This window comes from Gordionus sp. m RMFG-2023, chromosome 5 (genome assembly GCF_954871325.1).
Source record: "Gordionus sp. m RMFG-2023 chromosome 5, tfGorSpeb1-WG-v2, whole genome shotgun sequence".
NCBI lineage: Eukaryota > Metazoa > Nematomorpha > Gordioida > Chordodea > Parachordodidae > Gordionus > Gordionus sp. m RMFG-2023.
This window is the reverse complement of record NC_088779.1, coordinates 8,752,055-8,808,430: the sequence shown is the minus strand read 5'-3', so window position 1 is coordinate 8,808,430 and position 56,376 is coordinate 8,752,055. Positions and strand designations below refer to the sequence as shown.

The 56,376-nt window shown below is 27.3% G+C and overlaps 4 protein-coding genes across 4 annotated transcripts; 1 reads left to right on the top strand and 3 right to left on the bottom strand.

Annotated features, from left to right (window-relative positions):
- Positions 1-3,730: 3,730 nt before the first annotated feature.
- Positions 3,731-5,265, bottom strand: LOC135930134 (putative 3-methyladenine DNA glycosylase). Its single transcript, XM_065466920.1, has 3 exons — positions 5,209-5,265; positions 4,415-4,691; positions 3,731-4,371 (listed from the first exon to the last, which is right to left on the bottom strand). Exons 1-3 carry the CDS (start codon positions 5,263-5,265, stop codon positions 4,025-4,027), a joined length of 681 nt encoding a protein of 226 aa, XP_065322992.1. The 3' UTR covers positions 3,731-4,024.
- A 2,154-nt stretch (positions 5,266-7,419) lies between these two features.
- On the bottom strand, positions 7,420-7,941 carry LOC135930133 (TBC1 domain family member 5 homolog A-like). The gene has a single exon (XM_065466919.1). It carries the CDS (start codon positions 7,939-7,941, stop codon positions 7,420-7,422), a length of 522 nt encoding a protein of 173 aa, XP_065322991.1.
- An 11,427-nt stretch (positions 7,942-19,368) lies between these two features.
- Positions 19,369-30,787, top strand: LOC135929495 (uncharacterized). The gene is made up of 7 exons (XM_065466101.1): positions 19,369-19,554; positions 19,597-19,758; positions 19,803-19,952; positions 20,075-20,383; positions 27,689-28,578; positions 28,843-29,005; positions 29,124-30,787. The coding sequence occupies exons 1-7, from the start codon at positions 19,411-19,413 to the stop codon at positions 29,298-29,300; spliced, it is 1,995 nt and encodes a 664-aa protein (XP_065322173.1). The 5' UTR covers positions 19,369-19,410; the 3' UTR covers positions 29,301-30,787.
- A 19,732-nt stretch (positions 30,788-50,519) lies between these two features.
- On the bottom strand, positions 50,520-53,047 carry LOC135930132 (uncharacterized). Its single transcript, XM_065466918.1, has 4 exons — positions 52,945-53,047; positions 51,548-52,009; positions 51,243-51,446; positions 50,520-51,185 (listed from the first exon to the last, which is right to left on the bottom strand). The coding sequence occupies exons 1-4, from the start codon at positions 53,045-53,047 to the stop codon at positions 50,542-50,544; spliced, it is 1,413 nt and encodes a 470-aa protein (XP_065322990.1). The 3' UTR covers positions 50,520-50,541.
- Positions 53,048-56,376: the final 3,329 nt, after the last annotated feature.

The following is a 56,376-nucleotide window of genomic DNA, read 5'->3' as shown; positions in this document are numbered from 1 at the left end:
ACTTAATGTAAACCAAATAACCTAGTAGTTTACAGATTAGATTTTCTTGTAATTGGGATAGTGCACCTTCCCCCCCCCTCTCAATAAAATAAAGGCATTAGGATAACAACCATATAAGAAAAATTTTGTAGTCCAGGGACTAATATATTTTAATTGTCTAAAATGGGTTTGATAGTGTTTTTCCCCTTTTTATACTTATGGCCTCCTTGAACATAAAAGGTTCTTAAAAATTTTTAGCATTAATTATGAATCAAATATAAAATAAAGGAAAATTAATGCGCATTTTTTTTTCGTTTTTAATCAGGATGTATTGATTATTTGATGGTCTATGGGCATATTTTGTATTAAAAAATCCCCCTCCCCCTTAAGCAATACATTAGAGGTCTGGCTTACCCCATTTAGAATTTAACTTTCGCCTGTTCTGGCCTAATTTATACCCAGCCTAGCCCATTTCTAATTTACCAAAGTTGCCCAGCCCTGTTTTCTTAAATATAAGTGACGCAAAATATGTTCTTGAGCACAACGATAATTTATAATATTGAGGAGTGTTTAAAATAAAACACGACACTTGATGGATGGATTATAACTTCTATCAAATATAAGAATTAATCAATAATCCAGCCAGAGTTGTTAAAGTAGCGCGCTACTGTAGCACACTATCTTTTTTTGGTAGCGATAGCTTATAACGCTTTATTTCAATTATTAATTTTTTAGCGCTCTACTTAGCTACTTTTTAAAAATATAATGAATTAACTATAAACTTGAAAATTAAAATATAATATAATTAAAATTTTTATTATTTAATTTTGTAATTGAAATTTATATTTTCAATTTGTATTATAAACCTAAAACATCTGGTGTAAATTATTTAAAATGTCATCGCAAATAGATATCCAAATCTATGTGAATCAGACAATGATGATATTAATGAAATGGAAGTACCCTGGAAGAAAATGTTCCTAATAACAATAATACACATTTTCCATTTCCAAAATTTAATATTTTCAAATTTATGTAAAAACAAAAGGTGGCTACAAATTTATTTGTTTAAAATGTAAAAAATATATCCTCAAATAAATAGTAGCTAACCTCAAAACACCTAAAGGTAATTGTCATTTTTAAATTCTAATAGTATTTATATTATAAGAATGTTCATGCCAACAGTTTTAAAGATAGAAAAACATAGTAATAATTTTAGTATAGTGGAGACTACATCCAAAAAGACCAATTCAATTCAAGATAAATAGATTAATAATATTGCACATGTCAATATTTCTCAGATACTGGCTGATAAAAGTCATTGTCGATTTTATAATTGATACAACATAGCCAACGTCCTTGGTTGAAAATCAATTTTATGTCACCAGCCACTAATGATTAAGATAGTAGATAACTTTGAAGTGATGAAAGATGCTCTAATAGCAGAGTTGTCAGAGATATCCTATATATGTACCACCATAGATATTTGGAAACAAGGTAAAAACTTATTTATATTTATAAATTGATCAATATTAATATTTTTAGAGCTTATTTGAGAATGGCCATTAGATAGACCCTAAGACTTTAAAAAGAAGATCTGTAGCATTGGCCCTCAAAAGGATAATAGGATGCCAGACATACGATGTACTTACAAATAAAATTTATGATTCATCCCAATTTTAAACTAAATTGGTGGCCATATATCAATTCCGATGATGGTAAAGATCAACGTGATAGGCTCATGGTAAAGCTGAATAGTCTCATAACAATCATAAAAACATTTTTAACAATTTTTTTGAAATAAAGGATATTAATATAATAGAAACTAGACGCGTTTTATTTTTCTTATATTAAAAAAATATATATAAAATTAAATAAAGGGATAGATAGAGCTCATCTATAATGGGTCGTTACAGTTCATGGCCACATGTCCCGGTTTGTTACACTTAAAACACGACTTTAAAATACGAAGAGTATCTAACTGTTAAAAATTCAGACAGGAATAGATCCCATATAAGAAAACAACTATTAAAATAGAAACTACTAGTTTCAATTAGTGAATGTTTTTTAGAAAAAACCCAATAGAATATGGAATATTTATTAGAGATCAAGAAGAGAGAAAAGAAGATTTGAGAGATTATTTAGTTAGTTATACTTTCTGATTGTCGCTCTAGACTTGGGAATGATAGTATAGAAATGATTTTATTATTAAAATGCAATAAAATAAATAAAAAATGAATATTACCATAAATAGCTATTTTATTACATAAATTATAGTCATTTTACATAAAAAAAATTTATAATCATAACTAACTATATTTAAATATTTATAAATGTTGAATTTTATGTATTATTATACTATACATTTACATTTTAAGCAAAAAATAAAATAAATTTTTTTACAAAAAGTAGTCAAAACTACTTTTAAAAAATAGTGGCTAATAGCGCGCTATTTTATTTTGATGAGAGCGATAGCATTAGTGTGCTACTTTTTTTGACAAATAGCGATAGCAGTAGCGCTACTTTTAAATGTAGGGTTTAATAACTCTGAATCCAGCCTAATAAATTATTTATGCCCCATGTTAATTTTTTTCAGACATTATCTGGCCCAAGCTGCAGACCTCTACAATACATTGCTGTTTACGTTTAATTATGCTGATTTACTAGTAATAAAGGGACCTATTTTATTCAAAAAAATTTTTATAAATCAAAATTTTGATAAATAAATATTGGTATTTGCTTAAAGTCAGTTACAATTTTAGAATCAAAACCAGGAATTTGAATATTTGTTTAGAGATAAGTAAAATATTTTTTAGCATTGGCTATTAATGTTGTTGAAAAGTCGAGTTTTACAGCTCTGGGTTGGAGTTGTAAAATACAATTTAAATTGAGATGCTCAATGAGTCGGTTTCAAAGTTGGATTGAGTCCATATCAAAGTGGCTAGATGAATAGGCTCAAATTTATTTTGAATGGTCAGCTATTACCATTTACTATATAAGGAAAATATTTTAACCACTTTGGTTTAAGCCAAATAAAATATTTTTAAATTTGAAATTCCATGATTTGTGTGTATTTATGTAAGATGATGCTATTTATCTACTACCCAAATACTCATCAAGCCAACTATGAAGTCAAGCCAGCTTAAAAAGTTACCTCGTGTGGCATCTTTTGAAGTGAGATTTATGACTTAAAGCTAAAATAGAATTAGATCAAGTCCACTCAGTTTAGCTGTTCAATAACACTGCTATCTAGCCCACATCTGGTGGCAATTTATTTTAGATCTAGGCCTAGACTCAAATTTTTTTTAAATATATAGGAAATCTTAAATTCAAAATTTATTTTATTCTCTATTTAATGTTATGCATTAAATTTAAATAATATTATTCTATGGTACAAAATATTATAAGAAAATGAATAGTAAATATTTGATAGACTGGCCCTACAGAATCTAATTTATATCTACTCAATATTTACCTGAAATTATTCCTATAGAATAAATAATGAGACAAAATAATAAATTTTATTTTTATAAAATAATTATTTCAATAATTATAAACAAATTAAGGAAACTAAATATAAAATAGGTCATGCAAAATAATTTTATTACTTTATAAAATTGATTTTAAATAAGATGTTTTTATATTTTTTGATTTTCTTTAGCAATAATCATATATATGTATACTTATTAAAGGTTTGTACATGTCAGTCCCCATTCCGTAAACTATTTTATACAAATTTTCCAGCCCAGGATAATTTTTTATAAAGGAAAACAACATAAATTTGCCTAATTATCAGCTTTAAAAACATTCAAAACTTTGGAGGCCCATAAAAATATTTTGCAAAATTTGTCTGTCTTGGCTCAAATCTTTTACCCAGTCAATGGGCTGGGCTACAAATGATATATATATACCATTAATAAGTTAATATATTGAATAATATGAAATCAATTTTCAAAATAAGATAAATTATAATGTAAACAATTTATAAGTTTAATTATTTTATTGAGGATTACTGATAAAATAAATTAACAATATATAAAAAAAATTAATTTACACTTATATTTTTATTCCCTTTTATATAAAATCGCAATAGTTTATTTGCCCATTCTTCTGCATAGGTTATTCCAATTCTTGTTCTACAAACAATGTCTTCATTCTTTATGATAATATGATTGTCTTCTATCCATATTTTATCAGAAAATATCAAATTTTCTTTATTAATGCCTTCTTTTTCAATATACATTGCTTGACATAATTTAGAGGGCCCATTACTTATATGAATCTGTTTAGTTATTTTCTTTCTTCCTTTTTTCATTTTAGATCTTAATTCTAGTTGGTAATCTATACATTCAAGTGGTTCTAATGCTCTTATTAAAATTGCTGCTCCTTTTTCTGGTGTTTATTTTATAAATTTATTTACAAATATATAAATTACCAATAGATGATATGTTAAGACAATAATATACTCCATATATTTGATAAACATAGCACGTTCCGGGGGACATAAACATTGGCTCATTTCTTAAGGTTAACTTGTTTTTATATGAATGAGAAGCTTTATCAATGATTCCAAGATATGCTTCAGTTTCAACAATTTTACCGCTAATTCTTAAACCATCTATGTTACGCACTAATGTTTTTCCTAAAAGAGATTTAGCAAGATCTATACAAGGTTTTTTATAAAAATCACAATCGAGACGAAGAATTTTAAACTAAAATATTATCAAAGTTGTTTATCAATAAATATTAGACAGATATAAATCAAGATGACAGGTAGGAAATTTTATTTAAAAAAATAATTATTGGCAGATGCTTCTGCGGCGTCACTAGGCTTTACAGTTTGCCAAGGTTTAATAGGGGCAAAATATCTAAAAATGCTTTGGAATTATATTGCATTTAAATTATATGCTTCAAGGTTCATTTTCTAATTGAGTTATATTTCCAGAATTCTGACTGAGATTCAACTACCAATTGCCCTCACTAGTGCAGCTGTTATATATCAATAACGGTGGTGTTGTATGGACAAGAAAAAATGTTTTATTTATTATAAATATATCTAAAACTAAAAATAAATATAAAATAAGGTGATATATATATATATATGTATTATAAAAAAAACAATTTAAACAAAATACATGGTTAAGGGCTAACATGTTTAAAATAAAAGCAATTTAAGTTAAACAAATTAAAAAGTCTATCTCGATTAACATTCCCCTTCTTCTGAAAAACCTTCCCATAATCCATCTGAGCTGTCATAGAAACCTTGTCGTCCAAATGATTTATCATTTTGATTGTCAAGTTGTTGCATAAGTCATCTTAATCGTTGGCTTGTTTAATCGTAAGCTTGATATCCTTATCGTAAGTTATAAATCGTGATTTTATCATGTAGCTTGCTTATAGTACTCAGTGGTTATTATTATCAATTTTTCAAAATTGTATCAAATAGGATGTTGGAATATATGAATAATCAGAGAATTGATCAAATTTGGATGTTAGAATAATAAAAGGATGATAACTCAACAAGATTGTTTTTATATGATATTTTTAGTGTTCTTATTTTATTTTATTTTTTTTTTCGTTTTAGTATATAATTTATTTTTACATATTTTAATATTTTAAGTTATATAAACTTTTGATAAACAGGTTTTTGTCTACTTCGTATCGGTCTAGGAGTCGGTGTTACAATATTTTTATCATTAGTTTTAATATTTTTGTCCACACTTCCGTCCTTCTTAAGAGAGTCATGGTATGCAATGTTATAGCATTTTCTCTTTCTTAATTGATCCAGGTATTTCCTTGTAATACCTTTTTCTGTATAAACTTGGAACATAGTGTCATTTTCCTTCAAATTGATTGTCCCTTTGCCCGATGTGTCATTCCTTTGTATATACCAAACAAAATCGCCTACGTTAAAGGTTCTATTTCGTGGTAAAGTAACGTTTATTTTGTTCTCCTTCTCCTCCAACGGTTTTAATAAGTCCCATTTAACTTTGTTGACGATTTTATATAGAAGATCGGCTATTTCTGCAAAATTGTTCAAAAAGCCATTCCCAGAAATGTTGATAATTCAGCAGCTGATTTTGGTTCTGGCATATTAATTACTGCTTCAATTTTGTCGTGATTAGCATGAATCCCCTTGGAGTCAATATCATGACCCAGGAACCTCACTTTGTTTTTAAAAAACAAACTTTTGGCGAAGTTAGGTACTAACTTGTACGATAATATTCTCTCAAACACCTTTTTGATGTTGTTTAAATGTGCTTCATCGTTATATAATGTATTAATAAGTCATCAATATAAAATATAACATCTTTCATATCACCAAAAATCTGATCCATGATTTGTTGGAATATGGCAGATGAAGTTTTCAACCCAATAGGAATTCTGATAAATTGGTAGTATCCCTTATGTGTGGATATAGTCAAAAATCTTCTGCTATTTTCATCTATCGGAACTTGTAGAAAAACATTTTTGAAATCGATTTTGGTTAATTTTTTTTCTTCTGAAAGTTTAGCTATAAGATCATTTATACGTGGAAGTGGGTATCTAAAGTCTTCGAGAGTTGGGTTAATAGTGTCTATATAATCTGCGCAAAGCCTTATGCTCCCATCATTTTTGTATACAGCGGTTATAGGACTCGCCCATCGCACATTACTTACAGGCTCAATAATTTTTTCGTGTATCCATCTATTCAGTTCTTCGCCTACAAGATCAATCTTTGAATACGGTATACGTCTTGGTGGTATTATTTTAGGTTGGGCGTCACATCTTAAATGTAATTTGACATTTACTTTGTTAATTGGTTCTCTAGTCAATTTGGATTCACAATCTTTAATAAGTTTATTTATTTCGTCTTTATAATTGGTGTCGACATTTCCTATGAATTTATTTAAAATATTTTTAAAGGCATTGATCCATATTCTTCCTAATAACGCGTTCTTTCTCGACTCTACAACTAGTGCTAATAAATATTTAATGATTCATTCATAACTTACTTTAACTTGAGTTGTCCCAATGATTTTAATCAAGTTTCCGTCGTAGGCTGTAAGCCGCAAACTGGATTTCTTCATTTCTCTTATGCCAATTTTTTTAGCCATATCATGAGGTATGATGGTATACTTTGATCCAGTGTCAACCTGCAGAGTTGTAGTAACATTATTTGATTTCAAAGTAGTCATAAAAGCACTGTCATCACCTTTGTCTGTATTTTCAGCCAGGTTGTTGACATTGAAATCATTCTCATTATTGTTTTTGGCAGTGCCAACTTTATTTTCCCCAACCTCTTCAATGTTCATATTACAATTATTGCTATCGTAGAAGTTTTGATTATCATACTGGGTTTGTTTTCTTTGATTAAAATCCTACCACCAATTACGATCGTCATATTCGATTTGTTTTTTTTGGTTATCATTATTATGCCACCTGTTGTTTCCTTCATAATTATTTGAATTGAGATCGGTAATTATTATGATTTTGATCATCACATTGAATCTGTCTCCTCTGATTATAATTAAACCAGGCGTTGTTCCTACCATAGTTGTTGTTATAAGATTGATAATTATTATTATGAAAGTTTCTGTTGCTATTGTTATACCGATAATTGTAATTTTGATAGTTACTATCATTATACTGATTATTTCTATAGTTATTATTATTATAATTGTTATTGTTTCTAACGTTAGTAAAATTCCTATTCCTGTTGTCGTTATCATCACTAAAATTGTTATCACCATAATTTCTATTCCTACTGTCAAAATTTTGCCTCGAATAATAATTAGGTCTATTATAGTTACTATTAATCTCATTCCTATTAGAAGTACTTTGGATATCTAAATTCTTATCACTATTTCTATTATTGTCATTATTTTTATTAAATTTTTTATCCCTACTAAAAACATAATTAACATTGTCACTTTCTGATTTAATGTTAATAATATCTAATTTTCTTCCTATTTCAATCATTTCGTCTAATGTGTAGTTAATATTTTTATTTAATTTATTTTTTATATTGTCATTTAAACTAAATGTTCTCAATTTTTCTTTTATGCCATCATCATTAATAAAATTAAAGGGTTTACTTAACTTAGACAGTTTAAAAAACCAATTCAAAAAAGATTCCTTAACACCTTGTGAAGCAAGGTTAAACTTCCCAGTCAATATCCAAACATCTTGACTAAGTAATAAAAATTTTAATTTTTTAATAATAATTTTATAATCTTTGATATCTTCCTTAGTACATAATCACTTAATTTTATCGTATAGGTCATCAGATAAATTCCTCATCAATGTTTCAATTTTTACTCGGATAAAATTGTTTGAGAGAAATAATCGTCAAGTCTCTCCAAATAAGTTTCCGTCAAGCACCCCTCCAATTTTGGGAACTTAACTCCCTGTTGGACAATATGCTAATTTTATCATCCATAATGTAGATTTTTATTTTAAAACTTTATTTAAATTAGCAAAAATAAATATTGTCACTATTATATATTCAATTTTTTATATCGAATAATTTTTATAATTTATTACATAATTCATATGATATTTTTATATATCATTGTGCGTGAGTTACCATACAGAGCGGGGCACCATGTTATATATCAATAACGGTGGTGTTGTATGGACAAGAAAAAATGTTGTAATATTTAGTAAATAATGTATTACTTTGACAATTGGTTTTAATATGGCCTCCTACAGTTGCATTAATTTTGAAAAAAATTTCCCAAGCCTAGAGATATTAAATTTATAATTTGAGAAATCTCGGATTTAGCAATTAATCTATGAGTTAACTCCTAATTTGTAATATTTAGGGTTTTAATATGGCCTCCTACAGTTGCATAGAAAACTTAAGTAAATTTATAATTAATGAATGAGAAATCTCTGATTTACCAATTAATCTATGAGTTAACTCCTAATTTGTAATATTTAGGGTTTTAATATGGCCTCCTACAGTGGCATAGAAAACTTAAGTTATAGGATCATCTGTTTGTATAAAATAAATAAATAAAATCAACAAATAAAAAAAATAAAAATATGTACCCATGACATGACGTAACGATGACATGACGTAACAATGACATGACGTAGCGATGACATGACGTAGCGATGACATGACGTAGCGATGACATGACGTAGCGATGACATGACGACACGATGACGTAGTGAGGACATCGGAAAATTATAATTTAGATATCTAAAACTAAAAATGATACTAAAAATATATATAAAATAAGGTATATATATATATATATGTGTATTATAAAAAAACAATTTAAACGAAATACATGGTTAAAGGCTAACATGTTTAAAATAAAAGCAATTTTAGTTGAACAAATTTAAAAAGTCAATCTCGATTAACAGCAGCCAATCAGGCTTACCCATGCAACTATTACATTTACATAGCACTAAATTAAATGTTTGATTTAACAATAGGAACCTTTGCCTCTAATCAAATTTTTTAGGAAAGAAAATTAACTTTTATTTTTATATAATTATTTTTACTATTCCAATTTAACTTATCGTAGATACTATGTCGTCAGTCTACAATTGGAGTGCTCCATTTGCAAAATTGTTAAAAATGGGGAAAACGATATTAAAGTTTAGATGAATTTAGGAAAAACTTATTGATTAATGTAAGTAAAAAAACTGATAGGTAATTTATATTACTATTTCCAAATAATAGCCTGAAGAAAATTTTGCCCAAAAATTATATGGGAAAAATTTATTTGATAAAATCAATATGCGCGAGGAACAAAATAATCACTTCACTTTACGAATATTTTTATGTTCATTTCAATTTTATTTTGATAATTTATTAAATAAAAGCAAAATAAACAGAGTTAACTACTATAAATCAAAAAATTATGTAATATAAACTCACAATCTTCACTTGATTCTAATTTATTCATAAATAAATTAGCTGAATATAAATTTATGCCAATATTTAACTGATAATTTTTTCCATACATATTTTATAATAATTTTTTATAAAATTTAAAAAAAGAGGCCCAACGGGTGCTCATAAAATATGATAATATCATAGATAATACATATATGTATAGTTAAAAATAGCTAAAATTGACAGTGCTCTAACGTGGCCAAGATTAATATTTATGAATCTAGTTTTTATTTATATATTTCGTAGAAATTAATCAATAATTCGCTCTCAAATCAAAAACCTCAAGTGGAGCACTCCATTTCTAGACCGACGATATGTATGTTGTAATTTTTACAGGCATCAAGAACTATCTGGTATCATCGGAGGTAAATGAGGTCTGTAAATTGCAAAATTCTCATATCCGACTCGGTTAAAACTCAATTATTTCAGGGCCAGAAAATTTATTACCAACCCTGTTCGGTTTTATTATTTTATGTTACCTGATGTCCGACCCGGTTTTTATATTTTTTTAAATATGTCTAAACCAAGAATATGTCTCTGGACACCAAAATGAACAAATAATTATGATCTTTGTTAAATTGAAAACACTATATTTTCTGGATTATCACTTCCACAAAATTACAGAATTTACCAAATATATATATATAAATTTGCAAAATTTTTCCCCGCCATTAAAATATTTTTAAGTAATATCTAAAAATTTGGTTTTTTAAAAATATTCAGGGTGTTCAAATAAAATATGTTTAACTGTTTTTTGTAATGTTAAGCATCACTATAGGTAATATTTTAATATATTTCATACTAAGAAAGCTAATTATAATATCATTTGAGTGCATTGATAATCTGTTTACATTGACATTTGGAAAAAACCTCATCGTGTGCGAAATACATAGCGCTTTTTTGGTTAGGCTTTTATTCATATACTTTATTTTGTTTTGAATATGGACCCCCATTTATTTTATATAAGGCATAATTCTAATATGGCCTTAAATTAAATAAATAATATATAAAACTATAACTATATATTCTTATAATTATAATTATATATATTACATTTAAAGGCAATTCACTGAACACCTATCTCAATGTATAGAATTGAGGTATACTAACATTGATCAACTCATTTCTATAGAAGACTTAGATCTGTGCAAGTCATGTAAATATACAAAAAAACTATAGCGAATTTTGTTTATTTTCTCTTTTTAATGAAAATATGAAATTCGAAACTATTTTATTGTCACATCTATCTTTATATAACAGGGGGGGGGATTTTGCAATCGGAATCAGGAATTCAATAAAACAACTAAATTAACTTTATAGTCAAAATGACAACAAGTCTTTCAATTTATTTACACTATTAATATTAACACCAAGAGAATTTACCTATTTGTAGACAGACATTTAAAATGAAAATCAGCCCTTGCCCTGTTCCAAAGTAATTAAATATATGTGCGGATTTCTCTTTGCCCTATTTTAATCTCAGTCTATAGACGTTTAAACGACAGTTTTTCGAACTGTTGTGTACATTTATGTGCCGGCCCGCAATCATGTAGTCCGCTAGGAAAAAGTTATTCAAAATTTGGTAGAAAATAAAAATAATAATAGATTAATAACGGCAAGAAAAATATAAAAAAAATTACTATATGTTTATAATAATGAAATTGAATAGGGAAAATATATCAAATACCCAGGCAACCTCACTAGTCAAGTATTTAAAAGAGGATAAAGTTATCCCAAAAAAAGTTAATTTTTTCAACCTTCCTAAAACCTCATTTTTAGTAAACGAGGTATATTCAAGCGTTGCGTTATTGCAAATTGTTGCGATGCGTTGATAAGAAAATATGTGATACGATTATTGTCTTAAATTATTTTTTAAAACTGAATCATTTTAACGCAACGCTTGAAGATAACGCGTTTACTATAAATGCAGTGTAAATTAAAAGTTAAAATTTATAGAAATTTAATTTGTGTCTATTTAGTTTAATATTTTAAGAAATTACCTAAAAGGCCCATTAATACCAACATCAACATGAAATAATATGATAATAAAAAAATTGTATAAAATGTATTATATTTCGAATCTATAAAATTTTTTTAAAATATTATAAGTAAATAGCTTTTTATTTAGATTTACTATTTCTATTATCACGGCGATTCGGCGCGAAAATTTTTGTGCATGCCAATTCAGCATAATTATTTTGCCTGTGTCGATTCAACGAGATAATTTAGTACATGTTTATACATGACAATTTGACATACCAAAGTTTGGGGTGTCGGCAATTTAGCGCAGCGGCAATTCTGTGTGGATCAGGGCAGTGACAATTTTAAAATTTTTCCAACATAAAAATCCAATTTATTGATTGGGTTTAATGCATTATTAGATCTGTTGCAGTGGTCTCACTAATTTATTGTCGGTATGTTTGGGTAAGACCAGTAATGTATTGTTTAAAAATTTGGCGGGGGAGGGTGGTCTATGATTTTTAATTGATATATTATTCAAAAAATATGATATATATAAAAAATCTATTTTTTTATTATTAATAATATGAACAAATTCTTTATTTATATTATATTTTAAAAATATACCACCGATATAGAAATGAATAATATAAATATGAAATTAAAAAAATTTCATAAATTTTTCATTTATTCTTTTCTTTAGGCTGTTTTCTCTGAAAAGATTTTATTCTCCTGCGATGATTTATTTTTATATTCATAATACATGGATCTGGAATCCATTGTGATAAGGTACATTAATATTTAAAACAATTTATTTTTCTCTTGGATGATGTATTAATAAATAATTTAATTACACAACAATTTTATGCAAAATTTTTCAAAAATGTGATATAGATTTAACTGTGGTTATAGAAATATTATTATATTACAACAAACTAAGAGATAATATCAATCGAATTTAACGAAATTTATGTGTATTGAGGCAGATTATATGATTTTAAAAAGATTCACATGCCTCTACTGCAACTGGGCAAACAATCGTTCAAATATTAACGTGGATTTAATTGAGGATCCCTGCAGAATAACCGTTTTTAATCCACTTTTTGATACATTTCAATCAATGAACGCTTTGCGATTCATAAAATGATTTTATCCAATTTTCAAATAGTATTACACAGAAATCTGTCTTAGGATGTATTATATTAAATCTTGATATTGAAATTAAATAATTAGCTCAATCTTATTCAGAGGATATAATATCTGAAGGCCATATGAGATGACCAATTAATTTCAGAATTTAAATTTATACAAGAAAAATTAATTACTTCAAAAACTTCCATAGAAGCATTGCATACTTTAGACAAAATTTGTTGTAATTTCCAAATATATTAAAATTATACCAATTAGTACTATTTTCTTTATTACGGTAAATAAACTAATCCCAGATGCTCGACATCCGAAAATCGATTTAATGAACTAGATTTACTTAATAGTATAATTAGAGAATAAATCCTTATTTATAAAACAAATAATTGAAAAATTGACTGAATCGCAAAGAAGATTACATTTCTCTTTATGCACGATATTTTGATTAACTTTTTAAATCACCATATGTTTTTATATTTTATCGTGATTTTCATACCGCGTTAGATAGCTAGAATAGTTTTTAACAATATTATATTAGCTCTTAGATTATAAAATTTTAATTTTTTTTCTAACAAATAACAAAGAAAAATAGGATTTAAATTTATCACTTTTGAAAAAATTTGGAAAGGAGGCTAAAAATCAAAAATAAATTCGCAGGAGGCTTAGTAACCCTCCTTGCAATACACCCCCTGGGAAAGACATAGTCTAAAATCGCTTGATATATTATAAGTGTTTGTCTTACATTATTCATCCTTGCAATCCAAATTAAGAAACTTTTGGATACTTTTTTATACAGGGCGTTTAAAATTTTTTTTTCCCCCTAGAATCAAAATTTTATGAATATTTTCCAAAACATTTGTCTAGAAATATATGAAATATGATTATAGATTACCCAAGAATTAATAAGAATCATTTCAAGATAAATTATCTAAAGGATAAATATGAACAAATGTCGTAATTTAGGAATTTGAGTTAGTCTCGGTAAAAAATGTTAAGTAGTTAAGAATGATTATTCTTAGGAACATTACTCCCCCACCTCCCTTCCTCTCTTTCCCAAAAATGTATACAATATATCACTATAAAGAAGAATTTGAAAGAAAAAAATTTAGTAAAGATTAATACCTTTAACCACTATAATTTAAAGTTTTTAGAAAAAAGAATTTATATAAAAAAATAAAGGAAAACCCAAAGTTATTTTTATAAAAATATAATACAGCTAAAAACCTACAATAAGTGAACCTAAAGACCTCTAATAAAATTATGGCTGAAAACCCCTCTTAATAAGGTAAATCCTGTATACGCCTATGTAAATTTCGGATTAAAATAGCAGAAATATTTAAAAAAATATATTGTACAAAACTATAAAAATTATGTTATTATAAAATTTTTTTTTTTTAAAAACGCATGAGTAAAATTTTTTTTTAAACAAAATGGACAAAAAAAAGGACTATGGAAGTAACTAAATAAGTATTATTTAAAAAGAGGTGCAGGAACCAAAGGAGAACTGTTAGAACATTAGTATTTATAAATTTTATTTAAATTGAATTTTTTAATTACATAAAGTGATAAAATTTATTATATGTTTTAATTAAAATATTTGACCGTAAATTTTCCTTGTTGACATATAATACTTATCCAGACGTATGATTCATTCATTATTAATTCATTTTGAAGCATCGTTGAATATAAATCAGCATCGTAAATTTTGGAAAATTTTGGAAAATTTTAAATTTTAACAAATTTTAAATTTTAGTAAATATTATGGTTAAAGAAAGAAAGAAAGAAAGAAAGAAAGAAAGAATATAAACAAATATTAGTTATTAAATTATTTTTAAATTATTCACCGTAATCATATATTTTACTTATTTTTTATTTTTTAGTGACTTATTGTTAAAAATCTATTAATAAAATTAAAACTAAATGTAAATTGAAAGATTATATAATTAGGGATCTTTTATATTTTATGAGCATTTATTTTTACAAACAGTAATTACAAAAATAGCATATCTCTAAAAAAAGAAACAATTGATCAAACCTTTATTTGATAAGATTTCTGCAGGCCTAGATTAATAGGTTTAAATGAATGTGCATAGCTTACATTGGTTGGCTTTTTCGAACATAGGCTAGCATGGTATCATTTATTAAAAACCAATTATAATTTTTTTAGAGTGTTTATAGAATTAAAAACACACTTTTACAATTTAAATCTTCCTTTATTTTTGTAAATGAATTTTGGAAGCGAAGATATTTAATTTTGGTAAACGTCGAGGGCTAATGAATTAGTTTTTTCTACATGTTTATTTCTTACAAACTGCTTATTCGTGAATTCTTTTTAAAAATAAAAAAGTTCGTTATTTGATGTTTTAAAGCTTAGCTAAATTTAGGTCTTTAGATTTTGAATTTATTTTCGCAGAAAGTTACCATATACTTTTCCTCAACTATTCAATGGACTTTAAATCAAATATGTACCTAACGGGAGGAAGAAGGTAAATTCATGCTCTTTATATTTCTTTAAAGCTTATGGAAGCTTTCAGTCTGTAGGGAGGATAATTGGTTAATCTTTTTTGATAAGGATGGGAGATAGGTAGTAACTTCTAGCTTATTGCCTCCAAAGTATTTTTTTTCATAAGATAAAATAGTTATAATATATCCAATTGAAAATGTTGATATGACCGATTAATACTAACCTTTAAATTGTTTTTTTTAATGTTTATATAAATTAATTTTTTTATAAATTGTGAAAATTGATTTTTTTATATAAATTATTATTTGATTTTTTGTTTGAAACATGCTATATAAGCATGATATTTTTAGTTTTATAGATGTAAAATTTTAAAATAAAATAAATAAAATTAAACTCCTAACTTTAAATATTCTTAAAAAACTTTAATGCTCTATATATTTCTTTGAAGCTTATGGAAGCTTTGAGTCTTTAGGGAGGATAATTGGTTAATTTTTTTTGTAAGGATGGGAGATAGGTAGTAACTCCTAGCTTATCGCCTCCAAAGTATTTTCTTTCATAAGATAAAATAGTAATAATATATCCAATTGAAAACAATTTGGACCATCTATTGCTTTCCTCAACATTAAAACTTCTTTGTTTTTTTTTATTTTATATTTCTACAAAGTATAAATATTTTTAAACAATACCATAAAAAATTTTCCAACATAACTAATATTTATATCAACCCTATCTAAAATTAGCACTAAAATGTAGGCAGCTAAATTTTTCAGTATTTTAAGTAAATTAATAAAATAGCTAACATTTGTAGTAATACCAACTACTAATTTATAAACAATACGACTACTAATTTATATTTAAATTTATTTTTAACATCAAACTTTTATTTTTATTTTTCGAATGTTCGATTCTATTTTTAATATACAATATACATAATTAATCATTTATTAATTTATTACATTCAAACAATTTTAAGTTAGATTTCTTCAATAAACCTCTTTGTAGGTTTACGGTTTCTTGATGAGCAACGTTATGTGGTATTTGTATTTGTGTTTGTATTTGCTTCATTCACTGGAACAACCATTTCTGTAACTTCCAAAGAACTTTCATGATTTGGGATAACTAAACGATTTCTTAACTGATCTGCATGCTTCCGTAATGTTTTCCCATAAGATTCAACAATATAAGAATAAAGTCCTATTCTTTCTTTAATTACTCCCTCTCTCCAACCATTGGTATTTTCATTATTTAACCATATAGGTTGTGAGATTTCAAATTCTCTTTCCTTTGAATGTAAATCATGATGAAGGCTTTGTTTATCATTAGCCCTTACTATTTCGTGTTCGGCATTTGGTCGGATCCAATCCAGACTTGTTTTCAATTGCCTCCCAAACATAATTTTAGCAGGAGATCTCCCTGTGGAACTATGCTCTCCCAATCGGTAGGTTGTTAAAACCTGTGTCATAGCTTCTTCGGGATCGCTAATTGAATCTCTCGTTGCATAATACCGACCTTTCAAAGTTCGTACTGTACGTTCAGCTAATCCATTTGTTTTTGGATGATAGGGTGCCGAACGTATATGACGTATGTTATTTAAATCACAATACCTACGGAATTCCCCTGATAAGAAATGTGGTCCTTTGTCTGACACACTGTACTTGGGTATTCCAAACCTAGAAAACCATTTATTTAGTCGTTTTATCATAGCATCAGCAGAGGTATTCTGCATTAGATCAACTTCTAACCATGGTATATTTTTCTGGCATCCAGAACATATTTTGATAAAATTTTCTATATCAACATCACATCTGGGCCACCAACAATACAATCTAAATATAGATTTCATTACATTTTCCCCAGGATGTCCCCAGTGAATCATTTCTAACACTGCATTTCTTAATTTATTAGGAATAACCAATCTCCCATTCCATTCTATAATATTACGATTGACAGAAAGCTCTTCCCGTCGATTATAAAAATTAACTATTTCTTTATCTTTATGACGATCAAAGTTTCGCCAACTTTGCTGAATATGTATTGCTACTTTTTTTAATATTAAATCTTGCTTCGACTCTTTTCGCAGAATATTTTCTGACAATTGCATATCATCCAAATTAATACTTCGAATATCCAAAGCATGTTTAGAATCTTGATTCTCTTCCGAAATTTCTTGGTGTTTATTAATCAAATCTCGAATTCTAGAATCTAGTGTTATGCAACATTTTTCTTTTTCAATATTGTTGACCAAATTGCGTACTTGTTTAATCATAATCTGACGAGGCATTTCTAAATTGAATGCTATAATCCATGGTAATCCGAAAAGAGGCACCCCAATTGTATTCATTATTACCACTGGTAGAGTCCTTGTCTGTGATCCAATCCTAACATTGACTTGGGTCTCGCCCTTGACGTCTAACGGATGATCACCATATGCAGTCAATGGACTGGTTGGCCTAATTTTTGGTCGCCCAATACTTGTCCATATATCAATTCCTATCAATGACGCTTGTGCACCAGTGTCAAAATCAAATTCAACATCTAACCCATTTATCTCTGCAGTTAGTTTTGCTCGATTCTCTCGATTTTGTTGAATCTTCCAAATATTATGAATAGAATCACTTGATGACACTCTTATATAATTTAAATTCTTTGATTTACAGCAAACTGCAAAATGACCAATTTTTTTACATTTATTACATGCCGCATTTGTAGCTGGACATCTCACTTCTCGGTTATGAATAAAACCACATTTATAACATTTAAGTTTATTTTAATCTTTATCATTATTATATTTGTATTTATTATTCTCTTTATCAAATGTATTATTATACTTGACTTTATTATAGCCTTTATCAATTGTAGTCGTCGTTTTTATTGGATGTTTATAATTATTATCATTATCATTTCTTTTGTTATTAACATTTATCTTATTAACAACTGGCATATTTTTATTTGCCATTTCTTTATCTGCTCGCTCAGAAGCTAATGCCAGATCAAGAATAAATTGAAAAGTCAGTACATTATTATCTCTATCAAGACCGTCGGGATATAGAGCTCTAAGATCTCTTTCCAATCCCGGTATTTCCATGCCCATCATAAACTGATCACGTAAACGCTCGTCAATATCATTAAGATAATGACAACGCTTGCCAATTGTTCTAATTTTATCTGCAAATTCAGTTATGGTTTCAGTTGTTCTCCGTAATCTAACGAAATCAAATCTAGAAGCAAAAGCTGTTGACGTCGGTTTAAATAGTTTAAAACATATTGACTTAATTTCCTTAAAAGATAAAGTTTCGATCGAATCAGTAAACAAAAACGGTCCACCAACTCAATATTCTTATTGCCAAAAAATGTTAAAAATATATCTTTATATTGACATTCAGATGGGCTTACGTTTTTTAACCGAAAACTGGCTTCCCATTGAGAAAAATATTTGTGGATAGAAGTATCCAACTCGAATTTATCAAATTTAATCGTAGATAAATCCGCTATTTTTTTTGAATCTCCATTTAAGGAATTATTTTCTCCATTTAAGGAATTATTATCTCCATTTAAGGAATTATTTTCTCCATTTATCGTCGCCATTTGTAGTAATACCAACTACTAATTTATAAACAATACGACTACTAATTTATATTTAAATTTATTTTTAACATCAAACTTTTATTTTTATTTTTCGAATGTTCGATTCTATTTTTAATATACAATGTACATAATTAATCATTTATTAATTTATTACAACATTTTATAAGGTGTTCAATTGTCTATTTTATGACCGGTTGTTGCGAAGTCATTGAAGCTTGATTGCTTTAAATGACATTTTATTAATACATGCATATTTTTTAAATTTAAAATTTTCTCAGAATTCTCGAAAAATTAATTTTTCGCCGCAATATTATATAATATAAAAGTTATTTTAATAATTTATTTGATATGCCCTTTGATTTTGAATTTGTATATCATTATTATGGCTACTAACCTTTCTACAAATTTTCATGGTCTTAGTTCTTATATGAATGGAAAAGATTCAGATAACATTCATATAAATTCAACTAAAGCTCAGAACATAGCTTTAATTGAAGGAATTGATTGTTTTGGCAATGAACGACAAGTTTTTTGAAAACTATTTACTATAATTCATTATTTTTAATAGGTATTATTGGAACAGGCAAAGTTTTTTAATAATCCATGGTTAAGTGATATTCTTATTAGAGTTGGTGAAGAAAAGTTTTATGCACATAAATTGATATTGGTTCGTGCTTCTGAAGTATTTGAGAGAATGCTTAGTGATGAATGGAATGATTCCCCAGAAAAAGTAATTAAACAAATTTAATAGTTTTATAATTTAAAAATTAACAGGAATTAATCTTAATTGAAGAAAAAGAATGTATTAATGTTTTTACCAAATTTTTAAGATATTTATATGGATGTCATATAATTTTAAATGCTGAAGATGCTCTACCCATATTGGTTCTAGCAGATAAATATAATGTGACTGATCTAAGACATGTAATTTTGTGATAATTTTATATTTAATTAGATTTACTTCACTTTTAATAAATTTAATCCCTTAATAACATTGTTTTTAGAGTAAAAATAATATAGTTAACTATTAAATTTCATTTTTATAGGTGGCCATCCAATATGCCATTAACAATATTATACCTAGGCTTCAATTGAAAGATCTTTTTCACATTTGGTTTCAATATGCTACCAAATGTTACCATTCTCCACTCATAATGGCCTGTATTTCATCATTAGCAGACAAGATGGATGATATAACTTCACTTGATGAATGGAAATCAGAATGGAATGGACTTGACAAAGATCAACTTATTGAAATTTTAAAATGCTCAGATCTGGTTATTAAAGATGAATACCAGTTATGGCTGGCAGTTGAAAGATGGCTCTTGGTTAAGGTTCAGAATGATATAACTAAGGTAAAATTTCAAAAAAATATGTTTAATTTCAAAAAAATATAAAGTCAAATTTCTCAAGAATTTAAGCTTAAATTTGGTTTTAGGATAATTTGGGGTTTGAAAGTTTTAGCTCTTTATTTGTCATGTATCATGGCAAATGTATTTTCTTTGATTGTAGATAATGCAAATCAGAAACCTGCAGAGGTGCTATTTGCACAGTCTGGCTTAATTTTTTTAAAAATTTTTTTAGCCTGGCCCAGCCTGGATTTTTTAAAAACATATTACATTTATTTTAAATTTTCTAATGATGGTGATTTAAAATATCTGACCAAGCCCTGGTATTTTTTTTAAAAAAAAAATTTAGGCTCGGCTTGGGTATTTAAAAAAAAAGATTTTAGGCTTGGTTGGGTATATTTAAAAAATTAAAATTCAATTTGGGCAGGTCTCTGGTGCAAATATTACAAGATTTAATTTTTCATGCATTGGAATTATGTAAAATAGTTCCAAATTTATGATGTCCACTTTGCAAATGCATAGATTTCTTAATATATAGCCAGAATGAAAAAGGAAGTCATAATTATAAAGGAAATCCTAAAAAATACAATTGAATACTTTCAACCTTTGTCTTTGACAATTAAGAAATATAAAATATAATATTTGTGGACACTTCCATAAAAATTTGTGCAAAATATCCAGCAAATTTCTGCACATCACAAACAAATAATTTTAAATCTCTATGTAGCTTAATTTTTATATATATTTTCAAAAAACCTCTTGAAAAATTATCTTGTTTTGGTGTTATTGACATTTAAAGTTTTTAGTATATTTATGATAGTTATTCATGAAACTTTTTTATACATTAATTATTCTAGGTTTACAAGGAGTTTTAATCTTGTATCAATTCTTTTCTTTCTAATTATATTACATGAAAAGAATATATATAAACTTTTTTAAAAGGTGAAAGTTAAAATGTCAATGCTCAAATGTAACCAGTTAGGCTTTTTTCTTCTTCTTGTACCTTACAAATTTTACTACCATACATTTTTTTCACCCAACATATTAATAAAGATGTTCAACATGATATAGAACACTTTTGATAAGATCTTTTATATATGCTGTTGAGCTTGGTTAGAATAGGACTAAAGTTAAGCTAAATAAATAAATAGAATATTTCCATAATTTTGTAATTATTTAAGAAATTTTTATCCTATTTTCAACTAATGTGTCAAGATGATGAATTTGAATTTTTTTTTTAATATTTAAAATAATACAAAAGATTTTATAACATTTTATAAAGGGGTTAAAAATTTCTTGGTATTATCTATTTTAAAATACTATCGTTCATTCGCGGCCATGGAATTTAATAATAATATTGATTTTTTTTAAAAAATTAATTTTGTGTCTTACTATATCGATTTATTTAGGTTTTCATTAGCATACTTAGTAGTGTTATTAATAAAAATTATTGAACCAAAATTAAAAGGAAAAGGAATAAATTAATTTAATATAACTTAAATATTTAGTTTTGAGTTTGACTAATAGTCTTTATAATAATTTTTGTTAAATAATCTTTTTATAAGGGTTGGCAAGTCGGTCAATTGACTGGTCATAAAAATATAATAATTTTGCTAAAGCTTGGTTTGAGAAAGTTACCTATATTACATTATATACAATTATCAAAACAATTGGCATCGTCACTAAAATATAAGGTGCAAATACAAATGTGCAAGAAAGCTCTAAAAGCAGCTGTTGAATAAGATGGATAGTTGTCTGAAAGAAATTACAAATAATATATTAAACGAGAAATATTTTGGACGAAAAATTAAAAATTTTAAACTATTCTTTACATTTAGTTATTATTGTAATTGCAAAGGTATAAATGCACTTTGGCCCACGTAATAAACGTTATTCTAAATTTGGAAACACATAATTATGATCACGCGATGATTTTATAATTTCTCCACCTGTAAAATTGGATATTTTGTATAATAACAATCCTAATACATGTGCTCACTCTGCTGATTATTTATTGGATCCTTAATATAAGAGGAGCATCTTACTAGTAATAAATTTGATGAAGCACGTGAGATACAAGAATTAGGCATCAAATGATGATAATCAAAGTATTTTAAGGGATATAATAAATTTCAGAAGTCAAAACCGCGATATCTTTAATAGCCAAAATATGCGGAAAGCAGTAACTTTCATAAAAAGCAATCAGATTTCAGCTTCAAGGGTTGGGATGGACTTTGTCCACCTTGAACTTTAAGAGAAGTGTCTAATATCTTACTAACAATATCTAGTTATACTTCTCTTTCATAAAGAAAATGGTCGGTTTGGGGTAATATTCAATAATAAGAAATGAAATCGATTGAAGACTCGACTACAGGGTTATTGGTAATAGTGTGTCATAACCTAAGATTGAATAAAAATATTTAATGATATTAGATATAAATCAGAACAAGACTTAGTCAAACATTTTATAGATAAAAAATAATACAATTTAATATTACATCATAGATTCATTTTTTTTATTATATATAAAATAAAATTAATATTGAAAGAAAGATATGTTTATAAATATAAAAAAACATTCCCTCGATAAAGGCGATAAGCAAAACATTTTTTTTAATAAACATGCTTAGGAAATAACCTGTTATTATACAAAAAACTTCTTCTCCCTTATAAATCTCTATTACCAAACCAATTCTAATCCCTTTATTTCAAATATTATTATAATATATATATGCTAGCGTTAACGTGTTTTTTCTGGCAATGTGTTATTTTTTCAACTTTAAAATCATTTTTTGAGCACGTTTTTTTTTAAAATTTAAAAATCGGATTTTACCGGAAATATATTCAATCATGTTTGGAATACCTATCTTATGAATCGTAGACAATTTTGCTGATAACCTTTGAGCCATTTATAATTTTTATAAAAATTATATGGAAAATCGAATATAAATTAAATTAAGTTTAAAAGCGAAAAATGGATTTATCTTTCCCCTTCTCGTAAAATTTTTTTTTTTAAAGGAAATGATTCATATTTATTTAAGAAGGGGGTAATTATGACCTTTTTTTTTTTAAAAAAAAGAGAAAATATTAATTTATTAAATCACAACTCTAGGCAACTTCCATTTTGCCATTTTTTGAAAGAGCCAATTATATTTTTGTTTTGCGATTTTTTTTTGAAAATAAAATGACGCGATCTTAAAATTAAGAATAATTTTTAAATATTAATCTTTTTAAAAAAAAACAAAGTAAAATAAAATTATTAGCATCAGAATTTCTAAGAATTAATATATTTAACTTCCAAAATCGGAGGGAAAAAAATACTATTTATAGCCGCTTCTCCGAATTTCGATGTTAGTTATCATCTTTAACTTCAAAGCTTAAAGATAAAAATAATAAAATAAATATATCCTATTTATTACTACGTTTTTTTTTAAAAAAAAAGAAGTTATTTATTTAACTTTTCGATTTTTAAAAGCATTTTTTAAAAAAAACTCATAAATTCAAATTATAAAATTATAATTCTTAGAAGCACTAGCAAGCGTAAACTTTGTATAAATCATCAAAAATTTGTTATCCTTTTTTTTTGCTTTTTATTTTGTTTGCTCAGGTTTTTTTTTTATTATAAAAATTTATTTATTATGTTTAATTAGCTTTTTTTTTTAAAAAAAAAATCAAAAAAAAAAATATTTTGACTCCGCTTCCGCTATATTCGTATATACGCGTACCTAATTATTTCTATATTTTTCTTGTATTCTGATTAGTTAATTCGTGTTAGGGGAAATTTTTTGATGATTTCTGGGAACGAAAATTAATTTATAGTTCAGGAATAAAAATAAATATAGAATAATAATAATATATTTGAGTTGTTAAAGAACGTCAACTTTATGCCAACTCAGATTAGTGTTGTTAGACGGCTCGATTTGAGCTGATTTTTAAAAAGTGATTAATTAATATTTTATCTAGAATAATATTACGCAAGCCTGAAGATTTTGCTCATAGATGGCACTAAGGTCGAGATATCGATTAGCGAAATCACGAGGTTTAGAGCAATATTTTTTTGGCTAAAATATTGAATTTGCCGTTTTTAAACGTTTAAAAACACTAACTCAAATATGGCTTACAGCCAAAGCTAATGACATTGATACTAACCCAGACTGGTCATTCATTCATTAAAGGTGTTCATAACAGACATTATAGTCAACTGTAATTAATGGCAATGATTTCTAAGACTTTATTGTGAAAAAGAGTTTAAACGCCTTTCACATTTCGTCTAATAGGCCTCTCAATGGCGGATTTTAGTGTGTTTACACTTTTTTTAGTAATAGGTTATCATTAATTTTGTTGAGATTGAGTCTCAAAGATACTTTTTTAAAATGTAACAGTTAAAAGTTTTTATGTAGTTACATTAAAACAATTATATAGTATTTTGTAAATCGTTTCAAAGAGAAAAAAAATTGAAAATGTTAGCAGTAAAATTGATATAATTTAAATTAATTAATTTTTAACAAAAAATCGGTCCGGTGGTATTGTTGTTAAACAGCTCGATTTGAGCCTATATATAAAAAACGGCTAACCCAATATTTTATCCGAGACTAAATATTAAGCAAGCCTGAAGATTTTGATCATACATGGCACGAAAGGTTTGAGCAATCTATTAGCGGAATCTCGAGGTTTAGAGCAATATTTTTCTGGTGAAAATATTGAGTTAGCCGTTTTTAAAAATCGGCTCGAATCGAGTCATTCAACAACACTACCCGGTTGTAAGATTAATGAATCCTCGGTATTATCTACTTTCATATCATCAGTTTTAAAATATAATTTGGAATAATATCCTTTTATTTGCATTTATTGTGATCTGATATTAAAAATACAAAAAAAAAATTTTTTTAAAACGTAAAATTGAGATAGAACACTATAATGCTCAGCCGACTAGTTATGCTATTTCGCTTTCAGGTCGAGCATGCAGATCTCTGTTATATATTGATATATATACATGTGAGATAACATAAGTATTGTTAATATAATTTAGAATCGATTATTTTTGCGAAATAACACCTTAAGATTTAATCAACACTCAGGTGACACATTTACATAGAAAAAAATATAAATAATAATAATTTTTTTAATAGAAAACGGATTTTTTTTTAAAACTAAAGATGTACCAAACTTTATTAGGTCCCGTATCCGACCGGCAATAGATTCTAAAGATCGAGGTTCGACCGGTTTCTTGAAATTGAGGAGCTAACTCAGACTTATTCCCTATTATACTTTTACCCACGATTGAAACGATATTTTATTTAGATTAATATTTATCAGAGACATACAGAGGTATACTATTTGGAAGGCCCGGCCCATGTACCCGGGTTTAGGGCCGGGCTTGCAGGTCTCTGATATTTATACAATTTTATGCTTTATTATTATATTGAATTTTTTTTTTGTAGACGTTTAGCCATTGTTTTAAATTTTTTTAAGAAATTATAAATGAAAATGCAAAAGTCCGTTATTTTGAGTAATTTTAGCTTCTTATTGTGTAAATTGTTCAAAAGTGAAATCGAAAATATGAGCCAACATATGAATATTTAGAAATCGTCCCGAATTAGCCGTGGAAATCTATCGGGATAATAATTTTTTCCTGAAATAAAGCGACACAAACTTGTCTAATTATCAGTTTTAAAATTATTTTCGGGACTCCGGCTTGCTTTAGGAAGAGATGCACCGGTCTCTATATTAAATGAGTCATTTATTTTCCTAATTGATATAATTTAAACTGATTTAAATAATCGACCCTGGTTTTGATAAAAAAATATATTTAGACTCCACCCCTGGTTTATTTCTTAATAAAATTTTACGGCTCGATTATCATATCCGGGGCCGGCCTGTAGGTTTCTCATAACTTTGTTGCCATGACCATCATAATTATACATAAAATTTATAAATATTTTTTGGGAATTTTTTTATTATTTTACATATATATTCTAATCTACACCGTACTTAAATTATTATAAAATATTATTTATTACATAATATATAAATTTAATATTTTTCTATATTTTAATGATATTATACCAAAGGTCAATACAATTAAATTTGTTATTTTTTTTTATATATATTTTGTCATCTACATTTATTTACATATACAATATGCATTAATTTTAAATTAAGAATATCTATTATACATATATACAATTATATATTTGACGTAACAAAAACCTTATATACTTAAAATTGAGGCGTACGTATGTAACTATATTGGAACGTGACATTTATTTTTATTTAAATAATACTTAAGCAAGTAAGGTATATAATATTTTAAGTAATATCCATATCTGCGTATTGTTTCACCTTTATGAATTAAATTCCTTTTTTTTCTAAGAAAATCATAAGATAGATACTTAATTAGCAATTCTGTTTTTTTTTAAATTTATTATTATTCTGTTCTACTTTACTTTTTTTAAATATTTATGTTATAATAATCTTTATAAATGTAATGTTTTTTTTTAAAAAAATTTATGGCTAAAAATGTAAATGTCCGATTAATTTGTAATTTTATTTATTTGTGCGCCATCTTGTAGGATGTCGCTATTAAACAAAATAACAAGAGATATATAAATATAATTTATTCATAATATTCCTTTTTGCCAAAATATTGGAAAATAGAGTTTAAAAAAATAGTTTCCATTTCTGAATAATTTTTAAAAAGGATTTACGGTTTCTAAATATTTGAAAAATGGAGTCTGATTTTCTGTTCCTAGGGTTCCCGTGCCAAACCTTATTATTTAAAAAAATCACTAAAAATAAATTACAACAAACTTTGAACAATTACGCACCTTTTCTAGAACACCGGTTTTTCGGGAATTTTATAATGGATTCTGTGATTCTTATTATTTTATCTTTTTTGGGGCGAGGATAATACTAAAACTAATATATGTCCAAGGAACGAGATAGATTAATTTTTGAATAAAAGTATTTTATAATTTTGGCAGATAATGTATCTTATTACCATTCTTTTTTTTTTTACATAGTATTTTTAAAAAAATCTTAATTATTATTTTTTTACTTAACAAGCACATAATTTTACTGTATTCTATCAATTTTATTTGTTTTTTAAATGCTATGAAACGTGATAATTATCAATTTTTTTAAATATATTATTTTACGATATTTTTTTTTATAAACAAGTCATTAAATCTAAGGTGACCTTTGGAATTTGTTTCATTGATTTTAACATGTCCACAATCAATGCTGCTTTAAAAAAATCATTTGGTCAAGAGGCAAAAACTCCTACAATTATTTTTCAATTTTATTTTTTAGGCCATCGAACTGATTGCTGACGTTTTACCCTTTGTTCGATTTCCCATGATGACGGCCGATCAGCTCTGCGAAGTGGAGATAAATAGTAAGCTAGCCCATCAATTTCCGGCCCTTTTCGCCCCGCACCTGGCATCGGCCTACAAACATCATGCCCTATCCCTCACGTCGCTGGCTCATTATTTTAATAATACTTCCGCCTCTAGTTGCAATAACAATCAGACCTTCGTTTCTCCCCCATTTCAGGATAACAATGTTAACCATAATCGCAATGTCGATAATACTACCAATATAAAATCGAACCTCGGCAGCGATAATGGTAACACGCATGTGCTTATTTCCTTGTTGAGCCCACTCTTTTTTAACGCTTACCCCGTAATGCCAAATCCCGATTCTTGCGACAATAAAGCAATAAATAATAATACGAATTCATCGCACGCTGCAAGCCATTTCTCCCTTCAAATCAATGGCGACTTAAACCACCCCAATTACCATAATCCTAACGCTAACAATTGTGCCAACAAAAGCAGTATCAACCAACCCATTGGTCACGCGAACTCAGGTTCGTCAAACAATACTCTTATCATTTACGCCAACCCTAACGCGACACCCTATTCTAATTCATACTCCAGTTTTCCCATTTCTCCCTCTTATCCATATACTTCTCCCAAATTAGTCAACATTCCCAGCTCGCATACCTTTCTACTTCGCAATTACACCGATGAACTCCGTTGGGACAAACGACTCGTAGTTCCTAATCTTTCGAAAGTGGCCTCTCACACTGAGCTGGTCTTTTACCTCACTACTCGATCCTCTTCTACCCCTCATTCCCATTACGATTGGGAACTCAAAGTTCATCCTAGAGGGTTTGGTCCGGCCCACGAGAGGTTCAGGTAATACGTACTTAAATGATAATCTTTTAGCAAATAATTCTTGATGTATCTATTTAAAATAAAATTAGTGCCCCCTTTGAATGTTGTCAGTCTGGCCTATACAGTTTTTTTTAAAAAAATTTCCCTCATCTCCACCCTATCTGCTAATGGCCCAGTTTACCTGTTTACATAGGCATGATGCTAGCAGAACTATGACGAATAAGAAAATATATGATTACTTTAAAAGTAAAACAAATGTCTTATATACTATCATTAACACAATAGGTGTACTTTGGGCCCGGCCCCGGGATTGGATAGACCTCGTTCCGTGGAATATTCCTTAGCACTTGTGAATCCATTGAACTTGGAGAAAGACTCTAAAAGCGAGAAAAACTTTGGCGAAGTAGTTTCAAAGTTCAATAATGAAGGCGGATCATCTTTTTTCAAGGTTTATTTTATATTATGTTATTAACCAATTAGATGTAGCGACTCGGACCTGTTTCGCAAGATATTAAAAATTTACAGGAAACAATTTTTTTTTGAAAACCATAATCTTTTTTTTAAAGTGCGTTGCCGGGAGAAAATGTTTTACTCGTACTCGTTACCCAGTAGACACTCTAGCCGAAACTGACAAACGAGTAGATTTGAGTGACGTCCTTCCATCTACAACTAATAATTTCTTGGAACCTTTTCTTACTGACGATAGGCTAGTGTTTCAATTAGTCCTTAGACCTATAGAATGAAAAAGAAACGAATGCAATGAATATTTAAAAAATAAATAAATGCACGAGTGATTGAACGACTTGGTCAATAAATCCCGACTTCTTTTTTTATATATAGAGGACATTTAATCCTGCCCTATTTATTTATATACGCTTTTTGACTATCATCTTCTTGTAACCCAATTTAATACAATTTTTTTATTTAATTCAATTAAATAAATATGAATCACAGACAGAAATTTCATGGACAAAAAAACCTGGATAAAAGTACCTCGGACAAAATATCCCAATTTTGTAAATTTTTTTAATGGCTTAAAAAATAGAAAAGTAATTTTAAAAAAAATATTAACTTTTTAAAGCGTTTAAATTTATTTTGAGAATTAGGTATTTTTGTCCGATGTCTTTTTGTTATATGCCCTTTTATCCAGAATACTTTTGACCAGGACATTTCTGTCCATGATCCCTTATATTTCATATAATCAACCATTTATATAACCTTAAATAATAATTTAAAAATATTCTTTTTCGTCCTTTTTTTAATACACTTTATAGTAATAAATTATTTATCTCTTTATTTTTTTTAATACTAAATTGTTATTACTTATATTATGATCCAAAAATTAATGATATCCATTTCCATATTATCTCAGTATTTATTTACTATTTAACATATATCAAATAACCTTGACTAATTTTTTTTGTATGTAAGAAAATATTGTTAATTATTTTAACATGGGGATTATATATATATATTTTTTATTTATTTATATCATATTCATGTATCAACCACCTTCACCTATATAATAATCTAAATCGGGACATATTTTTCACTGCAAAATTAAAATGAGGATTATTTGTCCAATTATATATTAAATTAAAAAAATTAATTTAATAAGTTAATATTATTTTTTTTGCATTCTTGATTTAGCGTTAAATTTTTGCCTGGAGTTATTTCATCGTCAAATAATGCGTCAATTTAAATGGTTTTCATCATACATGGGTGAATAATAATTAAAAAAATCTAAATATTGTACACATTCTAAGACTGTGTCCAAAATATCAAATATTCAATTCGAAAAACTTTTTTAAAACTTCATCGATTTTTTTTAAAACACAAAAATTAAAAAATGTGATTAAAACATGTTTGTAAATTTTCAGAACTTTATCACTAGATTTCCTTTAAAGGTTTAAAAACTCTTAAAAAATAGATTTTAAACACAATCTAATCTAAATTAGGCATCATTGTGTGTAATTTAGAAGAAAAAAAATCTCCATCGCTAACACTCTATTTAGAAGGCAATATATTTCTATTTTGATTTTTATTTATAAAACGGTTTCTAGGGATTTTTATGGGGAATTCATTTTTTTTAAATAAAAATATAAATGCTCAAAACCTCAAACACCACCATAATAATGTTTATGTAATAATAACATGTTCTTTTTGTAACCATTTGTGTTTTATATTTTTTTAACATACTTTGTCATATTTTTATGATTGTAAAAACTTAAAAATTTTTTTTTTAAAAAAAATACATGTTTTTATACATTAATTATATTTTATAATATTAATATTACCATAATAAAAGTCATCATAATTATTTTTTATAACTTTAAGGTAAGACGAAGACGTTAATAACCTTTAAAAATGGTTGACTGTCAACCATTTATAATTCATGAACACGTGATATACCTAGCAGAGGACTAATTTTTGAAGTCCTGTTTGCTTTTGAAAAAATTTAAGCCCGCGTTTTTTTAAAACAAATTTTGATCATTTTACCCTCCATTTTGAATTTGTAAAAAAAAATTGGTTCCATTTTATAAATTACTTCAAATGAGTAAAATATGAGCGGTAAATGAATTTTAAATGGATCCATTAAATATATGATTTTCAGCTTTTAAATTTATTTTAAAAAGTAATGTTTGAGTTTTAATTTTTGACCCGGCTCGGATTTTCAAAGATACTTGGTCAGTCGGGTTGGACCTGCAGGTCTTGAATATTTTTAAGAAACAGAAAAAAAAATTTCTCATAGTTTTAGGCGGAGTTTAGAATCTGGACTAAAAGAAAAAAAGTTTTTGGGTTTGATTATTTTTTTTAAAAGTGGGTTATGTCTCCTGAAAATTTAAAAAGACTGGGTTCAGTTTTTTTAAATTTTACCTTTCGAGGATTTCGGTTTCTAAACTTAGGCAACGAAAAAAAATTTCGAACAATAAACATTTATATAAAGCCTTCTAAAGATTATAGTTATGTACTATATTTATAGCTGTTTAAGCCAATTTTTAGCCGGATAAAGAGTCATCTAAACCGAGTTTTTAGCCGGAAATTATAACTATTGCCACGATATTTTTCTAAGAAATATACCAGCTCAAATGTGAAAGAAACTAATTTAAATTAAAACGCCTTAATGACAACGGATTTTCGCCGGCACACGCCTGTGCCGAATTAGCTGACATTTTGCCATTACCCAACTATACTAAAGATACATCATACAAAATATTTTGCGTAATATGCACATAAATTGGTTTAACTTTTACTAGAACCAGAGCAGCGATTAGTGCAAAGCCCGCAACCTATTTTTTTTAAAAAATACAGGTCGGGCTGGGTCGTGTAGAATTTTTTTTTAAAAATTCAGGCCTGGCCAGGCTTATATTTTAAATATAATAATCATTCAATTTTGTGAAATAAATTAGAATATTTAAAAAAATTTTACCAAGAAATAAGGCTGTCAATATTTTTTCATTTGTAGGAATATTATTTTATAATTAAAAATGATATTTAAATTTTTTTATATTTGAATAAATTCAGGCCAGGCGAACAAATAAGTTTAATTTGGGGCGGGGCTTTTCTGGATAAAGAGGAAAAAATGGAAAAAATATCATTCGGGATAGATCTCTAGCACATATGCCATCTTTTTTAACCGATGCCACCTATCAGCTGATACCAAAAATTAAAAAAAAATAAAAGATATGATTTATATATTGTAACTATTTATTTATCGGTGCATCATTGGATTCTTATAAATCTTTAAGAGAGGTTTTTGATTTTCTTTCTTTCTCTGCTACTTAGATTTCCTTAAAATTTAGTTAGTAATATTTTTGCTATATGCCACTCAGGGGATTTACTATAGCGAAGTTATTAATTAATAAATGAATTATTAATTATTTTTCATGTTTTATAAGCATATATAAAATAGAAATCAAATTGAAAATCCAAATATTTAAAAAATAATATATATTTCTAAATATTTTTTTATAGTATAATATAAAATAACACCTGCATCACAGGTTTTATTTTAACGGTTTCTAATTATATAAAATATATATTTTTTTTACAAATTTGATCTAGAAATAATATTAAAAGTTGTATTTTGCTCAATGACATATAATAACTAGACTGACGATGCATTCATTAAAGGTGTACATCAATGAAAACAGCTGGGGACCCCATTTTAATTACCCATATTATTAAAAATTTTAAACAAGAGGCCAATTTATTCCTATGTCGGACGCAAACTTTATTAAAGATATGCTTGATCATCGAGATAATAAGGAAACAAGTTATCAATTCAATAGTAGTTTTTAACATGAGAATAATTACTATACTGGTTACCAAAATGGTGGGTCCAGCTGATTTGCATTCAACTACCCTTCCAAATGCTAATCTTATGGATTTCCTTATGGATTTCCTTTGCTTAGGTAAATTGTCGGTTTTAAAGGGCCGACAAATATATTTTTGCCCCAGGCCGTCAGCATGGCCCTGGGGATTACATTAGAGCTTAATTTAGTTAAACTAATAAAATAATGTCAATAAATACAACCCATCCCAGTATAAAAAAATTTGGCTAATTTAATTTAGTTATGCATAGCCATTAAATTTATTATTTATCAAATTTTATATACCTATTATTAAGCATGAAAAAAAACGATTTTTCTATTTCTTTTTAATTACCATTAAAATTTTATAGGAAATTTAAGATGCATCCAAAGTCAAAATTTTATTTTAAAAAAATTAATTTATTATTAAGATTTACGAAATCGAGTTTGGATGCATAATGTATAAATGCGAGAATTACTAAAATTGTATAATTTTCAGGCCCTAGAATATTTTGTAGTGGGCATATCTATTCCGATTCTTAGCCAATAGCTTATACACGTAATTGCTTGCGTTGTCTTATTGGAAAGTCGGTTTCTTTTTTTTATGATACTATCCTCTGCCTTGGGAAATATGTGTTCCTAGGGGAATAGATGCAGCTTGTTTAGGATTATAAGTATAGTGTTTTCTTTATAAATTTTGAGTGACACCGATAACCCATATTCGCGGGTACGGTCAATGTTAGCATTTGCCCGCATTGTGTTAGTAACGGGGGTTGGATAATGAAGGTGTCATAAGTGATCGGTGGATCACTTCTTTTAAGTTTCATGAGAGGAAATGAATGAATTCAAACTTCCCCAAAAAAGATATAAAAAATAAAATATATATAAAGAATAATTTTTGCTAAATTAGTTAATTGAGATATTTATAAAAAGACCTACCCCGTCCAAGTTTCAAGGTACTACCAGAAGGCCTTTATCAAAAGGATCGATCTACCTATCAGTCCAAACCTGAACCTGTCTAAGTTTGTTAGAGCCTGACTGCTGACATTCATTACTCTGTTTTTTAATAAAGATTTAGGATCAGGATATGGTTGTGATCATCATGAAGAGAGGGAATGTAGTCCATGACAGCACTAGAATTTTTACCCAAAGGGGCTCTATTGTAAAAAATATTCTAAAAATAATTTTAGAAGTGGCAAATTAGAAGAATTATATATAAAATTGCAACAACAAAAAAAGAAAAAATCTATCTTTAGCAAAAATTTTTTTTATCCATTAACTAAAAATAGGAGATATTCAATTAAGTTTTTAGGAGGCTTGAGCTTCCTTGCCTTCCTCTAACGACTGATTTTATTCTATTATATTACTATGACCTTACTAGTAAACATACATCAATAAGGGTAGAAGAAATTTATTTTCATATAACTTGCAGGATAATTCGGCTTCTAGTAAAAATATTTCAACTGGTAAAGGGATAAATTGTCGCTTGTTTATAGCATTTGCTTCCAAAATTTCCCCTCATGTAGCAACCGTTTGTAATCGTAATTATTTTGGGTAATTATTTTTAAAGAAGTGATAAAATAGACATGATAAATTTTTATAAAAGTATTTTAGTTTCTCTAAAATTTAATAAAACCCAAATTGTTTATACACGAACCTTTGCCCAATTACAAAATAAATAAAAATATTGTTTTACAAAATGATATCCATTTTGAAAGCGATAATTTGTCTACAAATTTTTTTATGAGAATCGCGACGAAATATTTTTTAAAAAAATTGTAAAGTTATACATGTATAAAAAATTGTGTAAAATGATTAATTATTTGTTGTATGGGATACAGTTGGCGCATGTAAACCTTAAGGGAGTTTAGAACATTTTTTTTTATATAATGATACATAGTATTCATTATAAAATGAATCTGTATATCATTTATTATTTCCGAACTTCAAAGTAAATGTTTAGTTTGGAACATAATTTATATGTGTTAAATCATGCAATTTAATTTTGAATACACACAAAAGAGGAATTAGCAAATAGAATAATCTTTCTTCTTATTATTTTATTTTAATCTAATAATTAATTCTTAAAATAAATTTAAAATCATTTTTATATATCATCTAGACTTTTTTTTTTGTTACCTTTGTGTTAAATATAAATCATCTTTTGTCTATTTCTATCAAGCAGTTTTATATTTTAAGTGAGAATGTAAAAAACCTGGAGGAATATAATATATAATCAAAAAGTATTGTATCAAGCTAACCTATAGTATCCAAACATGTAACGATGAAGAAAAATTGTATATTTTAAATTTAAAAATGTTGCATAATAGGGCTCAAACTATGAAGGGACATCTGGGAAACAAGCAACCGCAAAATTTTCTACCCCCTCTCCCTCCCTTAAATTGACTATATGTTTTTGGGGGTAAGTGAATTGTAATTTTAGAAATTATAAATATTTGCATAAATTATATACTTATTATTGCCCAATTCAGTTATTAATAATTATTTATGTTTTACTAGGCTAGTGTTAATGCATGCTAGTTAAACAACGACCAAATTTGGTTAAAATAAGACTCATTTATTCTATAATCACGTGATTGAGTCCGATTTACTATATAACATCTTCCAAGTATAGAACGGCCAAGTTGGCTTCACAAAAAACCCCATAAACCTTACTGGATTCGAACGATGGTCGATCATCAACGCACTCACCGACTAGGTCACAGAATAGTAAAACATCAATCTTTTTCATAATTTATATAAGCATATGACGTTTCTGACGTGCTTGGTATTTTAAGTAAATCATGGAAAAACAGTTGCATGTTTGGCGTGCATTATCATTAGCTATTTTTTTTATCTTACATGTTAAGTTTATGATTGGATATTTTTGATTTTCCTATGGCTATTTTTATTCTTAAATTTTTTTATAATATGTAATATCTTTATCACTATCTCCGTAAATTTGAACAAATGGAAGGATGCTAATTATAAAATAACTGCCAATGGTAATTTATTAATGTCCACGAGGGCTTTAATCAGTATAGTAGCCAGTACAAAGGAAAATATTATTAGCATTACGATTAAAAGGCGACTAAAAGAGTTTAGTCTGAAAATTATTAGCAATGTTTAACCTTGAAAAAAAAGGATATTCGCAAAAAATAAAAAAAATGGCCAATCGGCATGATGCCAAAATAGAAAATATAAAAGAGCTAAGTATCTGTCTGGATTCAATATTTCTGTCTGTTATTCATTAATTCCTAGATCAGTTTTGCAAATCATGGATCAAATTATGAACAAAATGAAAACCATGATATCAGTCATGCCTTAGACATGAAGTGGCTAAGCTTTTGGAAATATAATTTTGAAACTTATACCATACCATTAAGTAGTGCTTATTTAGGGTATTTTATTATTTCTATTTGGTAAATGATTTAGAAGGAAAAACATTAAAGACAAAATATTAGATAATTGCCAAAATTGGCATCATGCTAGAACGAAAATTATAGAAGCACTGGATATCTTGGTTCGTCAATATGTAAACCCTGAATATCATATAATACCTATTAATTCAAATCAATTTTTCCAATCAATAAATAGAAACCTAAACTGGCTGACTCATAAAAATTAATGTAACCAGAATTTTGAGTTAGAGGTGTCCAATATCTTAAAAAAATTTGTGCCCTCGGCCGCTAATTTTTTTCTCAAGGTTTTAGATGTGCGTTACGAATTTTAAATATAATAAACAAAATGCTTTGACGATATAAACTTATTTTATATATTGAGCTCTATTTTAAAGTCTAGATATTTATAATAACTTAATTAATAATTTGACTATATTGCTAAGTAGTTAAATTGCCAATAATAAAAGAATATTTAAATATCGTGAAAAGAGATGTATAAAATTGAAATAATGCAAGATAACTAAGATATATACTTGTTGCTTAGTAAAAATATTAGAATTATATTTAGAAAATAGCATTCCATATAAGAATAATAAGAAATAATGCATAATAAATTCAATAAATTTTATATATTGGGTAAAAAATGATTAAAAATTAAAATTTCTATTTAAATCTTAAGTTTCATTTCTCAAAGGGCCCTAGTACATCGTATGGAAGTTAAAATCAAATGTCAAGTATTTATTTGACTGATACTCAATGATCTATACATTACCGAAACAAACTCGTGAGTGGTGTGCGTCACAATTTTAATGAGTTATCATTATTTATTATATATATACATAATAAAATTATATCTATGAAAAAATCAGCACGCGCAAGTTCTTTTTGACTTGTGGAACTTTAAATATTTTCATAAATATTATTATTTTATAAATTTAAAACGAAGAATTAATTTCCAATAAAATTTTTTGATAATGATAAATTTTTTAATTAATATACTTAATTAGTAGATGAAATGCCCTTTAAAATAAAATTCTATTTAGGTCTCTTAAAGAATGATTATTAATGGATGTAATCAGGGTTTAAACGTTTAAAACTGAAATATATCCATGGTATTGGCGCCTTTTTTTCTCCTTCTTTTCTCTAAACCAAGACCTAAAAGCTCTTAAAGATGGTTGCCTCCTCGTAACCTAGGGCGGAAACACAAAAATATGTAAATAACAACGGTTTTGTTTTCTTATTTTGTTTTAGCTACCATCACGTATTCACCAAATATATATTCTTATATTTATATGTACGGGAGGCACGATTTACTTATTAAGGTATGTTTAAAATAATTTGTATTTAGTCCAATTTATAAAGAAGTAGCTTGCTATTACTATCGTACTTTTCTAAAAAAAAATTTACTCGGTAAAACTACAATTTACAGCTAATATTTTTTCCACAACTTTATAATTTTTTCGCGCGTTCTAATTTAAATTTTTCTTTCATTCTTTCTTCTTCTAATAAACATTAAAAAACCCAATAGGCTGTGTCTTGGTTCAACTTAATTTTTAACCCAGTGTTGGACTGGCGAAGCTAAAGTCTTGTGGGTATTTTTTATAGCGGTCTCATTTTTATGGGGACTTCGCCCCCATAACCCCCATTTTGTTGGCCTTCCTCCCGTTTTTACCCTGCGGCCGAATAACATGATTTTTATTACTTCTTAAATAAGTTCAAACGGTTTACATTTTTAATAAAAAAATATAATTATGACACGATATTCATATATTTTATTTTAAAAAATTGCACATCAAAAATCATATTCATTGCACATATAAAAAAAATATTCATTGCACTTATATATTTATTATATTTACAACGAAATTGCACTATAAAATTAGATCTTACATCACATGTTAAATATAAAATAATATATACTCAATATATAAAATAAATTAATTACACATTGCAATTATACAATAGTGCACAGAGAATAAAAGTGTTGCACTTATAAAATCAGGCATCGATCTTATTGTAAATAGATTTAAATAAGATTTAAATAAAAGAATTAAGATATATAATTTTTACGTTAATAAATCTCTCGTTAACTTTGAACCTTTGCGTTAATAACAAGAATATCTTCGTTCAATCTGAAAAGTTCCCCTTCAACTGATACAATTAAAAACGCTTCTAATTTTTCTTGGCCTATATTAGTTCTCAGTGGTTTATGATGTAGGCTTGGAAACAGAAGGTCCCAGGTTTGATCCTGGTAAGGAACGTAAAAATTTTCGGGTTTTTCTTCGATGACTGATGTGTAAAGTCATATGGTAAGATGAATTTAGGAGCTTAAAAATGACACCCCGGTCACCAACAGGCTTAGACAGCCGGGTGCTAAGGATAATAAACAAAAATGAAGAACACAAATGAAAATATGACATCTAGGGCGTTCCCTCCAAGCGACGCGCAGTGTAGACCTCCATCCTGCGAAGAGTAAAATAAAGGTCAAAGCAAAGAAGACAAGATTAGCAAGTTTGAATATTGGTACACTAGGTAAGACGAGAGAATTCATCAACGTTGAACAAGAGAAAACTTGATATAGCGTGCATACAAGAGACGAAATGGAAAGGTCAGAAGATTTTAATGATTAGAAATGGGTATAAATTGTACTATAATGGAATTGTTAGCAATAGGAACGGTGTCGGCATCATCCTCAGTCAAGATTTAATCTCCTTAGTAGATCTGATAGACTAATGAAGATAACATTGGTCAATCAATACAACATATCCTTTCAGTATATGCTCCTCAAACGGGTTGCAAAGAAGAAGAGAAAGATGACTTTAGAGCTATCCTTGATAAAGCTGTAATAAAAATTCCTAAGGATGATCTAGTGATAATATGTGGAGACTTAAATGCGCATGTGGGAATATCAAGAGACAGCTACAAAAGACATTATGGTGGTTTTGGATATGGGAAATGAAATGATGAAGGAGAGGATGTACTAAAATTTGCGCAAGCTATAGACCTTGCTTTAACCAATACCTACTATAAAAAAAGGGACAATCATTTATAACATATGAAAGTGGTACAAGGAAAACCCACATAGATTACATGCTTACCTCTCGCAGAAGATTAAAAGATGTAATAGACTGCAAAGTCATTCTTAGTAGAAGATATTGCCTTGCAACACAAGTCATGGATTTACATCTTGCAAATAAATCCACTCAAAACAAGATAAAACTTGAACCATGCATCAAATGGGGTAAATTAAAATCACTGACAGATGCCTTTGCAATCAATGCGAACATTGAAACAATAGATTCCTCAGAAGTCAGTGAAAAAATGTAGACAGACCTTTCATCCATATTAATAGACTGTGCCAAATCAACATTGAGCTTGACAAAGGGAGGCAACAAATCATACAAAGAACTATGGGGATGGTATGAAGATCTACAAACCACTATTAAGGAGAAAAAAAGTCCTTATAAAATACGGTACAACTCAAAAAAAATCCAAGAGGCTACAAAGGCGGTGGCTAGGGCCAAAGCTATGGCATAGGATGACATGTATGAAGAACTACACACCAAAGAAGGGCAAAATAAAATATACAGATTAGCCAAACAGCGAGAAAAGAATTCTAGGGATATAAACGGAGCTCTGAAAGTACAAAAATAAAGATGGGAAATTGATAATAAAGAAAAAGGAAATGACGAATAGATGGAAAGAATATTTTCAGGAGCTTCTCAACTTTAATCCCCACATACTACATCTAGACGAACACTCCCCATGTCAAACCTTATACAACCAATAACAGAACAAGAAATAATCACATGCCTCAAGCATATGAAAAACAACAAAGCTTCCAGATGATATTCCAATAGAAAGCCTTAAAGCACTAGGAGATGATGGAATACATCTCCTCACAAATCTGTACAATAAAATACTGGGAAATGAAGAGATCCCTCAAAAATGAAGGCAGAGCTATTTAGTTCCTATCTTCAAAAATAAAGGGGATCTACACAATTGTCAAAATTACAGGGGCATAAAACTAATGTCACACTGTCTAAAACTATACGAAAAATAATAGAAAAAAAGATTAAGAGACATAATCTAAATAGGAGAGACTCAGTTTGGCTTTACTGGAAGATCAACAACTGATGCTATTCACGCAATTAGGCAAATGAGTAAAAAATACAGGGAAAAGAACAAAAAGCTACACATGGTCTTTCTCGATCTAGCAAAGGCCTTCGATAGAATCCTAATAAAACTTATCTGGTGGGCGCTACGCCACAAAAAGGTTCCCGAAAAATATATATGAATAATACAGGATATGTATATGGGCCATACAACAATGGTCCGTATCACAACTGGTACTTAAACAGGCTTCACAATAGCTGAGGGAGTTTATCAACGATCGGCTCTCAGCCCACTTCTTTTCATAACAATCTATAACACAAACAGTCCCGTGGAATATGATATTTGCAGATGATATTGTATAAATGCTGAATCCAAGGATGAAATGATAGAAAGATTGGTGAGCTCGATAAATATCCTAGAAAAGCTCGAAGTAAAAGTAAATAGAGAAAAGACGGAGTATATGGTGATAGGAGGAGATGAAACAGAGAGCATTGATATGGATGGCAGATATCGGTAATTGAAAGTTGCAAATATTTGGGCTCCACTATATAAACAAACGGCACAATAGAGAAAGAGATAAAGAGTAAAATTAATCAAGGGTGGTTAAAGTGGAGATCTCTATCTGGATGCTCTTTGTCAAAAGAATCCCACACAAATTGAAGGGAAAAATTTACAGTTCCATAGTACAACCAACTATTATTATAGTTCGGAAACATGGCCAACCAAAGAATCAGACGAGAGAAGTCTACAAACTATGGAAATGAGAATGCTGAGGATGATTGCTGTGGTAACAAGAAAGGTTAAGGTGCGAAGTATAAGAAAGTTTAAAGGTAGTGCCCATTAAGACTATAATAATGGTAAACAGACTTAGGTGGTATGGGCATGCAATGAAAATGCCTATGAACTACATAGGAAATATGGTTGAGAGTTTGGAAGTGATGGGTAAACGTAAAAAAGGAAGGCCAAAATTTAATGGGGCTATAAAGTTAGAGCCAATATGAAGAAGTATAAATTAGATAAGAGATAGTATGAATAAGAATAACACAAGTGGAAAGAAATATTTAAGGAGCTTACCACCAGAAAAGGTGAAAGCTAAAGAGAAAAAAAACACTAATTGAATTATCAAATGACTTGTTCTGAATGCATATGTTGAAAATTTGTTGAGCCTGTTGTGAAGTGTTTTGGCATACTGCAAATGCCAGGCAATTGAGCATTACATAGCTTTGGATTTTTTGCATATTAGTTTTATTGTAATCCATTTATAAGTATTTTTTCACCCATTACCTTTATATAATATAATTTATCATATTTATTATTTATTGTTTGTGAGGTCTAGTAGCTGTTAATTGCAACTTAAAATTTTCATGTGTATGCATATAGAATTCTAAAAGAGATACTGTAGAATCTCCTGAATCGATTTGTGACATAGCTCTTTAAAAGAATAGATGTTGAAATTGTTACAGATGAATGCGTTGGCGTTAATATTCCTATATATGGTAAAATTGTTTCCGATATCAATAATCCACTCTGTGAAATATGTGAAGGCATTATTGATCGATAGGATAAGATAAACGCTAGGAGTGTATAACAAAAATTTTGACAAAAAAATATTTTTTTTAACAACCAGACATCAATTGTCTATATTTTTTAAATATGATGCTATCTCATTGTATAATTATAACTTTATAACTTAGAAAAGTGATGTGATATAATATTTTATAATAATGAAAATATTAACCCCTTTAACCAGGTAAAACATAAAAATTAAAAAAAATGTCTATAAAAGTAAGAAACGCATATCCTAGCTATTGTTTTTGTTCGTCAATATGCTATCTTCTGTAATGGTTGATATTATAGTAGGTGGTGGCAATTTGAACTGATGCAATAATAAATGAAGATGTTTCAGACAATATAATTGTTTCAGGTAGATGTGAATGGGAGGCAGTTGTTGATATTCCTTAAAAATTTTTTTTTTTTACATGAAGTACTAGTATTAGGTATTGATTTATCAAAGAAAGATAATTTAAGTTGTTCTATCAGTACCAGCTACTTTTAGACCAGCAGCATATTTGACATCTCACATATATCTCGATTATATTATATTTGGTTTACATAAATTTTACTGAAAATTTTTGCAAATGATAAGTAAATTGTTGTAATCCAAATATTAGGTAAGATTTTAACTGTGTTCGTTGAGCTTAGTTATTAATAAAATAACATAAATTAATCAATTAATAAATATTTAAAAAAACATAAAAAAATAAGATCAAAATTTATTTTAATAAAATTATTGTATCTGGGTTTTATTTAATTTCAATGTATTAAGAACAAGAAATACAATCACAAATGTTGGCTGTATCATTTCTACAATAAATCAATGAACAAAAATATAATAGAATAAATTAATCAAAACTTAGCTCTCACTCTAATCAAACTGAAGCGTTTTCACTTTATTTGAAAAAAAACAAAGAAAAGTACGTGGTTATATCAAGCGACGTTAATGATTGCATTAAAATATAGTAAACGACATGATAATTCTCAAGGAATTTGATATTCAAATAATAGAGATATCATTAAAATAAATAAATTGTAAGAGAAAATAATGTGAACATAAATATTTTATTTTTCTAACTGGCCTCTTATTTGATATTTCCCTCTGATCGGCGTCAAAAATCTTCATTTTCTCGCGGCCTTGTGGAGAAAATGTCCACCTGGTTTTATGGCCAGTCCACCCCCTTTTTAACCTAGATTAAGCAGCGTTTGAACTGTAATACCTTAAGAACTAAACGAAATAAACCTAATTTCGAGTCAAGACAGAAATAATGTTGTTAGGCCTGAAAATTGCATTTAGATTTCTATTGAGAAACATTATTTTGCTAAGTTTTGAAACAGACCTTACTATTAAATCGTTTAATTTCAATTTATCCTTTGAATACGACGAAATGTTTTTTATATTGCATTGCAACTCATTAATAAATTAAAATATTTATAATTAAACTAACCTAGAAAATTTTTAAACAACTTAAAAAATATATGGTTCTTTATTAAATTTATTTTTTATAAATATTTTATTTCCATTTATAATTATTATCCATATTAAATTTAAAATGTACATATCGATATAACATTGAGTATAAAACAAAAATGCAAATATTTTAGCAATAATTACATGTTTCAAAAATATGACTGAAAAGCTGTCGAAATAATGATTCCGCTATAACTGGCGAATCCGCATAAAGGATCTTGGTGCAAGCTTCGAAACGACAACATTCCGTCGCACACTGGTTTGCCCTATTTTTTGATTTTGTTTCGATCATCGTTTTCTATATTAATATTCTCAGTGCATACTACCGTTATAGTGTGTTCGAAATGATGTATGGTCTCTTGAAAAAACTACTCCTGATATTGTCTTAATTTCTTTATCGTAATCGTTGAGCGAATAAAACAGAAATTTATATTTGCCATTTTAGTGAATATATAATTCGAGTTAATTGCTAGTAGGGATATCTTCCAATTAATTCATAATATCTAGACAGTTTGAATAACAATAATTTATAAGTCCTGGATTCAACAGCACTGACTAAATTGCATTTTCCAATGTGAGTGACTTAAACTGAAGTTTCATAACTGCTTGCCTGCGCCTTGACAACTATACTGCTTTTTTTTACAGCGAATATTTCTCTTATAAAAATTTTTTTAAAATCTGATAAAATTATAATTTCCTAGTCAATTTATAAGAAAGAAAGAATGTCTTGCCTATTATCTTTCATTCTATGTCAAACTACCACGATTTAGTTAGATGGATAGCAATTATAAAGAGACATCAAATAATCCCAGTGATCCCCTCTCAAATTTCTATTTGTGATTGGTATTAGATTTATGAGTTGATGACTTCAGTTTCTGCAAATCTGGACTTTATCGACTTAGTTAGAGATAAAATATTATCATTGATCCATTCTAAATATCTCTTGGTGTCAGTTGCATCAATCCTGAGAAGGGAATTCGAGTTCGCACTAAAGTTGAAAGATGAAATGATTGTTAGGTCTGAGAATCCGTTGTCTTCCGCCATTCTTTCTTGAGCATAATTAGGTGCATTTTTGAAATCCATTAGTTTAAGTTAAAAATTATCAAATAATTTTTAAAAATTAAGAAAAGTTATATTTAATAATTTATTAAATGAGTAGACCCTTTTTATAGTATTGCATTTTTTTTACAAAAGTTAGGATTCAATATCCAGTTTTTTCTAGATATACGATGGTAATTTTTTTTCTCGTCACCTTTATATTAATCGATTCTTTTAAATATAAATTATAGACAATAGAAATGTTTAATAATATAAAACGTTTAGAAGGATAATTTTATGGGTTTTTTTCCTAATCGTTTTTACGATAGTCTTCATTTACTTATATCTACATAATAAAGGAATACTTTGAAACAATTATAAAAAATTAAAAATATAGATGATTATAAAAAAAAATATTACTAAAATAAAACGTATTTCTAAATAACTTGTTAAGTTAAAATTTGATAAATATTTTCTTAGAAATAAATACCTTATTTAAGAATAACAAACTTAGTAAAAGTAAATGGATAGTTAGTATAATGTTAGTTTGTAATATTATTTACATAAAAGATTGAGTTCATCCCAATAATCCTTAATCATTTAATTAAGATAAAAATTATTATTTTAAAAGTTCTTAATAGAATCAAATACAACAAATAAGATATCGAATAATGGTAGTATTCGTTTTCGTACGTATCCAATTAATTCCTAAGGGTGTGTCCTGTTTCGACTTATACTAAAACCAGCTAGCCGGCTATATAACTGCGAATAATAAAAATTATAATAAAAAATATGAAAAATAACAGTGCCACCAAACACCTAAAACAAACCAAAATAGAGAGTTGTGCCAGTCAAAAGCTGTTTAAAATAAGTAGAACCAGGACATAGCCCAATAGATTATTAAATTTAGATTTTTTTTAAAAAATGGATTTATAGATTGGAGGAAGATGCGGCCTAAAAAAATTTATCATAGTTTCCGACCCGCTTGAAATAATGTAATAATTTTGTATCAAGAAAAAAATAAATAAAATTGCTATAATTTTAAGCTTTAAAACATTTACAAGAAACATAATATTCTTACGATTAATTTTGAATATTTAGGATTTTAACTTTAAAACATTTACAAAAACATTATTTTGATATTTGGAATAATTACTTTTAATATACTAATATTTTTGAACAACACGATGAATATTGATTCTAATCAAATGATGAAAATGATATTATTCGAAAAAAATATTTTTGTTTTATCCATTTTAAAATCTAATTTTTGAATCGAATAAATCCATCTTCTATTCGTAAAATATGAATCCAACAATAAATAATTTGTTTTAGGGTTTACTGTGGATAGACATATTATAACGGAATACTCGTTAGTTGAATGAGCTATAATATGGTCCTAAAATGAGACAGAGCCGACCTATATTAATGTTAATAATTTGTTTTTGAAATTAAAGATTTCGATTTGATATTATTTTTTGTATAGCAAGATAAAGATGAATATAAAGGAATAACATAAAGAATTTATCACTAATATGAACTATAAAAATATAGAATATATTCATGGAGACCTTTCCAAAACAAACCTCATCTGTTATTTTTATCTGAACCCGAACCGATATTGGTTCAGGTCATGGCAATAAGGTTTACTATTAATAACTTATAATTATAAAAATATACTAATATTTAAATTAATACACACATCATTTATAATCTTAATGATAAAATTAGTCATGATTATTGTGGCCATTTATTCCCTAGTCACTCGCAACTTTCCTTTCTATCATTATTAAATGGGGTATTTAAAGTGGTAAACTAATTATGTAAATTCTTACTTTTTGGGATGCAGCCTAAAGTTTTAGGATTATATTAATATAAAATATTATAAATTCGAATGCGTCATTTTTTTTTGTAAATGTACAACTCTACATTTGATCAATGGGTACTAAAAACGTTTTTTTAAATTAATTTTTTTTATTGGATTAATTAATCGAATATTGAGCATAGCCATACATATTTAGGGAAACTTTAAGGGATCCAATAAATGAAGGTGAACAGTAAACCTCTATCGCTACTTTGACGCGGTTTCTATTAGATTGTTTGCAGATTATAAGTTATTATGATTGGATTTTATAAAAAAACCTCAGTAAACTTGTTATTTTTTTTAAAAAAAGAATGGAATTTTCCCTAAAAATTTATTTTATGCGCATAACTATCTAGATATATTCCTATATAAGTTATTTTTCTAACATTATTATTATATAGGTTTATATATTATTATAAAAATGTATCTGCATCGGTATCTAGTCACATTTGAAAAATATATTTTAATAAGGCCGAACTTATAAAAAGGGCTTTCTTTATTTTTCTCACATTTTTATAAATTCATAATTATTAAATTATAATTCTTAAATATAAATAGTAAAAAAAATGAATAATAAAAGAGACAAAATTAAGTGTCCAGCAGAATAAATTCTACAAAGAAAAATTTATTATACTTTAAAAAAAAATTATGTTAAAAATGCTACTGAACACTGAACTTTTTCAAATTTTTTTAAAGGAAATAGCTAAAAAAATATATCCTAAACATGTTAAATTAAAATATCAGTGAGGATGTATCACAGATAAGGGACAAAAAATGGTTATTATATATACGAGTAGTTAGGTACATAATAATCCTTAAGTGATAAAATGAGATGCTAATATATTTCTTGTAATTTTAATTTATAATAAAATTCTTAAATATGTTATTGTCATAGACTGGGTTAGAAAATCAACTATCACATAAACTCATCTATGTTTTATTCATATTATATTTTTAAGTTTGAGGATATAAAAATATTTTCTCTTTGAAGTTACTAGTTAGGATAAAATTTACTTGGCACATCTTACAATGATATTTATATTTGTTTTTTTTCGAGAATAAATTTTATGCGATATCTCATGAAGGAAATTACATATCATTGTACAGAGAAATAACTTTGTATATATTATCTGCACCCATATCTTTTATATCAATCTCTATCGATGACATTTTAAATTATATTGGAAACTAGATTGTGTAGATTTCTAAATATTAATTTAAAAGATTAAGATGCTAGAATTAATTATAGATATATCTTAATAATTTGTATATGCATTTATTATTTAAAATCTCTCGTTTTAAGCCTATTTAGCAAGAAAAATATTGACTAATTCTGTAATTGATAATAGATATCTATACCTTTATATAATCTATTAGAAAAATTGCTCTTATAATATTCTACTTAATAAAATAGTGAATAATTAACGCCTGAAAAAAAGTAAGCGCTTTATAACATGGTTCAAAGTTAATCCCAGTATTAATTTTAATGTGTAATTTTTCTCAAGTGTTCAAAATTCTAAATCTTAATATCAAAAACTATTTTAGTTATCAATTTAAAGTCAAATAATATTAAAACACTAATATTCTCCAGTATTCATAAAAAACAACAGCCTGAAACAAGAACACTAAGCTCAAAACATTTAAATATTTGATACATTTATAGTTTAAATATTTTTATTTAAATTATATATATTTATTAATGTACAAAAAATTTAATTTAACAATATATATAGATATAAAAATTATGTATAAAATTTATTATTCATGATATTGATATCCCATGAATTTAAACATAAACACTGTTTAAGTGTTTCGGAGGCCATGCGATTTCTTTTATTTGTTACGGTGTCCACCCCTCTTGAGAAAACACGCTCGTTCTCAACGGATGTACTTTGCTGCGACAAAAAATCTTTAGCCATCATGCAAAAGTACGGAAAACGCTCAGAATTACAGTACGACTTAAAAAAACTCGACTTAACACTACATTTTTGAAAAATATGGCTCGCCTAAATTACTAAATTATATTTAAAAAAATTCATATTTTATATTAAAAAAATGCATCCGGAATCGCAAATACTTATAAAAAAAATTTATTGTTTTATTAGTTTAAAAATTCCATATGGAAGTGAAGTGACTATTTAAATTCTAAAATTAAAAAAGATATTTTATTTTACATGGCGTGGCACCAGCTAGACGGCAAATTTGTTGAGATTTTTTCTTTTCTTCATTGTTAGGGATAGGGATATGATTAATAATCATTTTTTTTAACTTTCCAAATTTTTTTTATTATTTTTGAGGGTAGCCAAATTAAATTTTAATTTTTTTTTTTATTCATTTTTTGTTTTTAAAATTATAATTCAATTTTAGAGATTAACATAAATTTTATTAATAAAAGTTGTCCAATTTTCAGGATTAGTCAATATTTTTCTTGCTAAATAGGGTTAAAACGAGAGATTTTAAATAATAAATGCATATACAAATTATTAAGATATATCTATAATTAATTCTAGCATCTTATTTTAAATTAATATTTAGAAATCTACACAATCTAGTTTCCAATATAATTTAAAATGTCATCGATAGAGATTGATATAAAAGATATGGGTGCAGATAATATATACAAAGTTAATTCTCTGTACAATGATATGTAATTTCCTTCAAGAGATATCGCATAAAATTTATTCTCGAAAAAAAAAACAAGGTATAAATATCATTGTAAGATGTGCCAAGTAAATTTTATCCTAACTAGTAACTTCAAAGAAGAAATATTTTTATATCCTCAAACTTAAAAATATAATATGAATAAAACATAGATGAGTTTATGTGATAGTTGATTTTCTAACCCAGTCTATGACAATAACATATTTAAGAATTTTATTATAAATTAAAATTACAAGAAATATATTAGCATCTCATTTTATCACTTAAGGATTATTATGTACCTAACTACTCGTATATATAATAACCATTTTTTGTCCCTTATCTGTGATACATCCTCACTGAATTTTTAATTTAACATGTTTAGAATATATATTTTTAGCTATTTCCTTTAAAAAATTAAAAAAGGTTCAAAAATAACGAATATGACAAATGTCACCTATCTATGATACATCCTCACTGAATTTTTAATTTAACATGTTTAGAATATATATTTTTAGCTATTTCCTTTAAAAAAATTTGAAAAAGTTCATATTTGGTTAGGTGAAAAAAAGCAACCCTAACTTTAAGGCGTCTTAAAAAAAACGATCCATATTTTGGGTCGGATTGAATAAAACGACCCGATGTTTGAGTCTGAGTCAGAAAAACGACCCAAACTTTGAGTTGGAGTCGAAAAATACGATCTAAACTTCAAGTTGGAGTCGAAAAATGCGACCCTAACTTCAAGTTTGAGTCGAAAAATACGACCCAAATTTCAAGTTTGAGTCGAAAAATACAACCCAAATTTTGAGTCGGAGTCGTAAAAAACGACCCATATTTTGGGTCGAGGTCGTTTTTTTCGGCTTGGGCTTGGGTCGAAGTCGAAAAAAACGACCCATATTTTGGGTCGAAGTCGTTTTTTTCGGCTTGAACTCGGGTCGAAGTCGAAAAAAACGACCCAAACATTGAGTCGGAGTCGAATAAAACGACCCGAGCTTTGGGTCGGGGTCGCGACTAGCGGCGTTTTAACAACACTACTGAACACCTTATTTGTTAGAAAATTAACGTAACATTTTGAAGACATGTTATGCTCCTCATGACTAATCACCGTTTAGATTTCAAAAGTCATAATTTTTGTAGAAACATTCATCGATTATAATTTATGTCGATAATGATTATACTTGAAGTAGTTTTGATAATTTTAAAATAGTATTAAATTTTTTATATCGCGTAGCTTTTTTTAAATAAGGCGTTTCGTTTTTTCACAAGGTAACGATAACTAACACGTTACTTTTTTTCAAATGTAGGATTTTTTTTGAAGTATCATATGTAGTATTAAGTAAATCTGACGAATATTGAAAATATTTTCTTTCACTTTAGTGGCTTAATATCTCTTGAGTAAGATTCTAAATTTTTTGACGTTTCCTTTTATTTTTTTAACTTAATTTGGACGAAATAAAATGTAAAGTTATAATATTTATCTTTTATTAATATTATAGTATGAACTAAATAAAGACAAAATTTATAGTATATATAAAATGGTATACAAATTCAAATGCGTTTGTACAAAATATCAAAAATTATTTTCTTTTACAACGAAAATGCCTCGGAACTATTCATGGCGAACACTTTATTGGTGGGCAAAGAAACGTCACCTTTTGAATACATCCGATACAAGTGGTATTCTAGTTCGAGTTCCAAATTTGCTATGATGTTTTTAACGCATCTTAGGCGAGCCATATTTTCTAAGGCATCGGTCAACGTCTTGGCAGGGAATTTTCTGTCATCGTCGATTATTGTTATGTCAATGAGGGAATTAGGTGTCATGTAATTAAGCAAATGTCTGAATATCGATTCTGCAATATCTGGAGAATTTGCATGGAGGGGCTGTATGGAGTAACCTTCGATAGTAGGCTTCAACATTCCGTATCCAACTACTTTAGGAAACTTTTCTATTTTATTATCATTTTTTATAATAGTGATATCTTCTGTGCATACAATAGTTATCGTGTGTTCATAATGGCTCACTGCCTCTTCTATAAATTGAGAACGAGATACCGTATTTATCTGCGTGTCATAGTCTATGAGTAAACGCATCAGAGATTTGTCATTTCCTTGAGAGATTTGTTGTATGTTGGACAATTTATTAAAGGTATAATCGTCAGATTTATGGATAAATTTGAGCTTGAAAGCATTAATGACGCTCGAAGTAAGTCTTCCGTAATATTTTGACACTATATTATAAGGGGAAAAAAATAAATTCTATATATTTTTGGGATATATTAATTTACTTCTGAATGCTAGTTTCATTCCTAGTTTTTCGTTCGGTACTATTCGAGATTCGACAGCATTGATTCCGAAATTGCGATTACCAATGTGATTTAAACGGACCTTCCATAATTGACCACCGATTCCATGGCATCTGTATGATTTTTTAACAGCGAATATTCCACCAAAGGCTTGATCGTCGTTCATATTCATTGCAAATATTGATCCTATTACATAATAATAAATAATAATTAGTTGATCTTGAATTTTTATATCCTATTTTATTATTAATCGTGAATAAATAACATTTTTTTATATATTAATATACCTAATATCTTGCCCTTTTCATCAACTGCGACTATCCAGCCAGATGGATAACAATTGTAAAGCGACATAAAATAATCCCAATGAGTTCTATGGCCAAATTCTTCTTTCCTCCAATCATATATTTTTCGTATTTCATTTGGATAAGGATTTCTTATTTCAAACTTCATTTGAAGGTTAGAACTTTTATTCGCGGCCAGAGTTGAGTCTACCAATTTATCCACGACTTTATACATCAAAATTTTAGAATCTATCGGTTTGGCAATGGAGTGAATCGTATCTTTGATGCATGCTGAATCTCGATTGCTATCCTTATCGATCGTGCTCAGTGTATCTGATATAACACTGAAGTTGCAGGAGGAACCTGATGTTTGGTCAGAGATTCCGCTGTCCTCCCCTTTTTTTTCATTGAATTTCTCATATAAATTCTGAGCATTTTTATTTATACATTTGAATTCCATCGATACTTTATTATATCAAAAAAAAATATAATTTAATAATATAGTTATCTTAAATTATTTTATTATAAGTTTTAAAATTATATTTAAATGATTCGTTGATCGGGTATCACTATATATAGGTTTGCATTTTTTTTTAATTAAAATTATTAATATCTATTATGTTTTATTACATTAAGAAATAGATGACAATGTTTATCCTTTATCATATTACTTTTACCTGTCCATCCCCTTAAAAATATAATTTTTTAATATTCCTAAAATAGTAAATTGAAAAGACAATAGAAATTTTGAAAAACATGTAATATTTTTTATAGTTTTATTATTATTTTTTTTCTAATCGTTTGATAATTTTAACCATCTTCTTATTTGCTTTAAATATGGTTAAATACAAAAAGAAATAATAATTCAAAACACTAATTTTTCTTAGAATTAAAAAATTTATGTCTTCTAATTATTATAAATAATATTTATACAATGAATATATATAATAAGAATCGTAAATTAATTCTATTTGTAATCACTTTTAATTGATTAAATTTAAATTCATAACATTAGAATATAAAAGACTATCCTAAATAATTACACCTTTTTTAAAAAAATATGTCTTAGCAATCAATTGCTTTATAGAATATAAAAGATCGGTTTTATATTGACAGGCACACACTAGTTTACTAAAAATTGTTACCACGATAGTTATCCTTTTGTAATGTTTAATATAGATTCTTTATCCTTGTGGAACTAAAAAAAATTTTTTATATGAAGATTTAGTCATAAATGATTGCAATTATGAATACATTAAAAATTATTTTTGTGTTATAAAAATGAAAGGTTAAAATAACTAAACTTGGAATATATGAATTAAGGATTTAATTAGCCCACAACCCTAAACAGCCTTCCCATCGTATTAGGGAAAAAAATAGATCAGCGAGCCCATGTTCACTTTTCTTATCCCGCATAGCTAAGTATCCACTCATTGTAGACTTTTGCAATGCTCTCAGGCCCTTTCCATTTGTAATTGCTACATTTTTGGGAAAATGACACATTATTTTAAGAATTTCGCACCGATATAAATTTAAAAATAGTATCAATTTTGTTTGAGAAATGCTAACAAAACTCTCAAAGAATTTGTCTAATAAATTCAACCTTCTGGATCTCATGATAAAATATTATGGCTTAATTAAAATGTTACGGAAAATATCCACCATCTCATTATTAAATATAATTATAAAAACACTTGAATTATTTTCCTCTATCTGTCCATATAAGCCCAATTTGAAACAAATTAAATTCCTATGAACTTCATCATGAGATATTTATTTATGGTCAAATAACCTATTTATTTAATGCCTTGTTTTTTTTATTGTAAATTAATCTATAAGGAAAAAAAGATTTCTTTATTTGATGATTAATAAATAGTTCTCCCTTACACCCATAATGATTAATTCAAAAAAATGTTAAATTAATGGATTATATTTTTTTTGAACAATAGAACATGAGATAATAATCTTTGCTGGGGTAGAAAGGATAAGGTGCGAAGTACAAGAATATTAGGAAGTTTAAAGTGCAAACTTAGGTGGTATGGACACACGATGAGAAGGCCTATTGGAAGTGATGAATAAACGTAAAAGATAGCCAAAACAAGTTAGAGCCAATATGAAGAAATATAATTAGATAAAAGAGATAACATGAATAACATAAAGTGGAGAGAGATATTGAAGGAGCTTACCACCAGAAAAGGTGAAATCTAAAAAGAAAAAAAAGATGTCCATGTTAACATTGAAACCATTTGTTTTCTCACATATAATTTAACTTTCGTCTCAACAATCACATTCGTGAAATGTTCGATATTATCTATTAATTTTCAAGTATAACATAATAATATTCACGATTCTCATAGTCATTTTCTTAAATATTGGCCGGTGTAATCAAATAATTTATTAATATATTCAATACATAAAAAATTTAGCTATCATATTGAATCTAATAATGTATCTAGGTTCGGGCCATTCTAATATTTCAAGGGCATTCAAATTAGGTCTTCTAGATTCAAAAGTGCTGTAACAACTTGATGACGAAGGCTCCATCTTGTCGGGCATGCTCTTTGCAGTTTCTTTTTTCTTGTATCAAAAGACGTCTCGGAAATAATTATATTCACCAAATACTGTCTTTTTTGGATATCTGACAATTTTTACATACTCTAAGAAATGTTGTCTAATCATAGTTGTTAGTATAAATAAATAAAATAAATTTTTTTTGGCTGACAAAATTATCTTATATCTATTTTAAAAAATGTAAGAAAGTATACTATATTTAAAATATAAAATTATTATTGTAATTTACGAAATCTAGTTAAGATACATAATATATAAATGCTATTTTATTTTTGAAAAGACTTTGGACCGCACCCAAAATTTTCATATTATTACACACAAAGAAAGAAATATTTATACTAAAATTTAAAATATAATATAATTCTATTTGAAATAGAATCGTTTGCACTTAACAATTCACGAAAATCTTATATATTTTTTAAAAAATTTTTGTTATGAGGGTCTCCCTTTTCGCTTGGTACACGTCTGTTGGCTTATAATTCTAATGATGACGATTTATTTTTATTAGGTTATTTAATTTTATCTCAAAACAAGGTAATTATTACTGGAGGCAGAAATACTAGAGAATTAGACTTATTTGATGAATTCTGATATTTGATAGATAGGAAAATCCATTAAGTATAATGTTTTTAATGCCGGATATATTTTTTAAAAATATTATTGTTTATATTAATTTATATTTGCAAATATTCATTCGTATCTCATATTAAATATATATTTAATTATATTTATTATCACATTCATAAGTTATTTTATCAATTAATTTCGATTTCAAGTTTTCCGGCGTTCAAATTTTTAGTGGCGTAATATTTATCTACCATTTTCAAATTTCTAGTCAAATAATAATTATTTCTGAAACTTCTTGTCAGGGAGAAAGAAATTGCAACCTTATACAACGAGATAGAGTATCTGCCATCAAGCAGTAACAGCTTTTAAGGATTAGAAGAGCCAATTATTTGTTATTACTGAAATATCACAATGGCCTGAAAGAAATATTTCCTGCAAGAAAATTATTGGATTCAATGCTTATTCTAAATTTTATTTCTCATTAGAATGTATTATTTAATTATACAACTATTTTAAGTATTACTTTTCAAAAACATGACATTGACTTGATTAAGAAGATAAGAATAGCGGAGAGCATTTTATTAGAATTCAAGGAAATTAGGGCGAATGTTGATGAAGAATCTCATATTTTTTATATTATTGTTAAGTCAAAAGCAGAGCTATACGTGTTTAATATTTGTCTCTCTCGACTTGCAGCAAGGCAAGCTTATAGTTAAAACATTAATATAGGATCAGTAGAAATACAATTATAACCCAAATAAATGAATGGGTTTTTAATTCATCATGCAGCACTCACCAATCTGCAAATATTACTTCCACAAAAGCCTTCTCAACCTTTTTCAGATGGTGACAAAAAAAAATATTTGTTAGATTTTTATCATGAAGATGTTAAAGTATATTATGATGCCTTACTAGTGAATAACTCATTTTAGATTAAATTCTCAATGTATTAAAAGGGTTTATAAACTCTTTCCATTAGTAAATTAAGGAGTGAACATTCTCTTTTTTAAGATGAATAACAGAGGCCTGCAGAAGTACCATATGCTGGGCACGGCCCGGATTTTTTTTAAAGATTTTTTATGGCCCGGTTTTTTTAAAAAAAATTTCGGGCCCGGCCCGGATATATTTAGAAAAATTAAATTACTGTTCGGCCCGGGGGCCATGCCTGCAGGTCTCTGAAAAACATACCAAGAAGTACAACATCTGAAAGTAAATTGAAAGGTTTGGATCTTTTGAATATTCATAGGCATTTAACGACAAGCAAGGATGAGATAGTTGAAAAATTAGCTCAATCCCAACGAAGATTGGATTTTACATTGCAAATATATAACATACAAAATACAATTATTCCTAAGAAACTTTTTAGGTAAAGGCTCAAAAAATTCAAATTTCTATTTTGTAAGTGATTCTTTACATATAATTTTTTTATAATTCACATAAATTTAAAATTGTGTATTAGAAATAGTTATTAGTCCTAATAAATTTATGCTTGATATTTAAAAACAATAATATTTCTTTAAAAAATTTATTATCCCCCCCCCCCCCCCCAGACTAAATTCCTGCGTACGCACCTGGTCCCCAATATCATATATAGTTGTCTATTTTGGTATTCAACCAAAAGTATTTCAGGTTAGGACTTATATTGAAAAAAATATAATATGGATTTTAAAAAAAATCGGGCGGGAAAACTTTAG

Bases quoted from the DNA above. Each gene is read 5' to 3' on its own strand.
- LOC135930134 (XM_065466920.1), bottom strand. From the start codon at position 5,265: ATGATAAATCATTTGGACGACAAGGTTTCTATGACAGCTCAGATGGAT. The intron at 4,692-5,208 runs GTTTTTCAGAAG...ATAATATTTTAG, and splicing joins CTCAGATGGATTATGGGAAG to TTTAAAATTCTTCGTCTCGA. The intron at 4,372-4,414 runs GTAATTTATATA...AATAAACACCAG, and splicing joins TCTTAACATATCATCTATTG to AAAAAGGAGCAGCAATTTTA.
- LOC135930132 (XM_065466918.1), bottom strand. From the start codon at position 53,047: ATGTGTCATTTTCCCAAAAATGTAGCAATTACAAATGGAAAGGGCCTG. The intron at 52,010-52,944 runs GTGAACATGGGC...GATATAATAAAG, and splicing joins AGCTATGCGGGATAAGAAAA to TATCGATGGAATTCAAATGT. The intron at 51,447-51,547 runs GTATATTAATAT...ATTATGTAATAG, and splicing joins TGAAAAGGGCAAGATATTAG to GATCAATATTTGCAATGAAT.
- LOC135930133 (XM_065466919.1), bottom strand. From the start codon at position 7,941: ATGATTGAAATAGGAAGAAAATTAGATATTATTAACATTAAATCAGAA.
- LOC135929495 (XM_065466101.1), top strand. From the start codon at position 19,411: ATGGCTACTAACCTTTCTACAAATTTTCATGGTCTTAGTTCTTATATG. The intron at 19,759-19,802 runs GTAATTAAACAA...AAAAATTAACAG, and splicing joins GGAATGATTCCCCAGAAAAA to GAATTAATCTTAATTGAAGA. The intron at 19,953-20,074 runs GTAATTTTGTGA...TCATTTTTATAG, and splicing joins ATGTGACTGATCTAAGACAT to GTGGCCATCCAATATGCCAT.